A 67,808-nucleotide genomic window follows, 5' to 3' on the forward strand; every position below is an offset into this window, starting at 1 on the left:
TTCCTCACGCTTATCCGCCTCGTCAAGGCTAAACAACACTTCTGTCGCTTCTTCAATGCTGAAATTGGCATTTTCGTAGTATTCTTCTAGACTCTCAGAAGATATCAAATTCTCTAAGTCGTTGCCTGGGTTTCTGGAACCATTAAAACTGCTTTGCGTAAGGAAAATTTCCTCCTCGGACTCACTCATTTCTGCCCTCGTTGTAGTAAATGGGGCGAAAAGTGGTGCAAATTAAAGTTGTCGGAACTATTAGGCAATTACAAAATCCCAATGCATACCGTACTTTCAGAATCTTTAATCTATTATAAAGCTTGTTTGGGACGTATATTGGTTATTTTGGTCGGCGCATGAAAAACGAAATCAGAACATCTTTATAATAAATTTTTACAATGTGGAAACCCCAGTGGGTCTTTCGGAACCTTTTTGCTATTGTTTAGTGCGAGTCCGGAAAATAGTTGTTTTCCTTCAGCGTACTGACATCAAAACAACGGAGAAAAAAGGGTGTTTCTTATTGTTTTAAGCCACTGTTGATACCTTGCACATGTGAAAAATAAGCCGGTTATTTTTAGGCACCTCGGGAATATGTGATTTATTCGCCTCGGGCTGCACCCTTGGTGAATAAATCGCATATTCCCTCGTTGCCTAAAAATAACCCTCACATATAGCCATATAGACTTATTCAAGCACAAATGTATTAAATTGTGCTGTTTCATCTGAAAAGCTCTTCCTTTTGTTCCAAACAAGCAGCCACGCACTCGATTTTAGCCAACGCTCTGGTTTCTAGATAGATCCATCGTTAATGAAGCTTATGTGAAACCCGATTTAGTTTTCAAATATTCCTTCATGTACGACGCTAGCTTGACAGATATGAAAGAGATCGATCATTACATCGCTTTCTGCGGCTCTCAATATTGGCTTGGGTAAGCATAAAAGCTCCTCTTGAATTAATGTGCAACCTGCACAGACTTCCAGCCAAACGAAATGTTGGCTAGTATGACTTTGTGAGCTGCTGTAATGACGAGCAACTACAGGAACAGACCAACGTTCGGTTTTCGAACTCAACCGATCCCAATCAAGCACAATCGAATGATTAAATTCGATTTTCTTCCGTCATTAAACGAAATCGAACTCACAAAAAATAAATGCAAATCAAATGTTCGATAAAGTCAATCAACGTTCAATTTAGTTCGGCCGCCAAATGATACCTAAGCGAGCGGCTTACATCGTATCACAATATGATCGGAATCGAGCGAATGTACAGTTTTCCATCATTTGATTATCACAGGGATAAATGCCCGGTTAAATGCTTCAATCGATTCAGCCATCTAAAGTTATGTTTCCTTTATTTCTATACTTATTTTTCCTTTAGACCTGACATTTTCAGAGTACTGGTATGTCAACATTTTCCGGGCATTTTCTACCTGGGTTGTTACCGCCGGAATTAGTTTCATAAGTGTTGTAAATCAACAGCTGCAACATGAATCAAGAAGTGTACCATTTCCAACGGTACACTTCTAGTTACATTCCTGAATAGTAGCATGTATTCCTTCTTATTCTAGAGCATGTCGTATATCCCTGGCTTGTCACTTCACCAAAACTGTCTCGATTTTCACGGGAAATTTCCAGGTCGTTCAGGAAAGATTGCCAGACAGCACTGTTGCTAATAAATTCCTTCATCTTTATCCAGGCTTCCTTTCCAGCACCTTTTGGTATTTTTGTTTTTTGTTTTTGGGATGTAGCATTTCTTGTTTGTGATAATGGCATTCATTGTTAGAAAGGCACCAGGAGGATGGTAACATTCTTAAGCTAGTGGTTAGACTAGACTTGATTTGGTTTAGCTAGTGGTTAGACTGGACTTGACTTGGTTTAGCTAGTGGTTAGACTGGACTGGACTGTAAACGCTTAAAAGTGAGAGCCAAAATACATCTTATTTATGATCGTGAGCCAACATGCAGTTAATTTATGAATAAAAGTCAATTAGTATGTCTTTTCTTGAGTGGTCTCTTCTTGGGTTGTTTGTGCTTGGATTGTTCATACTTGGGGTGTGGCAGTTTCGTTAATATATTCCTCATTCTTGCTCTTGTGTTGATCCATCTATCCCAGTAGTCTGAGTCCCTGCATAGATTCGTCCATGATTGCACATGCAGTAGACCTGTTTTTTCTTGTGTGTTTCTTTTTCTTTGGAATCATGACAGCTAAAATGTTCCTTTATAAGTCTCTTTGGGAACTAGATGTGAGAACTGGGAGCTAGACGTTTGAGAACGTTTTGAGGAGACAAGTACATATAGTTTCTTCGCTAATAGGATCCGTATTACTTGTCAAACATTGAGTAATAGGCTTCTTATGATACTAAATAATAAGTAAACGCATACAGTTTGAAGATATATTAGGTACCAGACTTCCCATGATACCCATGGAAAGGCCTTTTATGAAAAAAAAATTTACATTTTTTCATTAAGTAGTAGGTTTATAATAACAATGAAAGATCCATATGGCATCTTATTATAATCGTCTCTTTTAAAAAAAAAAATTTTGTTTTAACAATTCTTTGAAAACAATATAGGAGAAGATTTTCTATAACGATTATTATAGGTCTTTGACTACACCATAGGCCTTTGTAAAACGATATAGGAATACAAAACTTTTTATACAAATACTACGGTATATAATAGGTAAACATCAAAATGAGTCTCTCATAAACACTATAAGTCTGCAACAAACAGATCTCTCTTAAATTTTGAATATTGTTTAGAGCGATAATTTATTGGCTCATTAAATATTTTTAGGGTGATATTGTTTCGCTGAAAATTATTGAGCTATTCTTTGTAATCATTAAGGATTATTAGGTAACTTCAGAAAGGTTAAGGACATTTTAGGCTGCGATAAAGATTTTTTTATTTTATTTTTCAAGAGATGATTTATTAAATTTTACAAGAGATGATTTATTAATATATAATAAATTGAAATTTTACACGATATGATCCTTAAATAAGTAGTACATTGAAAACTATTTTATTACAATATTTTTAATAAAATTCCAGAATAAAAATCTTTTTTTTAAATTTTTTGTGTGTGTTAGTAAGCGTTTGTTCTTTTACAAGTGTTGGTTCTTTTACATCATTGATAAGAATAAATTTTGGTCTGTATAGGGTTTGTATATGAAAGGGTGAGGACGGATGATACGTATTTCGTATTTCTATTCACCATCCCTAAAAGAAAACCTGGTTATAAGATAAGATTTTTTATAAGAAAGGTGGGAGGGGGGGGGGGCATAAGATTAGGGTCAAATTACTGCATGTCAAGACCAATGTGTCGCAAAGTTAAATTCAACTGCTTATTTAGTAGCTTTATTTTGGCCGCTAAGCCCTTTGCTTGAATGATGTTTTTCCTAAGCTTCTCTCTCTTCCTCCTTTCTTCCTCCTACTTTAGGTGTTGTTCCACCTCATCCGCTGCCCGTGTGAGTAGCAATTCCTCCTTTTTCTATGCTAAACAGCATAGAGAAAGCGGACGGGGCTGCTTAAGCATGTTTCTATGGTGTAATTTTTAGCGGCCAACATATTTGGCAAACTTTACAGGCGCAACACTGTTGCATTCCAACAACTTTGCTAAACTCTCGGTGATTTCTGTTGGTGTTTCACTAACAACAATAAAATAACGGTTAAAATATGTCACATACAACATGCACTTTTATCCCCATGTGCAATGCTATACTGTTAAATCATATAAAGTTTTAATTTGCAAAATGTTATTCTAAAATACGGTTTTCACTTCAGTGTTGAAAGTAATTTGCGTCACTTACAGTTGTATTTGAGTATTTATAATTATAATTAGATCCCTCATATGATTTTATAAATGGCTTACTAGGTATTCCTGGGCATATTAGATTGCTCGAATATCATGTTTTGTTTCTTAAGGATCAAATAATGTCCAGACACGTATTCCAAAACTATCTAAGGAATAATCAATAACTTTTTACTCGTTCATTAGGTTCCAATTTCGTTATTTTAAATTTTAGCACAAGTCCGATTTCTAACTTAATCGAACTAAATAGAACGCTTAATTTGATTTCGTTCGATTTGGTTCAGAAATCGAACTCAGAAAAAAATTGTTGTCCGATGATATTCGATGACCGAACAAAATTGAATTTAATTGTTCGATTATATTCCGATTTTGTTCGATTTTGTTCAGTGTGATACGCCGGGTACAGGTGCTTGCCTTATACTGGAGGGTTCGTGTAATTTAAACGAGTCAACCAAAGTTGTCCACACTTAATACAGTACGCCTAAGTCTCTTTTCCAATTTGTGGCTTATAAAACTACAGAAAATTCAGCTTCTTTGTTTTTATCTACCTTACAAGTGAACTTTTTGGGCTCATTTTGCCAAAGACTGGAGCCAAATTGGATCTCGAAATAAACTGTATCGTAATTTGTAGGTACAAACTTCTCAGGTTGAACCAGTATTCGAGTTATAAAGAATAAGCTTTTAACTAGGGTTTACACTATTGAATACTAGTTTAAGGTGAAAATGGATTTACGTTCCACTTGTACATTGTGTATAAATAGCTACTGTTTAAGGGGCAGAGGGATGATTTCTCAATGAATTGCTCTATCTTTTAGGACCAGGATTAGGTTCATTTTTCCTGATATTCGGGGCAAGATTCCTCCTCTAAGTTTCCTCCTGTTACTGTTTGATAACTTGGGAAGACAACCACTTGGTTGTGCACTTGCGGACTTAATACCAGATTTTCTACTGGAAACAGCTGTTGGCTGTACTTTAATTCTGGAGCAGTTATGCAAAACTAGCAAATAGTTTTCTTCCCTCTCCTTTCTAAACTGTGCATACACAGTAGCAAGCGAAGCAATTGGTGCTTGTCCCCCGCACTTTGAAATGATTCTCCTATACTACGAAGTCAGGTATTTATAGAAGCAGAGCCGGAAGTTACTGTCACTTGTGCTAAGCTTGAACTCGATATCTTCAGTGACTTGTTTATGAAGCTCAGGTCAATTGATAACTCTTCATCTGGCAAATTGGTATCTGCAAATGTATCAATGTTATGGGTTTCTGTAATATGACCTTCTTCTGAGTCAGTAGACGTTGAAAGTATTATTTGCTGTTCTTCGTGTTCCTTATCTTGGTCTCTGGAAAAGAAAGGGCTGTTTTCAATTTCTTTTTGACGAAGGCTTACAAACTGGGTGACACTGAAATGTTTGTTGTTTCCAACACCAAGGATAGCAAGGTTGAATCTCTCCTTTGCTGTTTGAGGATCAAAGTTTATGTTGTTTATTCCAAATTTCAATGCCACAGCTGCTTGGTGGGGGGCAGGCATTTCCACTCATTCCATGCGGGCATGTACAGGTCCCAAGTGTGCAGTCAACAGTGTATGCAGTGTTGCTGTTGTTCTCAGATCTGCTTGGCACATGGAATTTGCTTGAACTTTTGTCATCTACAGTTATTGTGCTTTGATGTACAGTGCTAGCAGACCTCCCAAAACAATGTGCTGCAAGGTGTGAATTTTGTGGTTTACCAAAGGCCAACAAGAGAAGTTTTTCGTTGGAAGTACATTTCCAGGTCTTCTGTAATGAACTTAAATAACTCTATTAGGTTGTAAGCTCTCATTCTTCTTAAAATTACACATTTAGAAACAAAGATCATTGATTCTGTGTTGTTGTCAGTGTTGTTGCCTCGTGTTCTCAGACGGAATTCTACAAGTTTGCCCCACCTTTTACCGTAATCGCCCCCAGTATGACCTAGTTTGCCCCCAATAAAAACCGAGTTTGCATCCAACTTTTTCGAGCCTTCTAAACCAGTCGCGTAGCTGAGGTTTTTGGAAGGGTGTTCGTATTGACAGGTATATTTATTAGGGGGTTATTAAATGCGAGCGCCAAAGGCGCGAGCCTCTAGGGGGGTCTGGGGGCATGTGCCCCAGAATATTTTGAAATCTAGAGGCCTGGAAATGCTATTTTCAGCATTGTGCACGTCAATATTTCAAACTCGATGGAGTGTAAAATAACAGGTATTTTTAGTCATAACAACAATATTTCCGGTGTTTTGTTAACTTGATACATTTACATACCGGCTTAGTACACTAAACGTTTTACAAAAGCTTGACGTGTGCTGCAAAGGCATCTCAGGGTAAAAGCTTAAGCCCCCCACCCCTCGGTTCCACCGTCAATGTACTAAAAGCAGCGTCAAAGCGTCGATATGCACTAAATACACGTATCACCTGGGTCCCCCGAAATTTTATTCCCCGCCTTTCGTCTATTGATACTCCATTTATCAAATCCCGAACGCCTGTCAAGGAAATATTTTTCAACGATGGGATTATTTTAACTACATATAATACTAGGTCACTAGGATATATTGAGGCCACTTACTAACTAATTCACTACAGGACTATTCGTAAAGCAAACTTGACAATTGCATCATCCTCGGGTGAAGGCCTTGAAATAGATTGATAATTTCGTCCAGATCGACAGGCATACTGATACTTGATATGCATGAGAGCCAGTGAGGAGAGCAGCAGGACGATCAACATGTACAACGGCAGCTGACTCTTACCCTGGGCTCTTCTGTTTAGGACGTTGTGTCAACCTTTCACATCGCTGTTGGTTCTGATGGACGGGCCAGCATTTCAGTGGCCAGGTGTGCTGGTGATCCATGTGTCCTTCACATACTTGGCAAATTTCTTGAGCGCTTCCAATGTAGCCTTTCTTTTCAGCTTCTTTAAGGACTCAGGCATTAAAATTAAAAAGGTCGTTGGTGTAAGAATTTCAATGTGGAACAGATATCAGCAGGCAATAAGCAAAACGACACTAAGGTGCAGGATTGCGGTTTATCAAAATATCATGATAGAATATCATTAGTTTGATAACTGATATTTTGATATCTCAGTGATATTTTGGTGATAACTGTATGATAATATCAAAAAATATTTTTACGTTTTAAATATCAAAAATATCATTATCATATCGTATTTACATGATATTTGCTAGAATACTTTTTGTTATCAAATTTTTAAATTATCATTATCAAGGTATCACTATCAAGTTAGAATCATATCATGTATCACTATCATTTTCAAATCTCACTCAAGCAATAACAGACACAATGATATTATGATATATCGTGATAATATCAAAATTGTCCACAAAACTACATAATCACATTGCTATTTACTCCTTTTAGACACGGCAAGATTAACTTTCGTAACACCCGATTTTGGCTTTTTTTAACTCACTCTTTGGCATTTTAATGGCTGTCATTCACAAACCAGAAAATATTTAGTTTGTACTGCGTCATTTTTCTTGCAACTTTCAAATACGTATTTAGTAAGATGCGGGTAAGATTTACGTATTGGGATTGTCTGGGGTTAATGTAAGTTATCGTTTAAAATTAGGGTTAGAGTTCAGAGGCAATGTTATTCAGGTCTAGCGTTTGAGTAAGGGTTAGGGTTAGGGTTAGGTTAGGCTAGGTTAGGTTAGGTTAGGTTAGGGTTAGGGTTAGGATTTAGGGTAAGTGCAGTATTCTGATAAAATCATGATTTATCATTTTATCACTGAGAGGAGAAGAAAAGTTAGTTAATTAAATATTCTGATAATATCATGATTTATCACTCTATCACTGGGAGTAGAAAAAATACTACTTAATTAAATATTCTGATAATATCATGATTTATCACTATATCACTGGGAGGAGAAATAAAGTTAGTTAATTAAATATTCTGATAATATCATGATTTATCATTCTATCACTATGAGGAGAAGAAATACTACTTCATTAAATATTCTGATAATATCATGATAAATCACTCTATTACTGGGAGGAGAAGTAAAGTTAATTAAATATTCTGATAATATCATGATTTATCACTGGGAGGAGAAGAAATACTACTTAATTAAATATTCTGATAATATCATGATTTATCACTATATCACTGGGAGGAGAAATAAAGTTAGTTAATTAAATATTCTGATAATATCATGATTTATCATTCTATCACTATGAGGAGAAGAAATACTACTTCATTAAATATTCTGATAATATCATGATAAATCACTCTATTACTGGGAGGAGAAGTAAAGTTAGTTAATTAAATATTCTGATAATATCATGATTTATCACTGGGAGGAGAAGAAATACTACTTATTAAATATTCTGATAATATCATGATAAATCACTCTATCACTGGGAGGAGACGAAATACTACTTAATTAAATATTCTGATAATTTCATGATTTATCACTATATTACTGGGAGTAGAAGAAATACTACTTAATTAAATATTCTGATAATATCATGATTTATCACTATATCACTGGCAGGAGAAATAAAGTTAGTTAATTAAATATTCTGATAATATCATGATTTATCACTCTATCACTGGGAGGAGAAGAAAAACCACTTAATTAAATATTCTGATAATATCATGATTTATCACTATCACTGGGAGGAGAAGAAATACTACTTAATTAAATATTCTGATAATATCATGATAAATCACTCTATCATTGGGAGGAAAAGAAATACTACTTAATAAAATATTCTGATAATATCATGATTTATCACTATATCACTGGGAGTAGAAGAAATACTACTTAATTAAATATTCTGATAATGTCATGATTTATCACCATATCACTGGGAGGAGAAATAAAGTTAGTTAATTAAATATTCTGATAATATCATGATTTATCACTCTATCACTGGGAAAAGAGAAATAGTTACTTATTTAAGTATTCTGATAATATCATGATAACATATCTTTATAATCAGAGAAAACCCCATTGCGGAATATCAAAAAATCAACCCCTTATATCACCAAAGATATATCATGATAATAGCACTATCCTTTAGAAGAAACATATAGAAAAAAACGTGATATATCATAATTGATTATTAGTCCTGATATAATGATAATACGCAATACTGCACCTCTCTCCAAAACGAGGAGACCTTTAGTAGCTTTAATAAAATAGCAATTCTGAAAATCAAGGTACAAATGAAGGGTTTGTACGCTTACATTCCTTTCATATTTTGGGTGTATTACAAAGATGATTTCTGATTTCATTACAATAAAATGGCTAGAACGACTTAAAAACAACAGAATAAAAAAGGAAAAACAACGGCACCTGAAAGGTAAAACCTCGCTCAGTCAAAAGGCTAAAACTTGAACTGTCCGTAAGAATCTAGGAGATCACTGACCGTAAGGAATAAAACTAAGTAATAGTGAAAAGTGTTGGAATCACTTAACCTTTTAGCTAATGTTTTCTTTGCCTTGTCGGCTTTTCCTAAAATTGCTTAAGCCTTTTACATTAAGCGATATTATTTTGAAAGACATCCTCATACGTATACTACATGAAACAGGGACTGCAGAAGCTGCCAATAGACAGAATGATAGGTGCTAATAAACAGCATAATAAATAGATATATAACCAATTTCAATAAAGGCGATTCGCAAATGTTGCTAAGTTTTAAATAATAAACATAGAGTTGATTCGCCCAGACTAAGAGTCGATTTGCCCGGACTAATAAAATCCTGGAAAATCCTTATGTTTTGTTGGCTTAACATATCAAACATTTAACACATTCCTAATCTTTGGTCATGCCAGTTAGCCGCCAGTTAACGGTTGAGTTCAATTTGTCACGCCTTTATTGTAAACGAACGCTGCCCATGGATACATCTATTTATCACGCTGCCAATAGACACTTCGTTTCTTGCAAACAAACTCTTTTCACAGATACATCCGTTTTTTTCCCCTTTTTGGCGTCTGTAGTATATATAAGCTGAATCGTCCTAGTTTGGATATATTTGCGCTATGCGTATCTGGTCGTACGCTTCTTTCGTGCTTAGCAACCTCCCGCGTGCATCTGTAACTCGATAGTACACGCTGTGACGTTTACCATTTGTTAATTCATAGTCCCTCGAAAGGAGAGTGTCTGGAAAAGACCCAGTCCCTTCACGATATGTCAAGGCTTCCTGTCACGTGACGTCGAAGGTGCACGCTAAAAATTCAAAATGGTGGATGAAAGAGTGTGTTTTTGGAAGGACGATTGGGAAGTAGTAGAAGATGACAGTTTGGCTTGTGTTTTGAATTTCATCGAGAGAGATCAGTATGAAACTGTGAAAGAACTTGAAAACGAGTTTGATTCTGTTTGGATCGACTTAAGTGGTGTTTCATTTGTTCAGATTTGTTTAATTTGGCTTAGCTTATTTTGTCCTCTTCCAGCAAGGCTCATTTGTGTGCTGGAGCGTCAGTATTTTGTAGATGGAAGATTTACGACTTAATGTAACCGTCGCTGAGCGTCAGGGTTACCCAAGCGCCAGGGTAACCCTAGCACCTTGTAAACGCTCTGCTAGGGATAACTCGTCTACCCGGGACAACTTTATTTTGGCTCCAAGAAGCTAAATATGTTTTAAAATACCGACAAAAACAGCGAATTGTGACCAAGAAACATCATGTTTATTCACAATTTGTCGTATTTTTGCACTGGAACCAAATTATTTTTGAATAACAGCTTCTTACGACAACATTTTACAAGGTTAACTGAAGCGCAACCGGTGTAAGTTGACCCGGGTAGTAGGGTTACCCTACCTGCGAATTTTTGCTTATAAACCCGGGCTATCTTCTAACCCTCTTGCTAGGGTTACCCTAGCTGCTTGTAAACAGGCCCTTCAATAAATCATGACTACAATGTATTTTCATTTTGGGTGACACTTGTGTGAGGAACCCTAATATGTTGCATCTGATTATTTGCAACTTGGAATAATAATTAATATATTCATTTGATAAAATAAGTCAAAGAAATATAAAGCTAATAAATTTACAATTTAGGATTAAAATTATTGAATTTGGTGTAATATACTCACCCAACATGTGGGAATGATGAATAAGTCTTATAACTCTACATCTCTTATTTCCAAGAAGCCATGTCATTGTGTTTGATTTAAATAGATCCTCGGAGTGATGCTCCTCACAACCATACAAGTTTTCTCGAATGTAATATGTTTATTTTGCCACACAAATCCAAAGAAGTGGTGAAAAGTTCCATATCCGTTTCACAAGAGGAACATAAGCTTATTATAGCTTAAATTTGTTCGGCGTTCGATGGCTCGTTCGATGTTTTTCTTGTTGTGCACAAAGGAAAGACTGTAGCTATATCATTGTGATTCTTCCTCAACATGGACTTGATCGACCATGGAATAGAAATGCCTCATCATGTAATAATCTTTTTAGCTGTCTTCGAGACAAGATGGCTGCCCTCTGTGAAAGCTTTGATCACGTGACTCGAAGGCGCGGGTCACACACGCGTGCAACTCGTTCCTCGCGTTTTTTTTATCAAGAGGCTTTGGTTCAAAAAACCTGTTTTAACTGAGGAAGACTTCGGCAACAAATTTCTGTGTGAAAACTGTAGCCACAATTTAAGCAAGTTACCGGGAGCGAACAGTCATCATCATCTAACAGACACTCTGTACTGTCACAGGCTAACTGGGGATCCGGTTCCTGTCCACTCCAGGCATAGCCCAAAGGCAAGCTTCTTTGGTCTATGGTAGCATCAAGTGTTGGGAGGTAGTATGGCTAGAAAAGAATGCATTTTATTGTCTGTCTTCTTGAAAAAATAAAGATACACATAGCAATTTGGAAAAAGTTTGAATATTTAGACCATGCCTAGACCTTTATACATGTAGTATTACTGTAGGCTTGGTGATCCTGCATTGACCAAGTAATCAGATTAATTCTCTTACATCTTTCAACTTATGAACGAACTTGTATTGCATCATTCAACCTAATTCATAATAATTTTTTTTTTATTTCCTTTTTTCTTATTACCTGATACTTGCGACGGCCTTTTGGTATCTTTGAAGAATTTCCCAGGTTTTGCTGCACTGACACAAACAAGTTAATGAGAAAATCTGCTGCCCTGAAAGACAAATCCTCCAAATTCCGGTCTCCTTTACCCCTGGAGTTAGCGAGAAGGAACCAGGTACTGAAGTCTTCTTCATATCTGCTACCACTAATTGCCTTAGCAGTTTCTTGGACTTGAGCAGCTGTTGCATCAGGAGGTATAGCTCTAACAGAAAAAAAAACATGGTACAACTTAATTTAAAATTGTGTTATACAAAGACCAGGGCACACAATAAAAAAATATTGTGAACTGACCAATCAAAACTTAAATGTTAAGTGAAATTGCATAGGGTTATTTTTGCTTTTTCAGATATTTCTAGTTCAGTACATTGTACGTTGCTGGAGAATACAGTGTACATGTAATTGATCATTGCATAATTAATTTTTAATGTACATGTTAGAAACTCAAATAGATAATAATTAATATGTACATTTACATGTTCAAGTAATTGTTTCTACTGCAATTGTGTGTTTGTACCTTCTAAGAATTGAGTGAAACACCTCAACCTTTTTTTCAGTTAACTCATTGAGGGCCTGCTCAAAGATTTCAGAAAAATGGGGCATAGCCAAGCTCTTGTGGTGTACAAGATCACTAAGCTGACAGAGTGTGGCCTTGTCATAATGGCGTCTACGCTGGATGATGAACATCAAAGCCAAGCGCATCATTGCTTCAAGCCACTTGTTATGATTCCCCCCCCCCCCCTCTGAATATCACTGAATAAAAGAAGAAGACCAGTGGCACTAATTCATCCAGAAGAAAAACAAGAAATATAAATTCAGGATCCTTGCATTGTCCAAATGCAGGAAAAACAGCATCTTTGACATGAAGCCAACCACCAAAGGCAGTGATTATCAAGGTTGAAATCCAATATGGTCTTGGCTTTTTTGCTAGAACTTTTCTGGCACCAAACAAAGATTTATAGAGCTTCTCAAAAAAGCACCGGAAGTTAACCACCACATCTTCTTGGGAGTTGAGACAGATATGGAAGGGTCCTTTCCAGGGCACGGCGGACAACAGAAAATCTGGATCAACATTGGGTCTCCACTGTTGAGTAGATGTAAGAAAAATGCATGTATTATTATTGTTATCTCTAAAAAACTTTTACAATATTTTGCACAAAATTGTCCTCAAGGGGGCTTAGTCGCATAATATTTAGGTGTATAATTCCAGGCTTAAAGTCCAATTAGCTGTTTGAAGCATTCCTTGATTTAGATTATTATTGATTGTTGCTTTACTTAAGGCAGTTAAAGATCAACTGGAAATGCAAGCTAAGGGTATGGACTGAATATCTTGAGGGAGAACAGTAGAGAGGGTAGCATTTCCAAAATTATTTTCAGCTTCTGTGATAATTCAGCTGATCGTGTCCTCTAACAAAAAATGTTAAAATTAAGGCCAAGTTTGCTTTAGTTTAGTAAATGGGTATTAATGTTTAACCTTAATTTTACACACAAAATGTTTAAAGGAAAGTTTCCACTTATAAATAGTAATGCTATCTCAAAAAAGGAACCCACACAAATTTTATATTATTTATTTAACCACAAGATTTAATAATAACTAATAATTTAGCATTTTTTAATCTTTTTGTTGTAGTACCATGTTGGCTAGTCACCAGTCAAAAACAAGGGGTTCTTCTCCATATACCTACTCAGTGATGGGCATGTTTCCACCAAGTGCTTTGCGATAGTCACCTTTACTGTGGAGAGACTGCTGGAACTCATCAATCAGCCAAGTATTTAAGAGTTTCTGACTGAGAGATCCAGGCAATATTGCAAAATGTCGGAAGAAGGGGGTCGACCGATCTCCACCATATTTATACGGTATGGAGGCCTTACCTAAATAGTAACCATGGTAACATTTTTTGATTGATTGACTTTATTGTTTTCGAGAACAGACCACCCCCCCAAAAATTGCCCCAGTGGGGTGACAAAAGTTGTGATTTTAGGTCAACTTTAGCAGCGTATATCTCTAGATTTATTCAAGCAACAGACTCCAATTTACATCAACATAACACTTGTCCTTTGGTTGTTTAAATGCATACTAGAACAAATCTTCTCTGTATATCATTCACGATCTGCATGCAAACAAAGAAGGCATGCTTCCCGACATTTTCAAAAGCCGCAAAACTAGGCATTTTCGAATTCCATTTTCTCAAGGGTCCGGGAAGATACAAATACAAAACAAACTGCAAGTTACTCACCATACATAGGAATATGTTTTAAGCCAGTGTTGAAATTGGACCCGCGAATATATTTTTTTTTAACGGTTCACTGTTTTTGCCGCTTCGGCCGATTTCACACTCTCAGGCCAGTACCAAAAAATTACGGTTTTTCTGCTGCTGTCGATATCATTATCCGGATTTCGCCATTTGAACGCCTTCGATAAGTTTAAAAAACCAATAGCTATGGTTTATTGTCAAAGTATTTATGATTTGGCTGCAAGTTGTATTCCTTTTAAGCGAGAGCCCAGGTAACATTTTTCCGTAGATTGTGTGACAGCCATAGAACACGAAGCCTTCAGCGTAGCCATCAAACCAAACCAAAATATCGCGTTGATTAACAGAATGTTGCCTTTTCTTCATGAATACTTGCTTCTGATCCATAAAAAGCTTTCAGACATCCCATGAAAGAGTCCAGAATTCAGTAAACAACAGGGAAAACATTGTCGATCTTCGTGTGTTTGTATAAACACTTCTGGACATTGGCACTAATTTTCGTCACCTTAAAGCTTGGTTTTGGTCCGTTTATTCGCCTGATAATTACGATCAATGTTACTTAGTCGCATTAAGAGGTGGATGGCATTTGCTCAGCCGTTATACTGCCATAAGTATAGCCTACGTGTAGCCGTACCCCCCCCCCCCCCCGAGGAAAAGCGGGAGGGGAAGGAACGTCTACGAAAACCTGGCGCCAATCGTGTTATGTGACGTCACAGTAATTTATGCAAAATATGTAAATAAATTACTTTACCCGCGAACCATTGTACGTGTGTACTATTGTCTTTTGAACTCATTTGCAATTCAATGTCCTCTTTCAATTGTATACTGTGTTTTAAAGAAATTACGAAGGATTACGAGCGATTTTTGGTGAACAGCAAGAAGAAGACGATCTTCGATGTAAACATCGCGCTCGCAAATTTGGATTTTCCAAGTGTACACGCTGTCAGAGTACATTTGTAGACAGTGCCATGGCGTACTTAAGAAAAGACAAAATTTACAGCAGAGCTTGGACGAATTAAAAGAATCAATGAGGGTTAGTTATGCTGCAAATCTGGAGAGAACGGGACTTGTTTTCCAATCGAAGGAGCCGCCATCACAGATCGCTAATTCGCCGAAACGTCCAAGATTGGAAGACGATAACACACAACATGAACAATCTGCCGCTTTTGAACCATTCCCTTCGCCTCTGCTAGCTTCGACGCCGAAAAAGCGAGTAGATTCAAAGGCCAGCGACAAGCCTTCTTCGACATCAGTGCGTGTTCGAATAGAATGGCCATCCAATAAGCTCGATAGAAAAGTGCCAGAGCAGCTAGAATCCCTCGGAAAGATGCTTGTAAGGGGCACCTATAAGCAGATTGCCAATGCTGCCTGGCGATCGCCAAATTTAAAGAAAGAGTTGCAGCTTCTCGTGTTAAAGGATATCGACAAGGAGTGCACGTCGATGTGTTCTAAAAAGGAGCCAAGTTGTGTCAGGTCGCCTGATAAAAAAAAACTGTTAAATTTTACTTTTGAGAAATTTAACGATGAATTATCATCCAAAGCTCCATTTTTACACGCCGTTCTTCGGGTCAGTTCTGTCAACAGGCGTAAGGATAGTGTTTGGCAACAATCAGTTGGGATGGCAGTAGCTATTTGCTTAAGAAATCGATCGCAGTACATGAATGGAGTGCAGCTTCTTCTTAGCATATTTGGCTATCACTCCAATTGGATGGTAAGTGCATATTTTTAGGTTATTAAAGACAAGGTTGATAAGATTTCTTCGGGTTAATTTTTTCAAAGTTTTGTGAAATTAATCAAGTTTCCCCAGATATAGAAATTATATCCTTTTGGCACTTACAGTGCAGATATATCATGCATCAATTGATCACTTAATTTATGTAATTCCTCAAAGTCACCTTGTCAACCTTATTAAACAATTTTCCCAGCAATTTGTAATATAGCCTATGTGTGGCCGTACCCACCCCTATTTGAAATAATAATATCAACAACAATTACATGCTTTATTACCTGAAAAAAAAAAAAAAGAGATTTGAATTACAAACGGATATTAATACGAAAAAGTGATACTCAGTAAGTAACTAAAAAGCTAATTGAGCTGAGTAAAAATAAGTAACATGTTTGTTGGTAAGTTCTTAATCAAAAATCATGCATGTGTGTTGAATCTGTATTTTTACTTATTTATTTCATCTAGGCCACAATGCAAAGACTAAGCCCCTTGCGTCTAATGACTTCCCACACTCATTTATACACAAAGCTGGATGAGTTTTCCACTGGCATTTCTTTGGAAGATCCACAACCCACCAATGGTTCTTCTGTGGGGCAAGTTAACCCACAACCTCCCACTAGTATTTCTTTGGGGCAGGGTAACCCGCAACATACCACTGGCATTACTTTGGGACAGGGTAACCGACAACATCCCTCTGTTTTTGTTTTGGGACAGGGTAACCCCCATCCTCTCACTGGTTTTTATTTAATACAGGGTAGCCCCCAACCTCCCACTGGCATTTCTTTGGGACCAGGTAATCCCCAACCTCCTAATTTTATTTCTTTGGGACAGGCGGGGAGCCCACAACCTTCCACTGGCATTCCTTTGGTGGCAGTCAACCCCCATCCTCCAACTGGTGGTATTTCTTTGGGGCCAGTCAACCCCGGACCTCTATCTGGTGGTATTTCTTTGGGGCCAGTCAACCCCCGACCTCCATCTGGTGGTATTTCTTTGGGGCCAGTCAACCCCCAACCTCCATCTGGTGGTATTTCTTTGGGGCCAGTCATCCCAACTCCAACTGGTGGTATTTCTTTGGGGCCAGTCATCCCAACTCCAACTGGTGGTATTTCTTTGGGGCCAGTCATCTCAACTCCAACTGGTGGTATTTCTTCGGGGCCAGTCATCCCAACTCCAACTGGTGGTATTTCTTTGGGGCCAGTCATCCCAACTCCAACTGGTGGTATTTCTTTGGGGCCAGTCATCCCAACTCCAACTGGTGGTATTTTGGGGGGGCAAGTCCACCCCCAACATCAAACTGGCGGTATTTATTTGGGGCCGGTTAATCCGCAACCTACCACCATTAGTTCCTCAGAGCAGGGTAACCCTTCACCTGTCACTACTACTTGTACTTCTTTGGAGCAGGGTCTCCACTCAGCACAAGCCACCACTGCCGCTGAGAATCCAAAACAAAATTTTCAAAACATTCAAGTGATACTCCAGCCTGATAAAGGGCGAAAGATCACATTTGACAATTTTGACATTTACCAGGTGGTTCACCACATGACTGAACAGCATCAAAACAAAGATAAACACTATGTGACAGTCATGAGCACAGAAAACCGGATAAGTGGAGCACACCTCCGACGAATTGGACCTGTGGGTGACATCTCTTTACTTGAGAATGGAAACTGTGTACCAAACCAAGCCGAGCACCAAAAGCAGAAAGAAAACTACATTAACTTGGTGGCGAGAATCATTACTGCAAATATACCATGTCTCAAACATCTTCAGGAAGTTGTGACAATGCACATACCCCATCGCTATCAAAAGGAAACAGCTCAAGCCACTGACACTGTAAGTAGCTAGCTACACATATACAGTCAACTCTGTTTATAGCGGACACGCTTGGGACTTCGTTTAGTGTACGTATTAGCTAGAGTCCGTAATAGCGGGAGTCATTTCCAGTCAAACCTCTATAGCCGGGGATCTGAATTTTGTCTGTGATAGCAAGTGTCCGTAATAGCAGGTGGTCCGCAAGGCAAGAGTTGACTGTAATTTAAATGTAGCACAGAGAAACTAAAACGTCCCAATACAGGATGAACAGGTTGAAAGGAGATTTATGATATGCAAATGACTTGGGGAAATCTTGGTACTGTAGCACCAAATGTTCTTTCTATTAATTTAATTTTTTTTTTCTTTTTGTAGACTTTCCTTGGTGTACTTTACCACAACGAAAATAGTGCGGACGGGATACTTGAAATTTTGAAAGAACTCCATAAGTATGTACCTTTTTCTGGTGACAATGAGCACAGGACTTATGATGATCAAGGGTTGGTTGGTGACCAACTAACTGTGGAGCGATCGGTAAATGGCCATGCATCCCTGAGTAATGGTTTCACACCTGAGGAACGTTTAGAGGGGCTGAACTTTCAAATTGCGGATTGGCATTCGAGTAATAAATTTCTCCAGGTAAATATCCAAGCACCGATCTACACTTGCCAATAAATTTCAACCCTCCAAGTTTATTTTTTTCCTTAGTGGCCATTTGGCCACCGACTGCTCGAGTTTGGTCGCCAGTGAAAAATTTCAATGCTTCATGCTTTCAATCCTTCTTCTCCATTTTAGTCGCCAGGCTGGCGACTTCGGTTGCAATTTAGTCGCCAGCTCCAAAATATTCGTCGCCATGGCAACTAAAAAGGTCTTAACTTGGAGGGTTGAATTTAATTTTTGAAAAGTTCAAAATTTTTTGTTGCACTTGGGAGTTTTTTGGTAAAATGTATATTCTACCTCAATAGTTTGCAGTTCTAACAGGTAGTTATTATTTGCATAAACTGGGAAAATAATGTTTGTTTATCTTGCTGCTCTCCCTGGAAATTTCTAATGACCTTGCACCGACATTGGGATAGGCATGGATACTTCTCAGAGCCTAACAATATTATTAATTTCATGATTAGCAATTTAGTTTTAGTATTTTCTTTTTGCAGCTTGCATTTGATCGTCTATACTCACAAGCTTCTTCAAGAGACAAATGCACACTATACAGCGATCGCAATCTTATCAACAGGCGAAATGTAAAGGCAAAGGTTGACTCTGCGGTGAAGCCAGCCCACAGCTTTTTTGACCTCTGCTTAAAAGCAAGAGTGGTTGCAGCTGCTCTAGAAATAATGAATCTTGAATCCCTTGATGACACCTCTGAGGCAGTACCAAAGGCAGATGCTTCTAAGGTTGCCAAAAAGAGATACCTAGAAGAGCTTGCAGGTCAGATTGTTAATGATTATGTGGTGAACACTGCTCGAAATCTTGAACTTTTTAACAGGATTGTTGGTGAACAGAGTCAAAATCAAAGTGCAGAGTCAGAGGATTCCAACCAGTGTGATGACATGCTTTCCTATCAAAAGGCTTTAATGGAGTATGGTCTTCTTCTTCTTAATTTTAAGGATGCAATCAGTGAAGGGGATGGGGATAGGATTCTTCGCTGTTGGAAATTTTTCCTACCTCATCTGAGAAATGACAAGCATAGCACCAAGTATTCCCTTGAAGCATTATACCTGATGTTTCAAGTGTATGCTCTGTTAAGTCCCAAGGCAGCCCATGAACTGATATGGAATCGCTCAGCAAAGTCGAGGAATGGCATCGGTGGAAACATCCCTCTAGATTTGCTACTAGAGTTCTTCAACAGGCTTTTGAAAGATGCTGTGAAGAAACTCGGACCAAATGCCTCCCAGAAGTCTATAGACAGGATATGTAAATCAATAACCATAACAAAGGAACTCATGGACAAATTTGATGCAGAATTGCACATTCACAAGCGTTCTGGAAGGCATGTAGTCAAGTCTTCAGATGAAGATCTCAAGAAGGTAGTCAAGGACCTTGTAGACCACAAGGCCATGCGCCATATACCAGGAAGGGTCTACCACCAGTATCATGGCATAAAGCCTTCGTTTTTATGGGACTTTGACATACAAAACATGCACAAGTGGATCAATGATCATAAGAAGTATATTGAAATCAAAAGAAGAGCCCGTTAAATTATTTGTTTTTGTTGTCCTTCTTTAATTGTCTGAAAGAAGGCCTTGCCCCTTTAAGCCAGTGATCAATAACAAATTTCTCCTCACAGTATTGAAAACATAGTTCTCAGAAAATGATCTGAGAATTTAGAATATATCTCAAATGCAAAATTGCATAAGGTTTTTAAAAAGTTACCCAACATACTATAATGTATAGAAATCAGTTACAAGAATTTGTAAGTTGACCCCCACACTAATCAACAGATTTGCAGTAATGTGTTGTGTAGATAATTAAGCTGCAGCCATTCCTTTGACAATGACATGTCTCCTAGGCAGTGCACACAATCCCATTAAAGAGTCCTGTCATGCAAACCTGATGCCTCTGTGGTATGTACTGATCTCAATGTGTGGTTCCAGAAAAGATTCATACACCATCTCATAGAAGGCATGATTTTTCCTAAGACCCACTCCTCTGGAAATTCCAATTAAGCTTCATACATTTCCTTAAAGATTTTGGGCTTTGAGATCCCCCTACCCAAGAAATAATACCTTCTGAGGAAGGAGTACTGACATTTTCTGGAACCACACAATACAGGATTGCTCAAAATAAATACAGTGATTCCTTTACTATTGGTTCCTATATACATAGGATTAGTTAAAGAATTAAAAAATATATGAATTTTAAATAATATGAAATAACAATCTATTTTAAGAGTAATTTTGATTCCTTTACGCACTGGGTGTCAAATATTATAAACCAAGGAAAAATTTGTTATTAACACTGAAAAACAAGAACACTCAATGCTGTAAGAAGTGTAACATGTTGTGGCCTTTATGACAACTCTATTTTGAAAGAAATAACATGAACATAATCTATTATCAAACATACTTGAAAAACAAGCCATTTCAATTTCATCCCAACTTCTATGACTTGCTGACTGACATTTGAATGTAACGAAAACAAACTCAAAAATAAATGTCAACGTGTCATGCAATATCTTAAACTGTCTTACCGCTACAATGTAACTAATTTAAACATCAGTAAATGATCATACTTTGAAATTTTAAAAGTATTTTTTTACTGCTCAGATATTGTTGCCCCAAATTGTGTTAATAAAATGCTAAAATCGCAGTCAGGGATATGCTTTACAAATTTTAAACTTGTCTGACACTGACTGAAGTACTGAATGTAATAAACAATGTTCACAAAGCAACTAAATCAAGACATTTTAACCGAGCATCTTCGGTCTTCATTGTTTATTATGTTCAGTGCTTCAGTCAGTGTAAGACCAGTTTTTAATTGACTTAAATTATGGTAAATTGTTTACAATGCTCCCCAAAAAACTACTACTATTAAGACTTGTTGCTGCCATAAGGGTTTCATCACAGTAAGTGCTACCATCATCAAAACTTTCTGCCATATCCAGTAGGGTTGAATCATCCCTTAGTTCTTCCCAGTCCATGTCAATGTCAATATCTTCCATCAGCTCAACATCAAGTTCTGCCACTTTTTGGATGTCACCAAAACAACAACCGATAATGTCAAGGATGGCAATTGCATGCTCTTTGCGCCACACTTCAACATATTTAAAAACATCTTGAACATTAAAAATTTTGTGGCAATTTTCCAGAACTTGATTAATGAAAAAGTCACCAAGTTCAAGCAGCACATTTGGACAATTAACTAACTGTTCAAGCTTGTCTGAATGTTTGCTGACTTCAGTTTTCCTGAAATTTTCAAGGGCAGTTTTCAAATAGAGTTTGTTTTCTTTAGTGACTGCTCTCGTTGTCACATTTGAAGGGCCAGGAAGTTCTGCTGTTTGTGAGATGTCAAAATTAAATGCTTGGTCACAGTTAGCTGTGCCACAGGAACAATTTTTTGAACAATTGTCACAGCAATCGTGTATTGGGATGATTTCTTTTGGTTTCTCACCAAATGGAGCAAACAAGGCAGCTCTTCTACACTCCACTGTTGTGCAGTACTCTTTAATATCCTGTTCACAATGGTTTGATAGTATTCCATTGTAGAGAAGAACACAAACTGCAGGCATGCCATCCCTTCCCCCTCTTCCACTTTCTTGCACGTAGCATTCCAGGTTTTTGGCTGGAGCCATGTGGTAAGTTTTCCTTACTTTCCTGCAGTTAACACCCATTCCAAACGCAACAGTTGTAATTAGGCAACGGATGTGGCCATCATCACATGAGATGTTTTCGACAATGTGTGTTTTTACAGCAGTTGGAGTGCCTGCATGATACATCTCTACGATTCGGTTTTTAGGATGTTTATCACCACAAAACATCTTTTCTCCTAAAAACAAAGTGAATGTTCTGAAGATTAAAGCACACTGCTTTCTTGTTTGACAATAAATCATTGACCTTTCTGCCATTTTGCCATGCTTCTTGAGTTCTTTGATGACTTCTCCAAAAATTTGTTCGAATGGTTGGCTCTTGCTGATGTACATTGCACTGTACTTGAGGTTTGGACGATCAGGGCTTTTTTCAATAACAATGGTCTTGGGTCCAAGTTGGAGGGTTTGGAATATTTTCTGCCTCGTTGACTTTGTGGCAGTGGCAGTAACTACTAGCAATCTTGCTTCTTGTGGGATGAGAGACCTCAGCTCGCCAAGATTACCGAACCACTCTCGAAATGGAACACTTCTCTCCCCAGGAAGACCCCTGTTAAAAACATGCAATAAACCAATATTGTATGACTTATTAAGCAGGGGTTTCAATAAGTTTTGGCACAAGTGGGTAGAATATAAAAACAGGCGGGTATCAATGGAAGGCCCAAGGGGCCTTCCCCCCTAGGGGGGTCTGAGGGCATGCCCCCCCAGAAAATTTTGAAATTCTATACTCTCGTAGGTGCATTTTCCTTCATTTTGAGGGTACTTTTAAGATTGCTTTGTTGTATGTATGAAGTCAACCAGTTTAAACAGATCTTCAAGCGGGTAGTTGGCCCATCACAAGCGGGTAGATCTATATGTAAACTTACAACATAGACATCACACAATTTCAAAGGGAACAACAAACAATCCAAACTTTAGATAACCTACGTGTAGCTGGACTTTCAGGCTTAGAAACTAGAAGGTAAATTGCTGCTTGCTGATTGCTTTTGAATTATTAGCAAGGAATTTCACGTACAGCAAAACATAGTACAGTGCCATATTTACCAGGGTATTGAAAAACAAAGATAATTGTGCTTTGTATTAAATGTTTGCCGTTTGCTCGATTTTTGCTCTTTTGCTCGTTAGCTCTTGGTTATGGAACTAAATATAACCAAAACAACATACCAATGACTGATACAGTGCGCCTCGTCTATAGCGACTCCAACCAGGCGTGTTTTGAACGTGGTGGCATTGAACACATCTCTCCACGTGTCCGTTGCGAGAAAACTCTCAGGTGAGCCATAAACGTGTGAGTATTCCCCAATCATAACTCTTTCGAGTATACTGTCGTCAGATTGTTCCGAAAGCGCGATGGCTTTCAGTCCCAGACTGTTCAGGTACTTGACCTGGTCTTCCATCAGTGCCTTCAGTGGTGAGACGACGAAAATGGTGCAAGGTTTCTTCGAAATAATCGAGGCGATTACTGGAATCACCTGAAATATAACAGATTTTCCATAGCCGGTTGGTAAGGAAACGAAGACATCTTTACCCTCAAAAAACGTATCTAAAGCTTTCCGTTGCTCTTCGTGCAATGTCTGTACTCCAAATGTCGCACAAACTTGCTCTAAAGCTGCGGCATAGACCGTTTCATTTTGACTCCTTTCCTCCGCAACGTCCGCCATCTTGCAATATCAGTTCCACTTAGGTCATGAAAATGAGGTAGAACTAATTTAAGCCAATCAGCAAACTCGAACGAATTGACCAGATGGTGAACCAATGAAAGGCCATTATACATTTTCATGCAAAAGGTGTCACGTCACATAACACGATTGGCGCCAGGTTTTCGTAGACGTTCCTTCCCCTCCCGCTTTTCCTCGGGGGGTGGGTACGGCTACACGTAGGCTACCATAAGTAGCAACGATACTTTGGCGAAATCGTCACACAACCTCATAAATCCTTGCGGGTAGACTGGGTATTAGAAAGGCCTGCCGAAATGAAGTGTTTGAAGGGGGGAGGGGGCGGTTGGGAAGCGGGGATGGCCTGCGGGCAGTGGCGGTGCTGATGTGTCACTTGTTTAAGTACAATTCTGATCTATATAATAATTTACAACAATTTTTCAAATTTTATAGTTTGTTGTTTATGAATTATCTTAACAATTTTTCATTGGCGACCTTTATTTCCTGTCTTCGATATGCTTGGCCTGCATCATAGCCAGTTTCCGAATAAAACTTTTAAAAATTGCTGATGAACGTAACACAATAGGCCTGGTTTTAAACTGCCCCATCTGGAAAAAAGGAATAGACTTTCCTTGCCATCAAATTATTCTTTTCTGTTTCTGATAGAGTGGTAATTCAATAACCTGCAAACAGACAGGCTTATTTACTTTGTCGTGGGAATATGAGATGTTTCGCTTAGCTTCATAGAAGGAAAAACAAACAAAGGACCAGTGTTAACATATTGGAAAAGTACAAATGGATCAGCTAAGAACTGTTCCTGTTAGTTTGAAGAATAAATTTAAGTATTGGCATGGGGGTTAGAAGTCGCTTTGTAGCCTGACGTTCGTCTGAAGACGTACCTACATGTTATCAGGAAATTAAAACCAATTCGGAATTGACAACATTCACAAAATTAACAAAAAGCAGCCGCTACAATGCAAGGTTAATAGGTACTTTGGGGAAGAGCTTCTGCGCAACTTCGAAATGGCCAATAATCAAGTCACTAAAAATAAAAAAAGCAGTTATAAATATTATCAAAATCGCATTTTACTAAAATTGACGTTTTGGGAAACGTCAAAATTAGTAAATAATTGTGCGATTTTTTATAACGTTTGTCACAGCTGTTTGTTTTATATTTTTAACCAAGTTACGATGGCCTTAAACCAGGGGCCTTTTTGAAAATGACTACTTACGTTCATTTCAGTTAAACGTACTGAAGTTTATTGCGTGCGTTACGCATAGTTTGTTGACATGTTTTTTTTTCACCAATTAGTGTCAAGGTTGGCCACAAGTTTTATCTCTGATTCTTGGGGAGGGGATACATTTACCCTTCTTTCAAATGTGGGGAGGTTCTGTCCCGAAGTCAAAAATCTTTTTTCTGTCATAAACCATTTTCAACAGGAAGAGTAATGCTACCGTATACCTTCGATAAAATCAATACCCTTTTTACAAACCTATAAAAGGAACAATGCATTTTTTGTCGTTTCTCAACTACATAGCCCCTTAAAACATCTTTAACAGATGAAACTACCTTTTGGTTAGTATGTTCCAGATATTTTGTATACTCATTACCTCATCGCATAAGATTAAATTATGGGAAGAGTTCGCGACTGCTGAGGCAATAGGCATGCAACGAGGATAAAACGTGAAATTCTGTCAACCGCCACCATGGGAGGTGGGTGGGTCGCAAAAGCTGGCCGTCGTGCCAGAGTACCGTTAAAATGACCACGTTTCAAGCGAAATGAGGAGATTTATACTCTTAGACCGCAAAGCATCAACACTGCAACAAGCATGCGCCGAAATGAAGAAATTCGGACATATAATTAACTTCTGCTATGAACTAATTAATTATGCAGTAAGAATAGTGGCAGTCTTTGCTGCGCGTTTGTATACTCCGACCCGGGAAATGCCTACTCTTTAGGTAACATAATTACAGCCTCATAAAGGTACCCCTTTCGGGTGGAGCCTTTCTGTATAATCCATTATACCGTGCACCTACGTAGGCAATCCTAGAGGTCCTTTGTTTTTTACACGTGGAGGCTCCGTTTTCTTGAGGTCCAAATCCTTACCCTTTTTATACAATTTTTGACAGAAAAAGTAACCATTTTAACCTGCGGTTTATAATAGAAAATGGTACCCCTTTCAAATACCTACAGGAAGGATACTGCATTCCTTTTTTTCTTTTGTTGTTGTTGTTTTTGTTGACGTTTTATAATGATATACTTCTTCAATGATTTATGTAATCGACGGAGATATTTTTGAAGGTCCTTTTATAAACTACACTAAAAGTTCTCTCTGCACTTTTATAATTGTAATTCCAACAGAAACGTATGTCCCTCCTGGAGCCTCCGTGTATCGTTTTCTGTAAAGAGTACCCCCCCAAGCCCCTCCAGTTTCCCAAAGGTAAACCTTCCGGTCACGTGGGAAACGTAACCAATTGAAGGATAAAAATTCTCCTGAGGAAAAGCTAACAAAGCCTGTTTGTAAGTTTTGTAAATTGAATGAAATGGAAAATATAAGAAACTCATTTTTTGCCAGGAACGAAATTTAAAGTTGCTCTATTTCATTTCTCTACGTAAAGCATATACCGTACAATTGCTTACGTGACGCTGAGAACAACAGCTATTGTCCAAAAAGTTTTCCCCAAGTACCTGCTAAAGTTACGTTGCAGCGGCTGCTTTTTGATAATTTTGTAAAGGTTGACATCCGAATTACCTTTCTGATTACTTTACATGTAGGTACGTCATCAGACGAAAGACCGACTTCAAAGCAGCTGTAATTACCTTTCTTACCCACAATACTTGAACTTATTCTCTAAACTTACAGGAAAAGTTCTTAGCTGATCCACTGGTACTTTTCCAATTTGTTAACAACGGTACTTTGATTGTTTTTCTTCTTTGAATCTATTAAAAGCTAGACGAAAGGTCTGATATTCCAACGACAAAATAGACAAGCCTCTCTGTTTGCAGGTAATTGAATTACCACTCTATCACGAAACAGAAAAGAATAATTTGATGGCAAGGAAAGTCTATTCCTTTTTTCCAGATGGGGCGGTTTAAAACCAGGCCTATTGTGTTACGTTCATCAGCAATTTTAAAGTTTATTCGGAAACTGGCTATGATGCATGGCCAAGTATATCAAAACAGGAAATAAAGGTCGCCAATGAAAAATTGTTAAGATAAACAACAAAATATAAAATTTGAAAAATTGTTGTAAATTATTATATAGATCAGAATTGTACTTAAACAAGTGACACATCAGCACCGCCACTGCCCGCAGGCCATCCCCGCTTCCCAACCGCCCCCTCCCCCTCCCCCCTTCAAACACTTCATTTCGGCAGGCCTTTCTAATACCCAGTCTACCCGCAAGAATTTATGAAGTTGTGTGTCGATTTCGCCAAAGTATCGTTGCTACTTATGGCAGTATAACGGCTGAGCAAATGCCATCCACCTCTTAATGTGACTTAGTAACATTGATCGTAATTATCAGGCGAATTAACGGACCAAAACCAAGCTTCAAGGTGACGAAAATTAGTGCCAATGTCCAGAAGTGTTTATACAAACATACGAAGATCGACAATATTTTCCCTGTTGTTTACTGAATTCTGGACTCTTTCATGGGAGGTCTGAAAGCTTTTTATGGATCAGGAGCAAGTATTCATGGAGAAAAGGCAACATTCTGTTAATCAATGCGATAATATTGGTTTGGTTTGATGGCTACGCTGAAGGCTTCGTGTTCTATGGCTGTCACGCAATCTACGGAAAAATGTTACCTGGGCTCTCGCTTAAAAGGAATACAACTTGCAGCCAAATCATAAATACTTTGACAAGAAACCATAGCTATTGGTTTATAAAAAAATAAAGAAATAAGAAACGAACTTGTGTGCATTGTTGTGTTATATAAGCACTTAGGAATTTTTAAGAACACTCGAGAAGTGAACAAAGAAGCATTCGGCTGCGCCTATAGCTTCTCTTTGCACTTCTCTTGTGTTTTTAAAAGGCCTGTATGCTTATTTAACTCAACAATGCACACGGGCTCATTTTATATTTCTTTATTATCATAAAAAATGCTGTTTGTTTGATGATAACTTGGGTACTGCAACAGTTACCTTAATGGCATTTTGAACTATGGTGTCAATGTTGCTGGTGCTTTTCAATGATCTTTTCTTCTTGTGGTTTAGGATGCTTCTAGGGTGGGTACTAAACCCCAGAAGTGCACCTGATGTTAAGGCATCTGCACTGGCACCATGTAGGGACAGATGAACTCCACAGTCTTGTTACAAGGGGTTGTTTTTTGTTTTACAAAGAATAGCATAATTAATGTCTAAATTTAGTTTTGGACTGCTACTATAATTACATTTTGATAATAAGTACAGGAAGTGAAAATAGCATTTACCTTGGGCAAGCAACTATCAAGTTTTGCCTCCTTAGGATACATGTACTTTACCCTTTTCCTAACTTATTTTAATTAGAACACTTACAGAACTTACAGGTTAAATGTTCAATCATTTCACACACTGTCAAAGCATATAAAGAAACAGGAGCCATGCATTACACTGTCATAAAAACTCTTGGATATATTTGAGAACACTTCAGAAATCTAGGAAACACCCACCCAGTCAATTGCTATATTTTATGACTCTATAATACCTGGCTTTTGCTTCTTTATTTAACAAATAAAGAAGCCTAAGCCATGTTTTATACTGTCATAAAACACGACGGGCATTTGAGAACACGAGGGAAATGTAGAAAACATGAGCCGCAGGCGAATGTTTTCTACATTTCTCGAGTGTTCTCAAATGCCCGGAGTGTTTTATGACAGTATAAAACATGGCTTAGGCTTCTTTCTTTGCTTTATGATATAGATTTTAGACACCGCGAGTGAAAAGTTTAATTAAAAATATGTACAACAAGAGCGAGTAAACAAAGATGAAAAGCAGAAAATAGTTTACGGGAAGACCAGAAAACTGACACAATTTCATTCAGTATTCGACGTAAAATAAGGCTAAGCATCATTTCAGGTAAGTTTGTTACCTTTTAATCTTGATCTTGTCTTTTTGAACTTCGATAAACTTCACCGACTGCACCGAGTGCAATTTCGTCTCAGCATAATATAGTAGTCTCGATGACATCCGTCCCTTGCTTCGTTCGACTTGAACAAGGCGTATAATTTCCAGAAAAGCTATTGCTTCGGATATTCCCGTAAACCTTAATTGTTGTCACAATCAAGTTCCAGCATGAATAGACGATTTAAGAGGAGATTGTCGAAGAAAATCTTCGAAAGAAAACTCTCTCGCTCGCTTTCCTTGCGAGTTTCATTCAACTCAAGCAGTGGACACTGCGCCACAATTTTTCCCGCCTCACTTCGTTTACATCAAAATGAAATGTCCAGTGGATTTATACTTAAAAAGGAATTTAATAAAACAATTATTCCATTCGCCCTTGCTGGATACGAGTGGTTATAGCCAACGAACAGTCAACGACGCGCGAAGCACTCGAGGAAAGCTGACGAAAAACAATAAAACATGATTTTTCTATGTTTTATACTCTGATAAAACATAGGTTTTTAGCCAATCAGAGCGCGCGTAGACTCCTATCTATATTATAATATCAATTAAACTTTATTAATGTTTTATGTTCATACCTGATTTCTGAAGTAGGATAATTGGTGCAACAGTGCAACAACTCTCTGTTTTTGTGTATCTATTCTCTTGGAAGATATTTTACCCCTTTCATTATTGCTGATAGTGGCCAGGAGCTCATCAAATAAGCCGGGGGCGTAGTTGTTGGAGAACTTTTCCATGATATCTGGTTTGTAAAGCCTTTGCCCACCACTCTGATAGTGTTTCGTTAAATTTGTATGGAAATCTAGGAATTTTTCATGCAAAGGTTTCTCTGAAAAATAAATAAAAGATAACTGTTTTTTTTTCTCATCAAGTGGAACCCTGTTAGAGACCCAGCATCATTCCTTGGCAAAGGCCATTTCCTGTTTGCTTAATGCGGAAGAGTCCACTGTGCTGCTGTTCAGACCACTGCACTTTTCTTACTCATTTTATCTCATTACCATCTAAGATAGTGCAGATTAAGAAGTTTGCATTCATATTTCTTTGTAGCATTTATCTAAATTCTAGCTACATTTTTTACCTTGGAAGTTTCTTTTAAGTAGGATGTGTTTTTTTTTAGTTTATTTTTCTTTTCCCTTTGATGTTTTTTGTCTTCCAACAAAATATTAAATATCTGTTATTTAGAAATACTAGTACAGGTATCTCCGCTGCAGAGGCTGCATTATTGGTGGAAGGCGAAAAATGAAAAATAGGGGGAGTGCGGGGGTCCCTTTCGTTGCCATTCTCTCCAGGCTCCACTCGCTTACTTTTCACCTCTCCCCATTTCCCAGCTGCACTCAAAAAATAAGGGGCCTCTGCAGAGGAGATAGCTAGTACATCATATACCTCTGTTTCTCTCTAAAAGAGTGTTATTCTAAGCTTTGACCTCGTCGATATGTTTTTTTTGCTGGGCATTTTTTTCTTCAAGCTCCTTGTTTTTCTGTTCAGTATCTGCAAATGGTTATTGCAATCCTTAATACTCGACACATTTGTCTTCTCTTAGGAAACTTTTTAGTAACATTAATAGCAATAATAATAAAAAATTATAATTTGTATTTCCATTAGTAGTACCAGTCACTGGGTTTTCAATCATTCTTTTCAAGTGAAGTGTAAGGCTACATCTGAATTAAACAACTGCAGTTTAAAATGGTGTTGCTATTTATTAAGCTTGAATATTTTTAATCTGGGTAACTGCTGAAACAACATCTTGAAAAAATTGCTTGGAAAACCATTTCATTGGGAAACCCATTTAAAAATAAAAAAGCCATTTGAATTCAACACACCTTTAATGCGGTCATTCAGGTTTGAATTTTCAATGCACAACTGGTTTGCTTTTTCCTCTTCAGTCTTGCATTTGATATATAAGTTTACATTTTCACGCTCCAGACTCTTGATGTGTTTTTGCAGTTCACTCCAGGTAGAGGGATCCTTTGGTGAACCCTTCACTGTTTGGGTGTCTTCGCTTTCACTTTTTGAACGTCAACGCTATTACAAAAAAATATTTTCTCGACTTTTGCCCTCTTGTAGAAAAAAGAACAAAATTTAAATGAATTTTACACAAAAGCGGACTCACCTTTCTGGGAGAAATATAGTTTATGTTTCCAGTTATGCGAGTGTCGTTGTCATTCTGAGTTAAATGTGTTTGACAAATATTTCGGCCTGACAATTTACCCGGACCAGCTAAATCCTCAAACACTGAAACAAAACGCTGTGGGCAAGTGGTGAATCTTCCAGAGCACTTGTCGTCGGGGGAACATATCGGAAAACAGCAAACATTTCGATTTTTCTGCCTCAGCTCTTCATGATGTCGTACACGGAGGTACACACTTTCTTGAAACCCGTAGTTTTAAGATTCTGTTTTAGCCACACAGGAAATTTTCCCCCAACAATAAATATTTTCGGGCCTTGTTATGAGATTTTCTTTGCTCCTCAAAGCTCTAGGAGCCTTCGCGCAGAACATATTTTAAGCCATGTAAACACAAAAATCTTGCGTTTGTGTTGCAGTTTAGCCGAAAACCGGCTAAATTGATATCGACATTAGCGGCTACACGGCAAAAAGGCGGGAAAATCGTGAGGGAAGCCGGCACAAAATGGCCGTGTCGACGAATACAAGAACAACGACAAGAAATAACTTGAACTCACAAATGTTTATTCATACAAATTAATTCTAAATACAGAACACTGAGTACACTAGTTAAGAAAGCGCTTTTAGGAAACGAGCTATTTACAACAATGAGAAAATCGATAACACAAACAACAGCCATCACGATAAACAAGATGAACTGCTTACTGTTCGCTAAACTGCTCATCGAAAGGGAGTGAGGAGATGAAGACAAGCGCCAATGCAGACTCCTTCGCCCATATTTGGATTTCCATCTTTCAAGGGCGTTTAAAAAAAGTCCTTGTAACGAAAAAAAAAGTCATATTTGATATGTTCTTTGACAATGTCCAAACTTTCGTCTATGGAGTTCCTGACCTTAACAATTCATGTAGGACCTTAACAAACGGGAAAAAACACGATCGATTGGGCTCCTGTTGTCATGTACAGCTGTCGCTTCAGTCCGATTGCCGTCAAAAATGGCCACCCGAAAGTCAAGTGATCGAACTTTGAAATGCAGTGAGAAGCCGCAGTCTCAAACTCATACGAGCGGCCGTAACTGGTCCCTAAATACATGGCAAAATGCTATTTGTCACCCTGCACCGTCCGACATTTTTAATTTGGAATTGGCGGGATTTTGCACGCGCATGCTCAGCGGTTTTTCCGCCTTGTCTGTTTCACTCACCTTTCTGGTCTTTGTTCTGACCCAATTCTGTAAATGTGGAACTAGTCTGGGAGATGGATGATCCCGGAACAGTGTCTTTTTGTGAGTGGTGCCATTTTGTCCTTTCTCTATCCCGTGAGTCTGAGCGGGAACGGCGGCAACGTGACCGCTATGCCCTCGAGGATGAACGGGACCTTTTCTTTTGTGATCGGGATTGTGACGTCTTGCGTGACCTTTTGCGACCTTTTTCCTGGTAATCGCGGCCTGAATCACGGGAGGGTGAACCAGCATATTTGCTTTCTTCGCAAGCTTTTTTCAATCTTTTGTCCTTCTGTAGACGGGAGGAAGATTCTGACCCATGCTTTTGACTTGGTTTTGTTCGTTGTCTAAGCCTCTCTGTATCACTGTCGGAAGATGCCGTTCTGACACATGCCTGGACTTCTTTCGTTGTCTTCCCCTTTCTACATTATTGTCACTCTCGACGTCGCTAGTTGAACCCACAGAAGATAAGTTACTCTTGCTATGAGGATGCCTCGACACACTTGTCTTTCCACTGACTTTACCATGGTACAGACACGGACCGCTCAGAGTTCTCACTGTCGCTGCTGGAGCTAGAAGAGTCACTTGAGCCCGGGCTTGTGTTAGAACTCGACATGACACTACATTTTATCTTTAGATCGTTTAAACTAACTCCCTGTCTATATGAACGTGGTGGCCAAAGTAAAACAAGCAACTCTCGCAATTGAACAGAAAACACTCTAGCTTCACATTGTCAGTTCTGCTTCACGTGCAAACTACTTGTAGTTCCTCCTGTCCTGTGGTTTTTCCAACAGCAAACCCTGATATAATTGGCCAATAGAAATATCTTTTAATAACTTGAGACGCGAAATGTTTGCTTTCAATGCAAAGCGCTTTGTGATGAATAACAGTGTCTTATTCATTACAAAACAGCAGGAGTGTGAGAAGTCCGGAGAAGCTCAGAGAGCGTGAGAACTCGTGAGAGAATGTCTCATCATATGCGCAGCAATTTTCTTAGTGGTTTGAAATTTTTTTTCGTCACCAAGAAACTTGGCAGAGTCCAACACAAAATTATCCTGGATAAAATTACGAGGTTTGGAGGAGCGGTTAGCGATTGTGTCAACGAAAGCACCACTCACGTACTATTTCCACGTGGTGTTGACTAACAAGAGTGGTTTGGACTCATTGAAATCAACTGCACTGCCAGATTCAGTCACCACTGTCGGGATTGATTGGTTGCCAGAGTGCAATGTGGCAAGAAAACTTGTCCCAAAAACTGAATTCGAGGTAAGTGTAGTTAAAACCATCAATAATGTTGTAGCTTCTGGTCTCGCGCCCGGGTCTAGCGCGAACTTGAAAATTCGCTTGGGAGACCCTCGGGATCAAAGCGGTAATTCGGGAAACGCGCGGAGACTGGCAACGAGCTTCATTGTAAGGAATGCTGGGTAAACAAAATGGTAGCGTGTGGTCTTGTTTTAGGCAAGTTCTGAAAAAGGAACTAATTTTACATATGACATTGGTATAAACTTAACTGTGTTATCTCAATTTATTACAGGTTAGACACTGCCCAGTGCAAACTGAATTGCTGCCAAGTTTCGAAGAAAAGAGGGATTGTGAGCCAGCGAATTCAAAGGCAGCTGTACAATTGCAAAGGAGAAATATTATTAGATTCAATGTTAGCGGTACATCAAAGTTCCCGGCGGCAAAAGAGGCAGTTGGCTTGACGCAAAAAGAAGTATCCGTGAGGAGGACATTAGCATACGGTACTAAGTATGGTATCGGAATATTTTGCATGTTCAATTCTGGAGAAGAACAGATTGGTTGGGTTCCAGAGAAACATGGAGAATTTCAGAAACTAGAAAAACTGTGTGACAAAACAAACTTTCGGGCTGTGATCACAACAACAAATTGCACATTATTAGGAGATAAATTCTCTAAAGTAACAATTTCAATAACTTGTGATTTTTGATTGATCTTTTTCTGATGTGCATATAGCTTGGACAAACCGATATTATTGTATAATTTGTGAAACACAAATTGACTAAGTTGTAGAGTTGCTCAGGAATGGAAATACTTTGCCTTAAGATTATTATAATATGCAGTCAAACCCCTATTAAGTGGCCACCCTTGGGGAAATGGCAAGTGGCTGCTTAATAGGGGTTGGCCATTTAATATGAGTTTAATTTACAGTATTATACTGATGTTGGGACTTTGGTAGCTGGCCACTTGATAGGGGTTCAACTGTACTTACATAATTTGTGTGTTTTAGATATATTTTATGTAGTGATTGTTTGTGTTACGTTATTCCACTATTAATATTGATTCATCCCTATCCTATTTGTTATTTGAAAATGTTTCATGAAGTATGTTCATTGATTGAGTTATAGTGCCCTGATGACTTTTATTTTGTGAGGTTTAGATTTGCAAATTGTTTGCTAAGTAGCTAGTTAAAATTTCACTGGAAACATTTTTCTTTATGCATTAAAGCATGCAGATAATAATGTTACCATTTTGTTTCAACGCGTCCAATTTTCATGAATCTGTGAATTGCAAAATCAACGAAAGTAAAACCTCGCAAAGACAAAGTATTAGGAAAGATCTCTTTTATAGTAAATCAATCCAGTTAGGCATTGGTAACCAGGATTGTTACTAATATCCTTAATAATAATCCTTATAAATTAATTTATTGTAAATCAGGCCTTCAAAATAAAATAGATACATAGATTGATATTGTTATTTTTGAGTACTTGTATATCATAATAGTAACCAGAGGTATTCCTTATAAGGGTGGTGATGTTATTGGGAATACTTCCTATAATTTTCTGTTTAATTTCCTGTTAAATCGCCTAAAATCGCACTAAATAGCCTTAAATCCCTTTAAATAGCTAAAAATCGCCATAATTTTCTGACGAATTTTGCCTAAATCGCCTAAAATCGCCTTAAATCGCATTAAACCGCCCATAAATACGGCGATTTTATGGCCCAGAGTAAGCCTTCCTTTTGGTCTGCTCCATTTTCTGCGTTTCTTCGAAGCTGGGCCTCTTTAAAATTCTGCATGGAACATGCGATTTCGTCCAAGGAAAAATTGAAGGCAAGTGGGTTCTGCTTAATTTTTCCCCACCTTCGTAATGAGCAGAGCAAATACACGTACATTCCTTGTCTAATTTCAACGTTTCGTTTCTAATGAGGACTACGTACTGTTTCCGTATAGCAGGCTCTTTAGGAATTCTGTAGTAGTGAAGTTCAGGTGCATTTCTAAAACTGTTATTGCACAGAGGAACACAACAGTTGTAGTGAGACTGAGAGGCCATGTTTGTTTCTCTTCGCTGTCCCTCCAAACGATCCCAAGCGGCTTCGCGGGCGCAATTCGTACCCAGATTACCGCTCGTTTTGAACATGGCGAATTGCCAGGAGACATCGTTGCAGCATCCTAGAGACTTCAAATGCAGTGATCAAACTGCCATATAGTTTATTTGTTGGATGCAAGTAGCACAACAAACAGATAAAAAATAATGGCGGTAAAGTTTTATAGCTCCCAGAGCACATATCACAACCCCTCAAACTAAGGGGAGCTTAAAAACAAAGAAACCATTGCTCGCAATGCTAAGAGACTGCAGTAGCCTTTAAAAGACTCGGATCTTAGATCCTTGCAACCGTGGTAACGAAACATTATCATACGAACTAACTGCCACTTCAGATATGCGAGTTGACAGTTAGAAATCCACTAAACTGATACACAATATAGACTACAGCATTCCTTTAAAGGCTATTAAGCCACAGAGTTAGCAAACACAATGGCATAAAGATCATCACTGAAATGGCTCAAGAGAGCGATAATTAAATCCTCCGTTAACAGACTGAAGGCTAACATTCTAACATTTGTCTCTTTTTCTAATAGCACAAAGGGAACATCCACTTACTTCCTTTTTTCGCCATCTTCGATTTGAGGTATCACATGATGAGTTTGGCAGAAATTTACGATGATCCGACTTTTTTGGATCCAATCCGGATTTTGTCAATCCGGTCGGGTCCGATCTGATCCGATCTGGGTTTTGTTAACGCCCAATATTATGTACAACTGCAATTAATATGTACTTACATTTATTTCTTCAGCTGAACTGGGAAATGCAATCTAGTCGCTTTTTATACTGCACAAACACTCCGCAACAGCATAGACACAGCGACTCACACTCGCCCATTGTATCGCCAATCACCTTCAAAAACTTCTGCTGGAAAAGTATCTTAATGCCGTAAGGACCTAAAAAAGATTGTAAACCACTCTTTATTCCATTAAATTAATGATGATGATATCATGACCAATCGTGATAACAAATTGTGTCCAATATTAAGTGAGCGAACAAAAAAGAAATCGCTCACCAGTGTTTCCGCGCTTAGGGGAAAGTTTCTGTCAGTGTTACGGCTGATTTTCTTTAAATTTATCTACAAGCCAGGCAATCCTTTCAGGAGACAGCCTGTATCTCTCAATAAAAGTTAGCTCCAGTAAATTTTCGGGGGGAAATGACATGATTTTTTTCGGGGCCGAAATTTTCGGGTGTTTTGAGAAACACGCAGAATACTTTTCAGAAGCTTTACGGGACCGTTTTCAGGACCTTTGAGAAACGCATGACTGGGGTGTTATGGGCAGTGGGCGCCAGGTTGTTCAGATATCGATCGATATCGATCGATCAGATATTAATACCTTTATTCATAACTCATACAGGATACTTTTAAATTTTATAATGAAGCCAAGTGTATATTTGATCCGAAACATGAGTTGTCTTTAAAGACGTGGTGTTAAATCTTTTATTTTCTTTTTGGGGGGAGGGGGATTTTACTGTTTTTATTCATATTTTATATATATATCTGATTAACTTCATCAGGAATGTTTTGGAGGATTGAAAACAAATTAATTAAGAGTGATTACAAGACTGACTTGAAATTTCAAGCAATGTGTCCTTTTGTGGCCACTGAACATAATTCGCTGATTCCTGACTGGGCGTGCAATAGGTCTTGCTGTCCCATCAATAAAACCCAGCACTGATTGAGTGGTGACCCTTTATTGTGTATAGCTTGAGAGAAAAGCTCAGGGTCAAACCACACTAGATCCAAGTTATCTTGTAGGTGTTTGAATCGGTCATAAAGGTCATCCACTATCTAGAAATGTATAATTTATTTATCATTTATTTAGTGATTAATTGATCTATTCTGCAAGTAGTTGTGGGCCGGGTGTGGGTCATGAGCCTCGTCTTAATGCAGAATGCAGATGTAACAGCTCAGGATTTGCAATTCAGTAAAGAGACGTTGCATGTTGTGTTTTTGAAACGTGACAGTTAAATAAGTAGCTTTACGTTTTTGTCATCCTTTAATAACAAAAAATACATTGTCGCCTTTTTTGATTTAACAGGAAAGAAAACTAACCAGAACATCGTTTCACAATGAATTGCACTCAGGTCTTCGATGTTCGGTGGTAAATAGTCGAGTTTGGTGGTTGTAGGAAACATGGTGTCAACAGTAAGAAAATCAAGGTGGTATTTAACACTCAAATTGCTATAACTGCTGTAATAAAATAATGTCACTGTCTGTGTGTCCTGTAAATCACGCCTACGGCATAGAGGAAATCAAATTCTTTTTCTTTTTTTCTGATAAATGATAGTTTAGGGACAAAAAACATTCTGAAAAATTTTAAATTTCCAAAGCCAACCTTGAAACAGCCGCCATTTTTAGCTGGATTTAGCCACAATTTATTTAGGGTTGCTCAGGGGATGGTTCGCGTCCTAGGTCCTTCCTTCTTACGTGACACTGAACGAGTGAAGACATGTATCAGCGAGCTCCATTAAAGTTTGATTCCAATTTATTATCGCATTTACTGTCGTAAATCCGCTAGTTTTCTTAGCATATACAGATGATTATCTGGTTATAGGTGAAGGGGATCATATGTTGATATACATATTTGTAGTTTTTTTATTGTTGGGCACTGTACTGCAAATATCTGTCGCAGTTAAACACCTGATAAGCAAAGCTTCTCCGCATTGCTAAATTTTACAAAATCGACTGCTATATCTATTTGATATGTTTCCAGAGTTTCCTAATGTGGTACATATCCTTGCAGATATACCTGCTACATCGTGTTCTGCAAAATCATTCATATCAGTGCATTTCTCAGATTGAAAACGTACCTCTGCAGCACCTTATGGGGCAACAGCATGTCAGTAAATTATTACGTGTCATCGCACTTATTAGCATTGAAAGGACACTTTTCAACTCTGTAGTAAACAATGACATGGATCGCATTGTTGATATCTTTGGCCATCAAATGGCAGACAGCTATTTTTTGATAGATTTTTATGTAAGAATTTTTCACTTCATATGTAGGCCTATGTTAGTGCATCGTATGACCCTTGTTTCTTTCAGACTGTTTTGTAAAACTGCCCCCCTGGCAAAAAAGTTGCCCATACGCCTTTGAAGCATTGTTTTGTACCCATACTTTGCACCACGCGTTCGCCCAACAGTTAATACTGAGGTCTGTTACCTTGAAGACAGCGGCTTGGAGTTTGAGCAACGTATTACAGTTTTTACTCTTCTGTTGGTGCTTACAGCTCATCTAAAACTCTCAACCAGTGGCAGAGACAGGAATGCCTTTCCATCGACCGGCTGGAACGGCTCTCCTTGCGTCATAGCGGATAATTTACCGAGTTACATTTCACAACGCGTTTTGATGACCATCTTGTCGGCGGGAAATTCAAAGTTATTACAAAGAAGGCAGACTAAAATGTTTGTTTCACAACTGGATATGTACCTGCAGAAACTGGCAGGATTTATTAACCGGGCGGGGAGACTGGGCCGGCCCGGTTCATAAATCGCCCGGAATTTTTTCGTCGTAGTAGTGGTAGTAGTAGTAGTAGTCTTGTCGGTAAATCGTTCCAGACCCGCTCGGCCACTTTCTTGGCCAGGATTCAAATCACGCACCCTTGAAGTTTACTCGGCAGAAGCTATTAAATCACTCTCCTATTTTAAATTTTATCTAATACCCTCAATTCTCTTAAGCGTGAAATATATATTTTTGTGTTATTCAAGCGTTTGAGTACTGGTTTGCGAAACCGGTGATTTTTTTGACACGTCCAAGCAATTATTTTTTTTTTTGAAAACTGCTACGTCCGTCACGCAATGATTTTGCAGCAAGCTTCACGCATAACTGCTTTTAAAAAAAGGGCTGGTAGCCAGAGAATTTTTGAGCCGGAATACTTTGAAGATGCTCTCCATTTAATAGAAAAAATTGTGTCCATTTTCATCCGTGTACAGTTGAGCCGGCAATGTCGCGTATCAGAGACGATTGAATGTTTGCACAGCGAAATAATTGTTCTTGATGTAAAAGCTTTACTTACACACTTCCCAAGACTTCAGTCAACAAAATGGTAATGTATAGTATTTCTACGAACTATGATGGTATTTGTGAAGGGATCCGCAAAGCCAGCAAGTAAAACAAATGGTCTACAAAATGAAAATGAAATCTTGGCGCGGGTAATTTATACATGTAATTAAATTCTACCACGGCATGCAAAATTTCACGTTTTTGAAATTTTCTAAATCTTTTTGCCTTTTAAAATGTTTCTTGACCCCATCTTGAATAAAATTTCATCTAAAACGTTTTCATGTTTCTTTTTTATTTTTTCACGTTTGTATTTAATAGTTGCCTTTTTAGGCTTTTGAAACGAACACGGCACCATGTTGATGTTTATTTGCGTTATTTGTCGTAGTAGTTCACTCGGCCGCTTTCTTGGCCAGGATTCAGATCCCGCACTTTTGATATTTACTCAGCAGGAGCAATTAAAATTTTATCTAATACCCCGATTTCTGTTAAACGTGAAAGATATATTTTTATGTTTTTATTCAAGCTTTCGACTCAAGCGAGTACTGGAGTCCGAAACCGGTGATTGTTTCGACAGGTCGCTGAGGTCGAAGCTTTTTTTACATCAGTCACGCAATGTTTTTGCAGCAAGCTCCTGCATTTAAAAACGGCTCCAGACTCTACTTTTAAGATGCTTTTCATTTAGCAAGAATTGTGTCCATTTTGTCTATTTCCATCCGTGTACAGTTGGGCCGACAAAGTCGTGTGTCACAGACGAATTGAATGTTTACACAACAAAAGAACCTTATTTTGTTCTTGATGTAAAAACTTTACTTGCACACTTTTCAAGAACTCATAAAACAAAATGGAAATGCAAAGTAATAATATAATAATTTCTTCAAACTAGAATGAAATAATAGACGGCAAAAATGAAAACGTGCCCTTCGGCGCGTATAATTAATTAAATTTTATCACGGCATCAGTATTTTCACGGCTTTTAAGGATTCAAAATTTTTAATGCAATTCAAATGTTTCTTCGTCTCATCTTGAATCTTTTTTTCACATTTAGTTGAGATTTTTAACAGCATCTGTTATCTAATACATGTGGTCTAATGCATGGCCTTTTTTAGTCTTTTTATTTTCTTTTGTAATTTTGTTTAGAAATTTTTCTGTTATTCTTGATATTTGACTCGTTTTATTCGGGTTTTTTTTTATTATTTATGTTACTCGTTTTATTCGAGCAGGAGCCAATACTGTAATTTTCTGGTTACTTCGCTCTTTTTAGCGAGGAATATAAAATATATATTTTTTGTTTTTCATTCAAGGGTTTTGAGTTTCAGTCGGAACCAAACGGCGATGGAGAAATGACCTGCAATGAATCACGCAATCAAGAACTTGCCTTTGGGTGACTGCTTCCCAAAATTGACTTGAGGAGCTATCATGTTTGAAAGCTGAAAAGCTTTCTTATCTTGTTCTTATTCCCATTTTTTTGGTGTGGTACATTTTTAAAAATGTTTACATGTAAAAACACGTCTTAGTTTTAAACGAAATTGTTTGTTTGTTTCGGTCGGAGATCATTTGTACTGCCATTTAACTGGTTTGAGTTCATTTATTCAAGATTGCACACAAAACGTTTTCAATACCTAGGTTATTCAGTATTCGGAAGAAAAATAAAAATTTGAAAGCCTAAGCAGGAATTTGTCCAAGCATGGACAAGCAATTCACAGACTTGCGTGTTACTCAATATAAATTAAATGGTATTTTAAAAGTTTTTGCTGTACTTGTCTAATGAAGTAGTTAAACATCAACCGCCCGGTTTTAAGCATTAAGCTTTAGGCGTCTTGTTAAGTCTCAATTGCAGGAGAAAGGATTTACTAACACTAAGAAAGTTGAGAAAGTCAAGAGACACTTCTATATCACACAGAAGACATCACCATCTACACAATCAACATCCACACCATCACCATCGCCATCTCCATCACCCACTAACCTCAATGCAAGAGTAATACCATGGGGTGACAGACAATGATTCAGAGCAGAACTGTCACTCTAATAAACACCTGTCCAATTGATAACTTTTTTAAGAGTCACCAAGGATAAAAGCCTACTTAAACAACAGCAGTGAACAAGTGGTACAAACTCTGTGTAGGTAATTGCAAGTGGGTTATTGTCGTTATCAGCCGCCTTTCGTGCTCCGATCCACTTGCTGCGTTTAGAGAGGAGAACAGTCTGCGATTTACAAACAGAAATTCCATACTGATGATGTAAATCTCGACTTGCTAATTTTGCATAATTTAAGTTGTGAAACCAACACGCTGCATAAATTATCATTCCGTTTCAAGATGACGGGTTTTTTTGTGGGATTGTGTGGGATCGCGAATGATGAATATGTGTAAGGAAAAATCGAAACTTGCATCCTTTGTAGAACAGGAGCTGGGAAGGGAGACAGATATTATGTTAGACCCGACATCAAGTCAATTGTTGGTGATCTTCTCAGTAAGATTTTGGATATCCGGCAAATTCAATTTTCTGCAGTCAAATTCTGCTTCCATGTTGTTTGCTTCGAATGCCCCATTTTGCTGCCGGACATGCAAAAAACTTCCCGAGAAGCGACAGAAGCAAGGAGACAACTTGGCATCAGGGGAAAATGATATCCGAAATCGTGGAAAACTTGGTTCTTCAGTCGGGAGCCTTTCGTTCGTGGAATATATTAGCAGTGTGGGTGAACCTCTTGCAAGCAGTCCCATGCTATCGGCACATAAAAAAAACAAACCTTATCTGCGACCTATCACCGATTATGGCTCGACCTACCACTTGTACTTCTTTACCAAACATAACCCACTTGCATCTGAGACAGGGAGACCTAGCAAAACGGACGAACCGCCAGAACTTGGTGTTAAGGTGAGCTTATCTTGAAATAAACTTATGTACGTTCTAGGCTACAACTAAGACCTTAAGTGTACACATGCATAAGAAGTGCAAATATTTCTACACTGATCGTAGTGTAGATCACGACCCGTGCAGCAAAAGTTTGGGTGGGAGCAGGGAAGGGTCGAGTTCAAGGGCATGCTATCCAGGCAAATTTGCACCCCAAATACTCTTAATAAAATAATATTAAACATTAGAATCTGACCATTACATCTGGTTTCATTTTCTTTTGATTACCAAATTTAAGTTCTATACTAAACAAGATAATCTGTTCTTACAGTCATTATCCTTATTTTAATTTTGTGTATGAACACATCATCAGTCAAACTGAAATTAATAATGTTCTGTTCTTTTCTTTCTTATAACTATTTGATAATGGTAGGCAGTTAACGAAACTGTTATCACTGGCTTCTGTATTGGCATTCCTAAATGTAATTTTTTCATTAGTTATGTTTTCTAAAATACATTTTTCATTTCTTGTTTTACTTTTTATAGCCCTAGCTTCTTCACTCCAGCCCCAGCTTTTACTAGATATTGGTAGTCTAATGATTCAGTTGTTCAAGTGTGTGGACAAAGTAGAATACCTAAGCAAGAAGAAGGGTTTTTTGGCCAAATGTCAACTGCAACAAGGGTTTCATGGGCAACACTTGTCATTTTTATCCGGTGTTCCGGTCTACAGTAAGTAGAGTTTATATTTCTTGGATTAATTTCAAGATCTGTGGTGAAGACCTGCCACCAGAGCCCACCAAGAAATGGTACGAGAGAGTCCAGGCCTTGAAATTGATAAGCGATTGAAATTTACAAGAGCTGAAAGACAGAATAGTCTAGAAAAAATGCAATGACCTTTTCTTGTTACCTGAGATTGAACTGATGATCGGTGATAGCCTTGGTTATAATATTTCAATCCTTGGATGGAACCTGCCAGAGGATCATGATCTGTATACCAACAATTTAAGGTCAGTCACCAAACCACGGTCTCTGATCTTGTCAAGGATTTGGAGATAAGTTACATTTGCACTGGAGTTAAGCCAACAGAAAGATGTCATTATGTGCTTCCACATATCATTCCAAAAGTTCCTGGAGATCCACTGTTTGAGGATCCAGGCCCTTCCTTTCCACATAAGGAATTTTGGAGGACCAGTGATTGTGTAGTTTTGCTGGGGGAGAAAGATCAACAGTGTGACAGTTGCTCCAAATATTCCCATCAATCACAACTGGCTCAAAGTGCAAGAAGAAGAGGAACCTTGATAAACCACCTCACATTAATTCAGCGATCTCTCAAACACCACCGGATCGAATCAAACTGACACAGCAGATTTGGAGGCTGAAGTTTGCTGAACTGGAAAGGCAACTTAAAGAAATGCAGGATGAAATTCAAAAGTCAAGCATTGAAGTTGACCATGAACTAATTAAAGACATGTTGACTATATTTGGACAGACTGACAAAGTCACTCCATTTATGAGTCTCTTTTGGCAGGAGCAGAAAAAGTTCTTGTCGAACCCCAAAACTGGAGTCAGGTATTTCCCCATGCTTATTCGGTACTGTTTGTCCTTTGGAGCCAAATTGCCATCTTGTTATGAAGAGTTGAGAAACAGCAACATTCTGGTGTTGCCGAGCCAGAGAACACTAAGAGACTACAAGAACTTCATTCGGCCGAAAAGGGGATTCCATGATCATGCAGTGGAAGAGTTGCAAAAATTGACTAACGTGTACTTTGATGTACGTTACGTTGTCTTTTTTTTTCTTCAACCTGGTTTTCGACAAAGTTACAGGCAAGTTGATTGGCTATGTGGATCTTAGCGAACCCGATATAGACTATGCAACTCTGGATAAGATTGATGAGATTGCAACTCATGCCCTGGTATTTTTTATTAGATGTGTAGCACAGAGCTAAAATTCAGCCTTGTACACTTTGCAACTGATGGAGTCACTGCTGATCAGCTGATGCCATTGTTTTGGGAGGCCGTGGCCATGTTGGAGATCTCTTGTAACCTGTGGGTGATTGCAGCCACGTCTGATAGAGCTTCTCCTAACAGAAGATTCTACCGGATGCACAAGGATCTTGATGACAACTCAGGCAAAAATGTGTATTATCGCATTTTATACCATAGCCGAGAGAATTTGCACGCACTGATTTGTGGAAATTTATGGTCGACGAGAGTATAGACCATGAAAATGACGTAACATGTAACGCAATTCAAGGCAAATCAATTTTTTTCACTGAAAAAATTTTTTCAAAAGAATTATCTTGAATTTGAGCTAAAATGGAGACTGAGGAGTTCCCAAACGACTGGAAGGGGGAATTTCCGATAAAGAACTCTTAGAAGCTGTAAAAAGTGAGCATAACCCTGAAGGAAAATCCCGTTTTTGCATCCTTGGAAGAGGATGACCTGACTGAAATAGTCGCCGGTGCTGAGGCAAAAAGCACGAAGAAAAACACAAAATGGGTTAAGAAATCGATTAAAGGTAATACACAAACACAAATTTGACATCTTTTTCCATTTTAATTCGATGTTTAGTTACAAGAAATTCAAAGAGCAAAGCAAATTCCTTTTCTTTAAGTAATTGCAGATTGGTGTCATAAACAGCAAATTACAAAGCCATTGTTGCAAATGGTGGAGTTTGAGTTAAACGATGCTCTCCGACGGTTTTAAGCTGAAAGGAGCAACAAGAAAGGCGACTAGTACAGCAGGTCTTCTCTCCTTGGGTTCTGTAACGCTGTTGAGAGGCATTTTGCAGCCAATATTGTCACCTTGAAGCTGACGAAAAATCGAAGTCCTCAAACAAAACGTTGGAGTGTAAACTGAAAGTAAACAGATGCGAGGGAAAAGACGCCCAACACAAACCAGTAATACAAGCTGCTGACATCCAAAAGTTAAAAGAAAGTCCATTCTTGAATTACGAAAATGCTGCTGGTCTCATTCAACAAGTTTGGTTCATAGTCGCCCTCTACTGGTGCCACTTTGGTTTTAAGATGCAACGGCAACTCTGTCGTGGCAGCTTCTCCTTTCACAAATACGCAGATGGAAGGGAATTTGCAACTATGAGCCACAACGAGGCATCCAAGAACCATCAAGGGGGGTTCGCCGACAAACCAACCTATGAAAAACAGACGAGGTTGTATTCAACGGGTCAAAAAGTACATCTCCCTGCTGAATCCAAAGCAAAAGGCCTTTTTCCAGAAAACAAAGCCAAAAGTCAGTAATGGCGATGACATCTGGTATGAGAATAAACCAATTGCTTCAAACAAGCTGTCATCTATGATGAAGGAAATCTCTCTTGGAGATGGTTTTTCCAAAACCTACACAAATCACTGTGTTTGTGCGACCGCCATCACCATGTGGTCAGATGCCAAACTCCCAGGCAACATATCAGGCGATGCTAACGAGCAAAGTTTAACAAGCTTTAACATGAGGCTATCAGTTAATCAGCTTGAGAAGTGCTCTGATATCCTTTCAAGCGCCTTGAAAACCCCTGAAAGAAGAGTACAGCAAGACGTTCAGCAGCGTGCAGTTACCCAGACCAGTACATCTTCTTGTTCTACCCTTGCAGCATCATATGCAGTGATGTTTTCGGCATCAACGTCTAACACAGCCCTACCAAACGCAATATTCCACAGATGCACCATTGGCAATGCCAATGTTTTTATTCTTAACCAAAATGACGGTCGATTTTCTAAAAAAAACATTACGAATTTCGTATTTATTTTGAACGAACACAAAATCTTTTGATCAGTTTTTTACGTGAACTATTTTTAGGTTGCTCGAAAACGTATTTGAACATCAATCATTCATGGCCAATCAGAAGGGATCATTTTGTAAAATGTCATAAATAGACCAATGAAATCTTTGCTGAATTTGAAGTTGATTGATGGCGCAATCTTTCGCTCTGTCACGCTGTAACGCACATGTAATTTCCCAGCGAATTTTCCCGACAGTTTTGGAGATAAATTTCCCGTGTTATGGTATAAAACAAATCGACCTCATTTTTCCATGGTCCACACTCTTATAGACTATATAAATGATGCCATAAAATGTCCAATTGTCTACAAGAGTGTAGACCATGGAAAAATATGGCAAATTTGTTTAAATATCAATTTGTATGCTCCACACAGATTCATCTACTTCTTTTCAGATGCTCTGCACCTGGTTTAAACTACCAGAAACTGCCTATATCATATCATCCCCCTCTACTAACCATGTTTTATGTATCTCCATTTTAGTACTATTAATATTTGGTCTACACGTGATTAAATTGATAGAACCATGCCAGAAGACTTCTAAGCAAAATACCCCAAGACAAGAGTCATTCTTGCCTGTAAAGAATGTAACTGTCAACTGCCAAGTAGCTGGTTACTAAATACCGGAAGCAGGCTGTTCAGCTTCTACAAAAATCATACTACAGTCAAAGGCCTGGTTGGATTGGACCTTTCGCGGATTACAACCTTTTTTAGTCAGCTGTATAGTGGAAGTATTTGTGAGACTTGCCATTTGATGATGGCGATAGTGTGATGGCAGACAAAGGTTTTACCATTGAGGATTTACTTCCACTTGGTGTCTCTTTGGATATTCCTCCATTTCTTGGTCATTATGGACACCCGAGGATGTTTGTCGTCAAGACACAAGTCATTGCTGCCTTACGGATTCATGTTGGGCAAGCCATTAACAAAAATAAAAATTTCCACATTTGTGACCGAATAACACCCCTTTCCCTATTTCCTGTCTTAACCCAAATGTGGACACAGTTTCTAGTTTTTCTGTTTAATGGGATGCAAAGGAGTTGGAAGCTTGATAAGTGTTACTGCATTATCTGTCAGAAATTAAGGTTCCGACACCAAGTTGAGAGGGCCTGGGGTGCCATGGCTTAAAATCGGAATGCCAACAGATGTTTTTTTGCATGAAACAATTGCTCTAAAGGTGAACTGCACATGGTGAAGATTAATAATAATATCATGAATTATTAGTGAAGGAGATCATATGTTGATATACATTTTTGTAGTTTTTTTTATTGTTTTGCACTGCACTGCAAATATTTGTTACAGTGAAACACCTGATAAAGAAAGCTTATCTCACATTGCTAAATTTGACAACGGCAAGATTCTAGAAGCTGAGCAGAAAAAGTAAACAAGTTTTAGTCGTGTGCATGTTTTAGTCTACATAACTGTTTCAGAAACGGAGACAATGCAAGAGAATGATCTATTTGATAAGTTTAAAGGGACTATGTCATGGGGATTTCACAGTTTTTTGGTCAAAACTGTTCTGAAATAAATGGTAGGCAACTTAACCCATAAAAAACATTATCTTTGAACATCTAAAGGAAGATATAACCTTAATTTGCGGATAGAAATCAAGCTATGGCTAAAAATATCGCTTTTTGAAGACGCGCGGAAGCAATTTGAAAACGTTTGCCTAACGTTTTCAAATTGCAATCCGTTTCCATCCTAGCCATCCGCAGCCAAAGATGCTAGTTAACAGATTCAGTGCTCTAATATAGCCATTTTTAATAAAATTGCACCATAATTTTTAGGTTTCATGCGACACAAATATAAATTTTGGCGGTTCAAAAATCTGGTGAAATCCGTGACATGGTCCCTTTAAAGGGTTTCCAAATGTGGCATATGTCCTATCAGTGAAATCTGCTACATTGTGTTCTGCAGATCGATCATTCAGTGCATTGCACAGATTGAAATTTACCTCTGCAGCACCTGATGGGGCTACAACCTTTCAGTAAAATGGCATGGATTGTATCATTGATATCTTCGGCCGTCGAAATGGCAGAGACAGCTATTACTTTTAACGTGTTTTATGAGTTCATATTATAGATTCATAGGTACAAATATTTTAACTTCATGTTAGTGCAACGTGTGACCCTTTTTTCTTTTTTGAAATTTGGGCAACTTGCGAGAAGTTTTTGGGCAAATGGTTCACCGCCCCCTGGCAAAAAATTGTCTGTACCCCGCTGTGAGACGGGCAATACAAGTGACATCCAGGCTCTGGTTACAAACAATATATAAAGCATATGCTACACACAGGGAGGTCTACTTCTCAGCACTTAGGAACAGTTTATATTTACAGTTTCCAGATTTTCAACAGAGATATAAAAACCCTGGTCAAAAAGTTATTGCATCTTGCATTGCTCGAAATAACTTCTTGAAGGAAAATTTATACAAGAGCAGAATGTGTCAAATGACATCGGATCAGTGGCTCAGTTGTGACCATACTTTAGTATCAGCGAACACTTCCACAAAGAAAGCAAGGGGAACATTAATTGTGTATATTAATCTTAATAATTAATAAACCTCTTTACCTAGGCAAAACTGCCTCAAATAATATCTTGCAGTATTACTCAATAACAGTAAAAGTGAGTCCGCTATGCGAACATGTGTGGACTTTCATTTGAATAAAAGTTGACATTATGAATTAATCAATGAGTTACTGTAGCAGTCAACAACTTCAAGTTTCGAATCGAGTAATTCGAGATACAAGGCGAAAAACAAAGAACTTGTCAATCAATTTATTATTTACAAGACTGTTGGAAAAACAAAGTGTACTATTACTTGTCTTATGTACTACGCTTCAAGAAACAAACGTTACCATTGCCGCTTGGGATGTCACGCAATGTGAAGGAGCGTGGTGTGACCCTTTGTCACGTCGTTCACGACAAATGCCTTTTTTCATGCAAATAAAAACCTAGAATCCTACAAGAACAGCAGTTATTAGACCAAAAGCCTTTCCTTACCGCTAGCAAGATAGGATACTATTTTCATTTAAAAAAGAAATGTTGCGTAGAGCGCGTGAACTGTCTCGCATCGCTTGTTTACACAACCCTTACTTTTTGTGTAAAGCTTGTGTAAACAACTAATCGAAAAACTTATTTTCTTTCAATGAGTTCTTTTTTAACCTTTTTGGAATAAGAACTTTTCAATAAGCTTTCACAAATAATTTCTTAGTAGCTTGCGTAGAAAGGCAGAGAAATATATTTTTCTGTTTACGAAATATTCACCTGAAGTCGGTGTTTTGAGAGGCGGCGAAGGACGTTATTTGAACCGACCATTAAATTATTTTGTCGCACGGTTTGGATATATGCATATTCTACGGTTCGATGTTATTTTTATTCTTTTCATGACAATGTTTTAGTTCAGTTCTGAATTCGACATCGGTCTTTTGTTAAATATACTACTTGAGAGAAATGGAGCTGGTCAATTATATCCCGGAGTCCAAGACAAGTAAAACAACATGATCAGCGAACTTGTTTTGATACAACTCGTTGTGCATTCATTGTGTTTGGCAAAGCTGAAATAAATAAATAACCAGACATTTGATTCGTTTTAATATGCCCATCAAAAATGCTCAAGCCGCACAGAGAAACAAAAACTATGGAAAGTGTGAAAAACAAGAAACGTGACCTATGACCACAGTTGTTCAGCTCATTAGATATGAAGATTTCAGCCCTCGTGATTGTTATTTCACTTTTCATCTACGCCACCGCTGCCTTTGAAGTTGTTCCTTGATGTATATTTTCCAGCCACTACACGTTCTTCGAAAGCTGTGTCAAAAAAGGCTTCTAGATTCAAGAATAAAGTGCGACCTACTCGATACTGATCGAATTTCTGGGTTTACTGCCTTGGCTGCCCATCTCACCGAAACTTCGGATTCTCCGATCACTGTCGAAAACTTCCGAAAGCACTAACCCGAGTTATCACGGAAAGTGACCCCCCAATCGGAAAAAACTGCATGACAACAATGTGTAGACTTTAAAGTCCACACAAAAATGCTGAAGAACACCTCTATATCTCTCGCTTGCTGACACAACTGAGCAAACTGTTATTATGTTATCACGGATGTGTTTAGTTTGCGTATATGATCATCGTCCCATTAAAAACGTTGAGGTTGTGTGGTACCCGAAGTAAATAGAGGGGCAGGGGCGGAAGGTCAGAGTGGAAACGTCTCTGGCTTTTAAGGGGACCCTCCACTACATCTGCCACTGCAAAGGGGACAGATCTATTCATAACATGTTATTGTGCAACCTCAAACCATTCTGACTTTGAACTCACAAACATCTCCATTTCCATATGCAGGTAACCACTCCAGAAAGTATACACCTAATTGAAAAAAGATTGACCCTGTGAAAAGCTTTCAACCATGAACGATAAGACCGAAGGGCATTCTGGGAGGGCAGCATTGGTGCGCTGAGAAATATTCCATTTATTGGTAATCAAGATATTTTCTTCTTTTTGAACCTTTAGAGCGTGATTAATGCAACCTGTCATATCAAAATGTTTATTCCGTCACAGATGGGGATGATTTTTTCAGATTTCCCAGTAAACATTTGGGTCGCATCGTTCATGGTTTATGCTTTTCACAGGTCAACGTTTCTTCAATCAGGTATATACAAGGAAGTCGAGCCATAGAAGATAAGACAGAAAATCCTACTGTTCCCATTGCCATTCTGTCCTAGCAAGCTGCTCTTCACTGAATTAAAGGTCCAAGCAGCCACCATTCACGAGGTGATGAGGACGTTAGAAGAAGGGCCGGGACACGTTTATCCTTGTGGGAACGAGACTATCTTCTCCAAGGTTGTCCCCAGCACAGTGGACGAAGAAAAGTTAAAAGGCTTTAACGTGGATAGTGCCTTCAAGAAGCATCTGCTGAGGGCAGCATTGCTGTGACGAGTCCAAGAGTGACTGAGAACAACGTGGCCACGCAGACTCCAAGATTGACACAGAACGTGGCTGTGCAGACAATGCCTATGACACCAAAACATTCGGCAAACGACGAAGTCAGCCTTATAAAACTCCAGCTGGAAGAAAGGAGCAGGGCTTGTGACATTCTCACCACCAAAGTGGAAGAACTACACGAGGACAATCATCTTGCAGCTGAGAAACATCTACTTGTCAGTAAAAAAATTTTTCAAGGTGAGTGCAAACCATGGCGTAATTGATAACTAACCTGGAATTGAGAACTGTAAATAAACCACCCTAGCGAATTTTTAAAAGCTGAAAAATTTACGCTCGGAATGTCAGCTTTTCAAAATTTGTTAATACGGTTTATTCACAATTATTATCATTATAACATAGAGGGCAGAATTACTGAATGCTGATTGGCTGAGACAGAGGGCATTTTACTAGGTTGATATGTCAACCTAGTAAAATGGCCCAGCTCACAACAAGTCTGTCGTAGCTCAGTTGGTTAGAGCGCCCAACCGGTATCTGGGAGGCCATGGGTTCGATTCCCGTCGGGGACTCAGAATTTTTTCTTTGTCCCATGCTCGTGTCATGTAGAACCTCTTATCTTTATTCTTTAAGTAATCACATGTGTCCTCGTAAAATTAAGGATTAATATTACTTGTGTTTTCAGAAGTTGTAGAAATTGCCAGAGTCGCGAACGGAAAGTGGAAGAAAGGTCAAAGCTTTCGAAAATGGAAGAATTCAAAGATTCTAGTCAAAACTCGGATCTGGGAACAGAAGAATTGGATAAAATCGAAGCACAAGCTTAGGCCGAAAATACCAAAAGAGCCACTTCTTGGGGTATAAGGAAATTCGAGTAATGGTGCGAGAACACAAAGCTCAATGTCGATCTGAATTCCGTTACTTCCGCCAAACAGATTTGACTCACTACATTTCTCAAACTTCAAGTGCACAAAAAAGGCATTGCTCCAGGCTCTTGCAAGAAGCGTTTGATGGACATTCGGCCTCAGAAACCTCCCAAGAGTCGGACCGCTCAATAACAAATCCGAAAGCAGCAACATCGCCAGTGCTAGTGCAATCACTTCAGTTTCTCAGTTGCTGCAGGGTCAGTTACTCTCGCTAGCCCAGCCCTATCCAAACTGCACACAGCAAATCAGAACTTTGAACATCTATCAGAGAGCAGGTCCTTCTCATTCAACAGAAAAAAGCTAAAAAAAGGTAAAGTCTGCTTCGAGCCTAGTGGCCCATACAGGTCGGAGCTTATCCCGGTTTCCATAGCATTAAGCGACTAGGAGTATTGCTACTCCCCCCTGGATGGGATGCTAGTCCATTGCAGGGTTACCCCCCAGAAGTAAATTCGCCGGTACCCATTTATACACCTGGGTGGAGAGGGGCACTGTGAGAGTAAAGTGTCTTGCCCAAGAACACAACACAGCGCCCCGGCCAGGCCTCGAACCCGGGCCGTATGACGCGGAGGCGAGCGCAAGCACACATTCAACAGAAAGCGAAACCGTAAAACGGCGCCGAGTAGTAATCGAAAGTGACAGTGATTAGAAACGTGTACTGACTAAGTGGTTATCCTTGTATTTTCCATCATTGTATCTTGTATTGTCTATTGCTGGATTTTTCTCGAGACTTTTAGCTGTTTTCAGCCTATTTTCTTTCAAACACAGCTAATTTATTGGATTAAATGCAAAGTTAACTTGCACCGGCAGTTAGATAAATTTGAGTTTATTTGAAGTCAACTTATTCAGAGCAAATTATTTATTTATTAAAAGCCTTATTAAATTTGTCAGTTTTCTTAATATCATTTGGCCTTGTTTATTGATAATAAAATGCCTTTTTCAGGAATACTGTTTATTTGCACCCGTGAAGTGTCATTTGTGGCCCTTGCACTTCCTTGCCCTTGCACCCCTCAAAAAGGCATTTTATTCCCTTATTATCGACCTTCCGTTGATAATCAACTTAGTGTTTCACCTGCCCTTCAATGCATCACAACTATTTCTTTAGAAATCGACAAATGTTAAGTTTCGCCATAACACACTGATTCCTAATAATTATTGTCAATATTTTGCAGGTAGTGGAGAAAGTAGAACGTGCGATCGTGTTAATGGAAGGCAAAACGACTGCTGCATTGGAAAGAATTGAGGAACGCCTAGATCGGCTAGAAGCAGCTTCAATCATGACAGATCCCACTCCTTTTGAAAATGTAAGCGTCAATTAGAAGTTATACTTTGCTGAGAATAACTCTCATTTGTCATTTTATCTATAACTTGCTTTATTGACTGAAATCAGTCTAACGTATATCTATATTAGTGCAAATCATTCGCCTTGAAAAAAAAATAGTAAAGTAGTTGAATCAGTCACTTCTGTTTATAATAAAATTATGTTAATACTGTAAGTGATCCCTTTTTCTTCTCTGTTTTTTTTCTTTAGTCGCTGAGAACCCACCATCCACTTGCAGGATCATAGATGAATCTGCAGACCTGCATACAATCGACACAGAGGCACTCAGTAGACTACATGAGGTCTTGCAACCAATCAGTCCAGTCGTTCCGAATGTTGAGCCACAGCACTCTGCTTCCAGCAGCCCTGGTCCATCTGGGCCCATAATAGATGAACTCAACAAGAGCTGTGTAACACCCAGAAAAGTAGCACCCGTCTGCCAGGCTCTTGAGGGTAAAAACAAACACCACAGATGCGCCATCAAGCTACTGCCCTTCTTCTTTACAAACTAGGAGCTTGCACCGGGAAACACAGATGGAAGCCACAACAAAAGCCCGCTTGACTGGACTAAACTTTATTCACTTAAAGGTAAATTGCTCTCGATATCTTATATTAACTTAAACAAGCCACTAACTGTCAACCATGTCACAATAGTTAGAAAACCGACTGCTTTTAACACTCAAGAACAGAAACTTTGCCGTTAAGAGTTGTTTCAGCCAATAGTTTACGAAGCCGTAATTACCGCAAAAGGTTACAATGAAGCAATTCTGATTTTGTTTGCGATTTAGTAGAAAATGAGCAGTCCCACTTTTTTGTTTAGACTGTCGAGCATGCAAAAAGCACTTTTTTCACTTCATGCTCGATGGACTAAGGCAAAAGGGACTGCTTTTTGTCTTGACATAAAGCGTTTCTTAATAAATTTTTATCTTCTTTTTCAGTTTTAATCTTCACAAAGTTTCCTGTTACACCCGGTAAGGATGAACTTAAATGTTGTAGAGAAGTAAAAGGAAAGATAAATTCAAGATGTAGAGCGTAAAATTTGCAAACCGTGCCAATGTGGAAAATTTGCATTCAATCTGACTTGTAAATAATGATTTTCATTAGATATGTAAAGTTAAAAAGACATTGTAAACAATAACAATAAAGTTTTATGTGTACCAGAACTGTGCATTGAGAACTGCCTGCAGGGGGTTGACTGGGATAGTGGGACCTGGGGCCAAGCAATCGGTTCCTATGACAATGTGTCCTGGGCACAAAGTTGCTTCGCTTCGCAGACCTTGGACGTTGCCAAAATGTTACTCCCAAAATAATTTTACAGTTTAAGACTTTTTAATGCTAAAGTTAAGAAGAAAACACTAAAAAAATTTTATCGCAATGCATGTCTTTAAAGGCGCTATGTCATGACCTGCTCATGTGCGAGATTTCAAATGCATCCGCCATTTTGAATTAAGCGAACTCGCCGAATTTTTTGTAAAATAAGGGCTTCTACGTCTAAATTACGTGGTTTTGCTTTGTTTGTGAAATGCTTTTCGTCGGTGCGATTTGTTATATTTTAGAATCGAAATTATGCACGCAGATTAGGCAAGAGAGGATGTAGTGGTAAGTTTCCTTCAATGTCGATTAGGTGACAGACTCTAACTTGTGACATGTCGAAACAAGGTGAGATTCTGTTGATTTATGAACTTTATTGGTTTGTATTTTTGTATGTAGATCGTGGATGCTGGACGCGAATTGAACAACAAGAGTCATTTATGTAGGCCATGTTTTGTTTATGTTCAGTTATAATTCAGTGCTTATTTCACGTGCACTACAGTTCTCTTGTTCATTGAGATAAATATACGCGCAAACATCATTCTAAACATTTAGAAGTTTCGCCTTTGTTGTATTTTTGGATGCCTTTTCCATGAGCTGAAAGGTTTTCTAAGAGAGCTGATTTAGATTCAATCTTTCATGTCACTTTAAGTTGACATGTATCAGTCATTCACTGAGAACCCTTTCTTTCTATCAAGCCTGGTGCAAGTACAACGAGAAGGGTAGGATCACAGAGGCGGCCCAGCCATATCAGTTGGAAACTAGACCAAGCGAAGAAGAAGAGTGAATATAAGAGAACAATGATGTAAAGGTGAGGTTTCATAATTTATAAGATTTTTATATTTTTGGCACCTAAGCAAAATACATACAGTATAGCTGACCAATTCAAGAGTATTGCAGTTTCACATGATGCCACTACTTGGTTACAACAGCTGGTCAAACAAGATTTGTTTTGTGGCAACACTGGATGATTCAAATTTCCAGCCTCACTTTTTTGGACCAAACACTAATGCAGCCTATCAATATACACCTTGAACACAGCTGTAACTCAATCCAAAATAAACCATTCACACTGTATATAACCTCCGCAAACTACTATATTTTTAATGGTGTTATTTTTGCATGTTCTTTTAGGAATTCATTCATACACTTGATGAGTCAATGGTGCGAAAATTATGCATCAGAAGCCTTCGGAGGGGAGTGGGAAGTATGGACTACATTCACGGTCTCCTAATTATGGAAGATGACCTCGAGGATGAGCCATCGAATAGCAGTGACATAACTCCCACCCCTGGCACTTCAACAGGAGAGCAGCTTACAAGCGTAGAAGGAACTCCTGGTCCTACACCTCCATCTGGGAGCAGCACCGTACCATGGTGCAAGTGTGGCATGTGCCAAATCAAATCAAATCATGCCACAGGACATTGAAAATAAATGTTGCTCACAAAGGAGATGTGTAACCATACACAGTAGGTTTTCCAAGCTTTGTTTGGACCCTGATGTGCTTCAGTTGGCCATCAGAAACAGTGTTATATCAGAAATGATCGAGATGACAATAGCACTCGTGCCTTTAGGAAGGCAGCCTACCGACAGTTTGTCCTAGACAGGTATGGCTATTTGGGTAAGAGCAACCGTAAGGTGTGTCCTTCCTGTGTAGTTTTAGTTATCCAACGCCAATATCCCTCACAGACAAGCGTCTATTTGGGATTTAGGGCCAAATGAAAAATAAAAAATTCAATAACAAGCTTGCCCCTACTTCAAAATTGCAGTTGGAACCAAAAAGAATCCTAGAAATAGAAGCGGGTTGGCGGTGTAGGTTTATGGAAAGTTGTCAAATCTATTATTATTGCCACAATTGCTAGGATAGGTAATCCTCACTAAATGCGGGTCAGCTGTTATATGTTTGATCAGCTTGTACATGTTTTTGTTAGTGTAGTAATTTCCCAAAAAAACAATGCTTCTTGGAATTTTACAATGCATGTACTTTTATAACACAGCTAATAGATCATTTTCAATGTTTAGAATCCATTGTAAAAAAATGGCAGTTGAACATTTCACCACAATAACTGTTGGAGATTAAACAGCCAGTAGAAACTTTGTCCCATTTCAAACAGCATTGTTTGTGGTAAGTTTGAATTTTTTCGAACTTCTATTTGCAGTTCTATAAGTTTATTTAGATTTTTTGTGTGTTGCGAATTATGGGTAAATGTATTATAGCATTATACCAAGGCTTAGGGGACAAGAGCAAAAGAATAATTTTACGCTACTTATGTTGTCTTAGTCCTCTCTGCCCCACATAGCAATTCGGATTCTATGAAATATGTCTATCGGCCAGTTGCCATAAGAATTTTTTGTTGCACCAGTGTTGCATACGATATCAGGCCCCAAACGACAACATACGATAAATTAAGAAAAGTCAGGGGTTTTTTTTTTTTTCGAAAAAAGTTGTTATCGGCTGTTTCTTTCATCTTGTCAGACATCTCCTGGACTGAATGTGCTAATATTTACTTCTCAATTTATCAATTAAATTATTTCATTGATTAATTTATTGATATATTAAAAAAAGTTCCTTCTTTATTTTTTTTTTTTTATTTGGTATTCGCATTTTGTCATCCACCTTTTCTTATCCGCCTTTTATCATCCGCCATCTACCATCCGGTCCGCTTTTTACAGAGACCCCACATCACGGTCACTTTAAAGTAAAGTATTGCTACTATACGATGAATTGAAAAGAAGTTTTGCCAATGAAACAGAACCTCGTAATTTAAATTTAGCTGGTGTTTTGCGGTCGTAAAAGAAGAAAAACTTTCCTGCCAAAACTAAACTTGAGCGCGCTCGCCAATTGCGCGATGTTTGCGGACGAGTACTGAGACATTCAAACTGAAACAATGGCTGTTTTTATGCTAGAGACGATAATGTCGTCAGACGACTTTAACATCTAAGACGCTAAAGGCGTCTGTTATAAAAACGGGACGCGTTTAGTAGACAGCTTTTCTGAAAAAAATAAAAAAAAGACTGGGTTCGACACTCGGAGGACACTGGACACGAAGACGTAAAGCCATCAGACATTAAAGGCGTCTGTCTTATTTACTGTTTTTATACTTGTTAACGACGTCCCATTTTTATACTAGACGGCTTTAACGTCTGAGACGTTAAAGCTGTCCGATAAGAGCGTCATTTAGACGCTCTTACGAAAAGACGTTAAAGCCATCAGACGTTAAAGGCATCTGTCTTATTTACCGTTTTTATACTAGACATTAATGTCGTCTCGAGACAGCTTTAACATCTAAGACAGCTTTAACGTCTCTAGCATAAAAACGGCCAATGGAGTCAGAATTTCCACATTTTTCGCTCAGTTTGGATTTTGAAAATTTAGAGAATGAAACTTCAAACAAACGAGCAGAAAAAAGGCAGAAGAGGAACTTGTTAACAGTGTTGAAGACCAAAACAGTATCAATACAAGCTGGTCAACACAATTTGTATTACGCACCTGGCCAACCTTGTTCCCAGGGCTTCTCCCTTGGCGATTTGGCACGGGCGGGAAAAGACCCTGACATCGGCTGGTTATGTGAGTATCTTAAATATTCCGCAGGACTGTAATTTATGCAAGTAATGATAAATCCTCTCTCCTCATTGATTGGTGGAATTCCCTGCAAAAATATAAAAATAAATTAGTTTAGCGGGTTTTGAGCTTTTAATGCAAGTCAGTTTATCTGTCGAAGATGTGAGTCGAATCGTTTCTTAAGATTATGGAGCAGTTAACTCCCAAAAAAATACACGCTCGGAACTCAGTGTGTAGGCTTTGTGGCTGTGCTTACGAAAGCCGCCGTATGCTTTGCGTTTTTGGCAAAAGTGGCTTGGACAAAAACCTTACGGAGAAAATTTTCGATACCTGCCATGTTGTGATCTGCGAGGAAGATTGCTTTTCAAAGTTGGTTTGCAAGAAGTGTGAAGCATTTGTCTCCAAGGTGAGCGATTTCAAACAAAAGAGCAAAAATATTCAAATTGTACTTGAAGAGGAACAAAAGTGTTCAGTGAAGCGTTGCACCGAATTATCGCCATCTTCCAAACAGCCATCGAAGTGTGCGGCAACTGAGGTGTGTAGAAAACAATACTCCGCGAAACAGCTCATGTTTGAGGAAAATCCAACACAGAATAACCAAGGTAATCGTAAGGAGCCAAAGAACAAGGATTCTTCGTCCAATCCTTCGCCAATAAATTCCAAAGAGTTAACCAAACGACCTGTGCAAGAGCTCCTAATCGATGTTGACCAAACTGTAAGGGCAGTTAATTCAATGTCGCCGTCCTCTTTTGCAGTAATCATCAAGGAACAGTGCCCAAATGTGCTTTCGGCGCTGAAAATTCTTATCAGTGAGCAGTTGAGTTCAGCTTGCAAGAAGCTTTGTCGTGTCGGAAGGGCATACATAGTTGTTGCAGCCTTTAGCTTCTTTGGTATGGCAAGTATCGATGATGTTCCAACCGTTAACAGGTTTCCACTTTACTTTTCCCATAAACAGAGGAAAACAAGACAAAATATTTTGATGATGTCTTTGCTAAATTCATTGATGAGTATCTCCTACAAAACAATTTCAATGTGATTGGGGATGAGGAAGATCATGTCACTAATTATGCCCTTTGTTTTATCTTTCTCACCATCCTCATTTTACAACTGAAAGACACTGCAGCAGAGGCAGATGGTGAAAGAAATCTTGTCAATCAGAAATTACTGCTCTCTGTCTTCAAATCGATGGGTGCATACAGCAAAATCGCCAAGGGAAAAGCCCTGGGAACGAGGTTGGCACCTGGCAAGCATAGCTTAAACAGAGCAAAAAATATAACGGGATTTCTGGCTGTATTTGGGTACTGCGTCTCGCCAAAATACGAACCATGGCTCGACCAAACTCGCCTGATATGCTGCCGAAGCGTACCAAAAAGGTATGATTAGGTATAAATATTAAGCCCCCGGGGTCTGGGGAAGGTTCCCCTATTAAAAATTTAAAAATCTGAAGTTGCTAAGACGCGTTTTACAGCCATGTCGCCTGTCAGAATTTACCCATGACAGAGCCTGGTACCACCAACTGCAGCCAACTCTAGTTATAGTGGACACGATCAGGCATCGTTTTGTGACCGTAAAGCCTGGTTTTCGCCACAGGCAGACAAGTCCGCATGACGTAAGCGTCAGTTGACTCAAGCCGAAGTCAATCGTAACAAATTACAGCGACGTATGGGATCAAATAACTACATCAACACATCAATTGCGAGAAATCGTGACGGCAGTTTCAATGCAAAATTCCCCTGGAAGGAGGACTGCCCAACACTTACATCACAACAAATTACATCACATGTGAAAGGCGCACCTGTTCTATGGTTTGTTGTCTTACTGCCACACCCTAACTCTTGACTACCTATGGGAACATTATAGCTAAGCAAGAAGCACGCGGTTTCATTGAGAGAGTTGATGATGCACAGCCTTCGGACTATGCACACTATATCCCTCACCACGCAGTAAAGAAAAACTCAGCTACAACACCAATCAGAATCGTTTATGACTGCAGCTTCCACTCTTCAACCAACAACCCCAGCCTAAATTATGTTATGACATTTAGGATAGAACCTGTATGTAGAGCACATGGTTAGTTTTTCGCTCGTGTGAAGTTTAGGCCGCCATTACTACAGTTGTTGTTCTTTATTTGGTGCAATTTCTACGGCTTGAAGCATTACAGTATTATTCTTGTCGTACACTCTATTTACGACTCATGTCTATGCAACACCTTTAGTGTTTCTCAACAGAAATAAAGTAAATCAACATAAAGCAGAAAAATAAACAAGATGACAACAGGAGAGAATAACAGCCTTGAAACAAAGAAAAAAGTCAAAGCTTCTTAAACCAGGGTAAACCAGAGTAACAGTAATGTTATGGTTTGACTTTAAAATTTCAGAAAGCTGTGGGAGGTTATAAATAAGACTATAGATGGCACGACAGAGGATGATATGCCACAAGAATTGGTATTGTTTGCTTATAAAGAACTAGCCTTACATTGTAGATTTGTTTTTCAGCTTTAGCAAATTGGTTTGGTTACATTTTTAACCATTAAAATCCCAAACAAATGTTGCTACATTTTCTGTAAGTAGAATTGACTGAATTTATAATACAAATAGATAACCACAAAAGTAACACACTATTTATTACAATTTTACTTATCATACCAATTTTGTGCAGGCACTGAGTTGGGGAAAAGAAATGGTGGCCATGTCCGGAAGTGGTCCAGGGTACTGCCAGAAAGTCAATATCACGCCATACATGCACTGCTTGATTTACCACGTGCTTGTAATGACGAAAAGACATGGAAGTTTGGTACGCTTTAGTGGCCAAGGTATGTTTTAACCCCTTTCACTTTGGAAAAACTGGAACATGCTTAACTGCTTTTCTGGGAAATAGAGATCTGAAACCTAGTCTTGACTAGCCTTATAAAGTAGGGTACAATATTGAAACCACATGGTCAGGCTTCAAAACTTTCTTAGACAGGTTGACTTTCATTTTAAGGAAGTTCCATACCTTTGGTCCGTGAAAGCGAAAATTGAATGAAAGTAAGAGTAGTTTGCTGTAAATCCCAAATCAGGGTTAAAATGTTTTCAAAATCTGTTGATTCGTTTTCCTATTCATCCCCTCCATGATTAAAATGGGCAAATTCTTATTTCTTATAGGAGTGGAGAAAATCAATCGGTGGGATGCTGCAATAAATCTACTTCTTGACGAAAAAAGACAAGAGGTTTTGAGGGACAAGCAGCGCAACAAGTGCTCGTATGAGAACAAGGATTCGTCATTTAGGATTGAGGGAGGAAAACAAGAATCAGCAAGAAAAGTGCTGTGCATCTCAAAAATTTCAGAAACCGAATCGACACAACTCTCCACACTTGCACAAACTGACGACGAAATACTAAACGAAGACACTAAGAAAGAGGAAAGTTCTTGAACTTTGGCTTGGTTCTTGAACTTTGAATTGGCTACCTCTGGCTGGAAGACGTCTTTCTCACTGATGTACAGCTGTACAAAATGCAATCAAAGGAGACATTCCGCAACATTTTGAAAGTTTTAAATGGACACTAAGAAGTAACGATACAAATCAAATATATAATCAATCACTGGTAACTAAGTGCAGCAGAGCCAACGTGATTTCCAAATAACTTACCATGGGGCAGGAGTTTTCATAATAACATACATACTTTAATAAGGCTTTGCATGGTTAATCTTTCATTGCAGAGGCATTGGTATGCTGTTTCATATAATCTGTAAATAAAATTTATCGGCTGCCATGTTTTCAGCACCACAAACAGGGAAGCTAACGACTTAGGTTCAAAGCATGGAAGCATTCAATCTTTGTTTAAATCCTCTCTTGTTGCTCTAGTTGCTTTTATTAACAAGATGTTTCTCACCACTTTACCATGACAAACATTCTACATTCTCTTCTAACTATGCAATATTGAAATTATTATTTTTTTCTTTAAAACAACTTTGACCACCATTTCATACTACTGGCCTTAACACTATAATACCACTGGAAGAAAGCAGCAACTGATGTCAAGGTTTGTAAGCTTCTGCATTTATATTTTATATTATATTTTAAAAAAAGTTTCAAAGCCATGTTAAGATTGCCTACGTTATAACAGGTGTCCAAAGCCCCACACTTTTCCCGGAAGTCAGATCCATTGACCAATAAAGGATCTGGGTCGGTTACTAGGAAGATAGTTGAAATGGCAAAATTTGTGTCAGGAGCTTCTTGTGCATGGTGTATGGACGAAGTTTCTGATGAAATTCTGTGCAAAGAAGCCTTCAAAGCCCTCACTGCTATCACTCATTGCCAGGAACAAGTTGGTGTTTGTGCAATTGCATCTCTTTTGCCGTTTTTTTTTGCCCAATTTCCTTATTCAATGTTTTGGTTTTTTCTCAGATTTGATGCGCCTGAAGGACTACTCCATCAGTTGAGGACATTTTAGCTAAAACCAGGCAAGAGCCCTGAGGAAAAGTGCATCTAAAAACAAAGTTTTGGACAGCATGTATAAATTCAAAGGTAACAATTGATTGAGCCTTTAATTGGTTGTGCTTGTACCTGAATAAACAAACCTGCAATAAACATTTTTTTGCAAAAATACAAAGCTGTATGTTCGATCCATTTTTTTGTTGTACTGTTCAGTTCCAAAAAATCCATACCCACCCCATGGAAGGAAATGAAAGTATGGATCTTAACTCAAATTTTGGAAACACAAAATTCCATGGAATTTCACAAAACCTTATTTGAGAGGGATATGAACATTTTCTCGAACAACATATGGAAGAGCTTATATGCCTGTGCTCCATCTGTACTTTTTTGTACATTGATTGATTTTAATTCATAAATGTACCTCTTGTTTTGTTGACACGATGGTTAAAAGTGGTTCATTTTAGGTGTTAGATCCACAAATACGTAGGAGAGTTTTCACCATCCTTAAGGTCAATTTTCCTACGTTAGCTACTGCAGAAGAGCATTATAACTTGATATTGAGCAACTGTCTGGAGGAGTTGGAGGCTTCCATAAGTAGTGCCGAGACTGTTAAATCTCCACATAGACTTGTAGACAAAAACACCCAGACTCCAGCCCTTCTCAACACAGCAGGTTCGATGAGTGGAACTTATCTTGCAGAAACAACATCCAGCCATGGTATTTCTAAGATTTCATCTCTAGATTGGCAAAAATTGAGTGAACTTACTGACCTGGCATTTCTTGAGCTCGCAAAAAGAATGGGGATTGAGTCAAATCCTGCAGATTTTGCGTCATTAGCTGTAGAAGGAATGTAAAGACTTCAAGAACAAAAGAAAGGAAACCTGATTTACAAGTTTGCAATGTGTATTGGAAAAAAACCAGCCAGGAACACAACAGTCGCTGTTTCCACTTGATCGAATGCCATTTGGAGTTGTAGAGTACCAGATAGAGTTCTTTTCAGCAACCAATATTATGGGGGCAAGTCTTGCTGTGAAAAGTATATCTGAATTCCATGGTATCTGGAGGACCCTTATCTCCAATACTTTTCAAAGTTTTTCATGACCACACTTTGACTATTTTGCTTGGAAAGTTTCAAAAAATTGTCTTGATTTGGGGCACATTTCCACCCTTTCTTCACAAAAACCTGCCTAAACCAGGTTTACATGATCAGTGGAACAGAATATTCATTCGAACTTTTTTTCAGCTCAAACATGCTGACGGAGGTGTGCTCAAGGCCAGATGTTTGTGGGGCAACATTAAAACTCCATTTCAAGAATAGAAAAAAAGATCTACATGAGGAAAAAGCTAGGTACAATGGAGTAAAACTATAAATATTATCGCTCCAAAAACCCCACAAGAAATCGATTTGTTTGAATGATTGGTTTTCGTTTGTTCCCAAAGCTTATGTTCGGCAATCAAAGGTCGCTCTCAATTAACAAACAGCTGGGCCAATAGGATAGGATTCCATTTTGTTCGGTAATCACATTAGAGTGAGATTTCTTGTTGACTGCTTTTAAAAATACACTATTTTAAGCAAAGCATGCAATAAAGTCCCGCTTATCGGCATGAATACCAACCGAAAAAAAAAAAACAACATCAGATTGAATTCCAGTTAATTGTATACTCAATTGGCCCCACGACGCAACAAAAACTGGCAAAAAGTGGTGAAGAGTACTACTTTTGCTGTACATCAAAATAGAATCCCCTGTTGATCCTAGTTCCAGTCTGGATGAAACGACTCGTGTCCAACAATGCGTATCCAAAGGTTATCAGGAATGTTTGTTTGACATGTCAATTGGTGAAACTTTCCTTGCTGAGAAGAAAATTGGTGACAAAGGCAGTGCATTCAAGCTAACTGTCCCCAAGAGAGGTCAACTGGGATATATTCAAATATTTTGACATTTTTAAACTTTTTTACCTTTTTAAATTTTTAAAATCTTACAGGACCCCTAAGATAACAGTACTCTCAAGTACTGATGGGTTAATTCTGTTAAAATATTCGTTTATTATTATTATTATTATTAGCCCGCGAATAGGGAATCAAGTTCTTGTGAGACATCTACAGACGATGATGACAAATGTAACAAAGTGGCGTTATGGGATGACATTGCTTTTGAAAATGAATGCCGATACGATGATCGAAGAAAGACCATACTGACTGGCACAGGTGCTATGAAAAGCCAATTAAATTGTTAGTTCAGCCATTCATGTTGTTGAGAGATCAAAAGTTTGTGAGAGCCAGTTCGACTGAAGAAGTCAATATTTCAGATGTTATTTCTCTAGTCAGTCTGATGCGCAAAGGAGACGTCTCCAGGTTTTCACTAGCCAACACAACATTCCTGGAAGCCTACTGTGTCAGGAACTTAAGTGTTAATCTTGTTGCTTTTCCAGACAGTAATTAGTTTGCTGTGATTCAAGATTATAGAACCTTTAGTTTTGTTTTACGCCAGCAGTTTTCGCCATTCACACTCATCATCCTCTGCCCCGATGGTAGGACCATGTGCTTTTATAAAATGGTGTTGTTGTGTTATGGCGCTTGTATTTTTGTCTGAGATCTTTGCTCAAGTTTATCTTAGTTTTCACGGGACAGTGTCAATGTTCAGAATGGCAAGAACGAGCAACAACGTATGTATGGACAGCGTGAACTTTAATTTCTCTTGCTTCTTGTATTTTTCATGTTGCTCGCTTCGTATGGTTACAAAACATTATGTTATTTTTGTCACCTAGGTTTTACCTACTTACATTGTATCTACGAATAAATGGAGTTGAACCGTCTGTTGTGTACCTTGGATCGATGCTGTTACAGTAAAACATTGTTGAAGTCTTCGATTTGCCAGCCAACTGGGAGATTGAAAGTGTGTTTTCAAGTTCTCTTCGAACTCTGTTACCTTGAAATTTGTTTTCTCCAAGTTGCCAGCCAACTGGGAGATTGAAAGTGTGTTTTCAAGTTGTCTTCGAACTCTGTTACCTTGAAATTTGTTCGCTCCAAGTTGCCAGCCAACCGGGAGATTAAAAGTGTGTTTTCAAGTTCTCTTCAAACTCTGTTACCTTGAAATTTGTTCGCTCCAAGTTGCCAGTTAACCGGGAGATTGAAAACTAAAGACCTACAGGACACAGCATCCAAATTTTTCTCAGAGCCGCAGCATCAGTTTGATGTTAAGATGACTGCTGCTTCGCCAAAAAGAAGAGGGGTCCGAAGACTAATCATAACCTGAAGGTCCACCATTGGGGGTACCCAAATGGATAACCTCACTTGCGCTTTTCAGACCATGTGCAGCCTTGTAAATATCACCAGCGCCAGTGGTTTTTGCCCACCCTTTGTTGAAAGATTGTCCACTTTAAGAAATTGAGTTAAGCATCGTCTAACTGCGGTTGGATAGTGGATCTTTTCGTTTTGTTGTTTTGATTGTTGTCCTTTGTGCTGATGTTTTATATGTATATTGTTTTCATTTGCTGTGTGTCTGTTTGTTGGTCTGTCTTGCTGTTCGACTGCTTCTTTGTATGTCTTTCTTACCATGCCTTTTATTGGTTTTGTTGCCATTTGGCTTTGTGTTTGAATGTTTGTGCATTTTTTTATGTTTATTTTCAATCATATGCAAGTATATTGTGATTTCCCTGTTTCAATAAGAAAAATTGTCAGGTGACTAAACTGCTAGTTATGTTCATCTGGAAAACATAATAACAATAGTGGCTATCATTAAAATATAACATCCAATCTAACTATTTGTATGTTTTGACAGGGTACTCTAAATGGACTTTTATAAATCAAAGCCCCTTAAACAAAGTTCTCTTTTGGCATTTTTAAACCACTAACAGCCAAATCAGGGGCTAAAAGAAAATGTGATCACCCGACTGTTCTTCCAGAGAAGACAACTAAGAGAAGTGGAGAAAAAGGAAATGTTGATGAGAAAAAAGAAGTCACCCGAAAAAACCTCCACTAACAGAAAGTTCTTACCACAGTTGCAGGAACAGTTAAGCTGAGTATGCACACAAAATGACTTGTAAAATGTGTTGCGCTTTTTCCCACTTGGCAGGCAAAACAGAATTTTTGTCAGGATGCCGCACAATTTTTGTCAGGATGCCGCATACTGTCTTATGGAATAGACAAAGAGTTGACTGCAGACTTATAGCCAGGATTTAAAAAGTGGGAGTCCAAAATTGTTACAAGGCCTGACTTATAAAAGGAGGGTCTGAGAAGTATGCAAGGTGTTTTTCTGCAGTTATGAGTGCAAAAGTATCCAAAAAGTTCCAGATTTCCTGGAGACCTCTGTTTACAATTATTCATATTAATTTTCTCTGAAAAGTGGCCGTCCAAAGGACCCCTGGACTCCCACCTTGCTAAAAGCCTGGTTGACTGTAATATAAATTCCATAACAATGTATTGGCAATTTAACTGAAGACAAAGTATTATATAAAGATGATTATTCTACCATGTTTCTATAAATTTCAGATTTAAAATGTTATAAACACACCCACATGATGTATAAATTGATGGACCTGACAATCCACACACTTTATTTTGTTTTTATAAAAAGTGCATTGTTTTGTGTTTATTGCTCTGTTTTGGGCACATTAAAAAATGTGAGAACTTTTAAATCTACTATACAGATTAGTCTCAACTCAAATTCGTTCCCAAACAGTTGCTGTAGACCTTGTCTGTTCAAATTTGTGACTTTCAGTTCTGGCAGAATTATAAATAATTTTGATTCCTTTTTTTACCCGGAAAAAGAATCAAAGGGTAAAAACCCTTAATTTTCCACATCTATAACAGTAGAAGAAAAGGAAAGATATCTTAAATTCATGGATGTTGACTACAAGTCATCCGAGCATTCCATGTACGAGACATAGGAGAAAGAGAGGAATGGCTCGGGTTATGCAAGCCCAGATGTGGAAAGGCCAAGAAAAAAGGTGTTTTTCGTCAGCACACTTCCTTGGCGAAGTCCTGCACTGACGCAGGTTATGCACAGCCTGGACCATAAAGCCACTTGCAGGAGAAGTGCCAAAGGCACCAATATGTTAGTGCAAAGACGCCAGTCAGGCATCATCGCAAGCTGCCTTGCTCCTGATGATGCCTTTGCACTAGGAAAAAGAATTAAAGAATAAAAACCCTTAATTTTCCACATCTATAACAGTAGAAGAAAAGGAAAGATATCTTAAATTCATGGATGTTGACTACAAGTCATCCGAGCATTCCATGTCCGAGACATAGGAGGAAGAGAGGAATGGCTCGGGTTATGAAAGCCCAGATGAAGAAAGGCCAAGA

At 38.4% G+C, this 67,808-nt stretch overlaps 5 protein-coding genes, 1 long non-coding RNA gene and 1 pseudogene across 6 annotated transcripts; 5 read left to right on the plus strand and 2 right to left on the minus strand.

The window, feature by feature from the left end:
• Positions 1 to 11,351: 11,351 nt before the first annotated feature.
• On the minus strand, positions 11,352 to 12,678 carry LOC144647879 (uncharacterized). Its single transcript, XM_078507569.1, has 3 exons — positions 12,382 to 12,678; positions 11,829 to 12,069; positions 11,352 to 11,576 (listed from the first exon to the last, which is right to left on the minus strand). Exons 1-3 carry the CDS (start codon positions 12,567 to 12,569, stop codon positions 11,352 to 11,354), a joined length of 654 nt encoding a protein of 217 aa, XP_078363695.1. The 5' UTR covers positions 12,570 to 12,678.
• Positions 12,679 to 15,056: 2,378 nt separating this feature from the next.
• On the plus strand, positions 15,057 to 16,561 carry LOC144647880 (uncharacterized). The gene is made up of 3 exons (XM_078507570.1): positions 15,057 to 15,827; positions 16,308 to 16,461; positions 16,557 to 16,561. Exons 1-3 carry the CDS (start codon positions 15,144 to 15,146, stop codon positions 16,559 to 16,561), a joined length of 843 nt encoding a protein of 280 aa, XP_078363696.1. The 5' UTR covers positions 15,057 to 15,143.
• Positions 16,562 to 17,035: 474 nt separating this feature from the next.
• Positions 17,036 to 20,853, plus strand: LOC144650198 (uncharacterized). Its single transcript, XM_078509853.1, has 3 exons — positions 17,036 to 17,675; positions 18,027 to 18,290; positions 18,806 to 20,853. Exons 1-3 carry the CDS (start codon positions 17,382 to 17,384, stop codon positions 19,847 to 19,849), a joined length of 1,602 nt encoding a protein of 533 aa, XP_078365979.1. The 5' UTR covers positions 17,036 to 17,381; the 3' UTR covers positions 19,850 to 20,853.
• A 285-nt stretch (positions 20,854 to 21,138) lies between these two features.
• Positions 21,139 to 23,615, minus strand: LOC144647881 (uncharacterized). The gene is made up of 2 exons (XM_078507571.1): positions 23,119 to 23,615; positions 21,139 to 22,504 (listed from the first exon to the last, which is right to left on the minus strand). Exons 1-2 carry the CDS (start codon positions 23,613 to 23,615, stop codon positions 21,139 to 21,141), a joined length of 1,863 nt encoding a protein of 620 aa, XP_078363697.1.
• A 9,285-nt stretch (positions 23,616 to 32,900) lies between these two features.
• LOC144647882 (uncharacterized) lies at positions 32,901 to 34,750 on the plus strand. The gene is made up of 3 exons (XM_078507572.1): positions 32,901 to 32,998; positions 33,077 to 33,317; positions 33,586 to 34,750. Exons 1-3 carry the CDS (start codon positions 32,901 to 32,903, stop codon positions 33,997 to 33,999), a joined length of 753 nt encoding a protein of 250 aa, XP_078363698.1. The 3' UTR covers positions 34,000 to 34,750.
• Positions 34,751 to 41,763: 7,013 nt separating this feature from the next.
• Positions 41,764 to 46,500, plus strand: LOC144647883 (uncharacterized; annotated as a pseudogene).
• A 3,791-nt stretch (positions 46,501 to 50,291) lies between these two features.
• Positions 50,292 to 54,379, plus strand: LOC144650275 (uncharacterized). The gene is made up of 5 exons (XR_013570066.1): positions 50,292 to 50,397; positions 50,689 to 51,218; positions 53,068 to 53,199; positions 53,427 to 53,804; positions 54,155 to 54,379. It is a non-coding gene; the product is annotated as an uncharacterized LOC144650275 (long non-coding RNA).
• The last annotated feature ends 13,429 nt before the right edge of the window (positions 54,380 to 67,808 follow it).

The sequence above is a fragment of the Oculina patagonica genome, chromosome 4 (genome assembly GCF_052425735.1).
Source record: "Oculina patagonica isolate OP01 chromosome 4, crgOcupat, whole genome shotgun sequence".
Taxonomy (NCBI): domain Eukaryota; kingdom Metazoa; phylum Cnidaria; class Anthozoa; order Scleractinia; family Oculinidae; genus Oculina; species Oculina patagonica.

What these genes read in the sequence shown, in the direction of transcription:
- LOC144647879 (XM_078507569.1), bottom strand. Translation starts at nt 12,569, where the DNA reads ATGATGCGCTTGGCTTTGATGTTCATCATCCAGCGTAGACGCCATTAT. An exon ending in TTTCACTCAATTCTTAGAAG is followed by an intron (nt 12,070 to 12,381) that starts GTACAAACACAC and finishes TTTTTCTGTTAG; the next exon opens with AGCTATACCTCCTGATGCAA. An exon ending in AAGGCCGTCGCAAGTATCAG is followed by an intron (nt 11,577 to 11,828) that starts GTAATAAGAAAA and finishes ATTCTTTTCTAG; the next exon opens with CCATACTACCTCCCAACACT.
- LOC144647882 (XM_078507572.1), top strand. Translation starts at nt 32,901, where the DNA reads ATGTTTGCTTTCAATGCAAAGCGCTTTGTGATGAATAACAGTGTCTTA. An exon ending in TCCGGAGAAGCTCAGAGAGC is followed by an intron (nt 32,999 to 33,076) that starts GTGAGAACTCGT and finishes TTCGTCACCAAG; the next exon opens with AAACTTGGCAGAGTCCAACA. An exon ending in TCCCAAAAACTGAATTCGAG is followed by an intron (nt 33,318 to 33,585) that starts GTAAGTGTAGTT and finishes AATTTATTACAG; the next exon opens with GTTAGACACTGCCCAGTGCA.
- LOC144650198 (XM_078509853.1), top strand. Translation starts at nt 17,382, where the DNA reads ATGACTGAACAGCATCAAAACAAAGATAAACACTATGTGACAGTCATG. An exon ending in CAGCTCAAGCCACTGACACT is followed by an intron (nt 17,676 to 18,026) that starts GTAAGTAGCTAG and finishes TTCTTTTTGTAG; the next exon opens with ACTTTCCTTGGTGTACTTTA. An exon ending in CGAGTAATAAATTTCTCCAG is followed by an intron (nt 18,291 to 18,805) that starts GTAAATATCCAA and finishes TTCTTTTTGCAG; the next exon opens with CTTGCATTTGATCGTCTATA.
- LOC144647881 (XM_078507571.1), bottom strand. Translation starts at nt 23,615, where the DNA reads ATGGCGGACGTTGCGGAGGAAAGGAGTCAAAATGAAACGGTCTATGCC. An exon ending in GCGCACTGTATCAGTCATTG is followed by an intron (nt 22,505 to 23,118) that starts GTATGTTGTTTT and finishes TGTTTTTAACAG; the next exon opens with GGGTCTTCCTGGGGAGAGAA.
- LOC144647880 (XM_078507570.1), top strand. Translation starts at nt 15,144, where the DNA reads ATGAGGGTTAGTTATGCTGCAAATCTGGAGAGAACGGGACTTGTTTTC. An exon ending in GCTATCACTCCAATTGGATG is followed by an intron (nt 15,828 to 16,307) that starts GTAAGTGCATAT and finishes TATTTCATCTAG; the next exon opens with GCCACAATGCAAAGACTAAG.